General features: G+C 33.1%; 2 protein-coding genes and 1 long non-coding RNA gene across 4 annotated transcripts; 1 reads left to right on the top strand and 2 right to left on the bottom strand.

Moving 5' to 3' along the window:
• Positions 1 to 2243: 2243 nt before the first annotated feature.
• On the bottom strand, positions 2244 to 7684 carry LOC143075507 (uncharacterized). Of its 2 annotated transcripts, XR_012978332.1 has the most exons (3): positions 7539 to 7684; positions 7131 to 7230; positions 2244 to 3999 (listed from the first exon to the last, which is right to left on the bottom strand). It is a non-coding gene; the product is annotated as an uncharacterized LOC143075507 (long non-coding RNA). The 2 variants fall into 2 exon arrangements; XR_012978331.1 differs by lacking the exon at positions 7539 to 7684 and having other exon boundaries at positions 7131 to 7524.
• A 15724-nt stretch (positions 7685 to 23408) lies between these two features.
• LOC143077037 (uncharacterized) lies at positions 23409 to 26095 on the bottom strand. Its single transcript, XM_076252924.1, has 2 exons — positions 25158 to 26095; positions 23409 to 23420 (listed from the first exon to the last, which is right to left on the bottom strand). The coding sequence occupies exons 1-2, from the start codon at positions 25980 to 25982 to the stop codon at positions 23409 to 23411; spliced, it is 837 nt and encodes a 278-aa protein (XP_076109039.1). The 5' UTR covers positions 25983 to 26095.
• Positions 26096 to 61741: 35646 nt separating this feature from the next.
• LOC143075506 (uncharacterized protein C56G2.4-like) lies at positions 61742 to 71340 on the top strand. The gene is made up of 9 exons (XM_076250940.1): positions 61742 to 62157; positions 62755 to 62973; positions 63397 to 63623; positions 64318 to 64480; positions 64863 to 64967; positions 66546 to 66666; positions 67212 to 67339; positions 69277 to 69532; positions 71098 to 71340. Exons 1-9 carry the CDS (start codon positions 61794 to 61796, stop codon positions 71297 to 71299), a joined length of 1785 nt encoding a protein of 594 aa, XP_076107055.1. The 5' UTR covers positions 61742 to 61793; the 3' UTR covers positions 71300 to 71340.
• The last annotated feature ends 749 nt before the right edge of the window (positions 71341 to 72089 follow it).

Raw genomic sequence — 72089 nt, 5'->3', positions numbered from 1 at the left:
TTTTTCATGATACAGTTGTGTACTTTTCAACCATTTTGGACTACTTCCAGACGGCATGAAGTTTCAAATTTGATATAATTAAAGGTTTATGAACTTTTTTACAAAATTGTGCACATATATATGGAGTCATATCAAACATTTCCCCGCTGACAATCAATTTGACGTCTGTATCCCGGTCCACTCATTTTGGATAACCTAACTATTGCAGTTCTTATTAAGTAATTAACTTTTTTCGTCATGATAATGCTTGAAATATTTCCCGCTGGATGTTAAGCGAACAAAAACAATCAATAAATTGTATTCAAGTTTCATTCAGGTTGATCATTTAACCTACTTCCTGCAACGAATTTTGCACTCCGTGCTATATTCGATTTTCAGACAATAGTAATTTGCTAGGACCCAAATGGTACATGCAACAAATACATTCTTCATATGTTTATCTCTATGCAGTGTAAATAAACTCATCATAGATTTTGTACGTCGACGCGCGTTTCGTCTACAAAAGACTCATCAGTGACGCTCGAATCCCAAAAGAGCCAAACAAAGTACGATTATGTGAATTTCACTTCAGAAATTTGCTATCATAGTTTTCTACTTTTAACACACCGATAACATTTAAAGAAAAATTATGGGATGATGCTTCGATCTCCTTTGAAAGTTAAATGTTTGTCTACCGTTGTCAACCCTCCTTTGGGATGACAAGCCTCACCACTCAGGAGCATCTGAGATCACCCGCAGTTTTTTGTGGGATTCGTGTTGCCCGATCTTTTGTTTTATCTGTTGTGTTATGTGTACTTTTGTTTGTTTGACTTTTATTTTTGTTTTAGCCATGGCTTTGTCAGTTTATTTTAGATTTACGAGTTTGAATGTTTCAGTATTACGGTATAGTTTACTTTACGCTGAAGTAAATTTTACGGACGCCATTACGAGTTGCTTGACCGTTATGGAATAACCGTTTCACAGATGATATCGGATATGTTCTTTATGTCGTAACTACAAAACCCTTTCCTTTTCACGATTGTGACCAACCTAATTAGACTTTTTACCGGATTTGTAATATTAACCTAGACAACACGACGGGTGCCACAGGTGAAGCAGGATTTGCTTACCCTTTCGGAGCACTTGAGATAACCCTTAGTGTTTGGTGGGTTCGTGCTGCTAAGTCTTTAAGTTTTCTATGTTTTGTCTTCTGTACTATTATTTTACGTTTTTTGATTGAGTTAAGCCTGCCAATTGATATTTTATCGTGTGTTTTTCTATATTGTGATGTTATGGTATTGTTTCAGAAAAAGGGAGAAGGTTTGGATCCATTAAAACGTTTAATCCCGCTGCAAATGTTTGCACCTGTCCTAAGTCAGGAATCTGATATACAGTAGTTGTCGTTTGTTTATGTAATATACGTGTTTCTCGTTTCAGATTAGACCGTTGGTTTTCCTGTTTGAATGGTTTTACACTAGTAATTTTGGGGCCTTTTATAGCTTGTTATTCGGTGTGAGCCAAGGCTCCGTGTTGAAGGCCGTACATTGACCTATAATGGTTCAACCTTTTTTTAAATTGTTATTTGGATGGAGAGTTGTCTCATTGGCACTCACACCACATCTTCCTATATCTATTTGTTGTCTTTTTATTTTTAGCCATGGCGTTGTCAATTATTTTATCTATGAGTTTGACTCTGGTATCTTTCGTCCCTCTTTTCCTGTTGGATTATGCAGATCAAACGCATATAAATCATTTACCTTACAATAAATATATTTTTGAAAAGTTACAAATAAAAAAAATGTAATTTGGCTGTAACTTATATTTTTAATTAGGAAATAACCCACCTCATGTTTTCAGAATTTTCTGGTAAGTTAATGTGAAAACATACTGTCAACCAGTCAAAAATCACTGATAAAGAACGCCAATGAAAGCGTTGTTCCTCTGCTGTTGATTTTTTATTGCGTGTATAATTTCTATGGCATTATTCCTGACAATACGAGTTTTCTTTTGCCATACGCGTATGGTCTTGACTTATACTAAACATTTTCAAAATAGTCACCGGCTCAAGCAACTATATATACAAGATTTTGACTATTTAAAAATATTAATTTCAATCGGATATCATGTGCGCTTTTGGTATTTTTTTATTATTTTAAGAAAAGTAAATTGAGCAATTATGTTGCGAGCAACTCATTTTTGTGTTCTTGAAATCAAAGGCAACATTGTTCATCCCAAATTAGACAGAAACCCACAAGTACAAAACAACCACACATACAATTTATAACTTTTTTCTGACGCCACAAAACGTTATTGAAGATTCATACAAAGAAACAATTACATTAGAAATATGTTTATTTGCACTTAAAGACGCAAATGGTTTTGCCGTCGTCGTTAGCAAACACTAGTTTTCCTGAGTTGTGATCGAAACATATTGACCAAGGATTCGAAATGTTATCTATTTGTCCAAGAACAGTATCGACGTATGAACCACTTGAGCTTACACGGTGAATATTATTGGAGTGACATCCGGGTATATATAGGTTACTCTTGTTGTCCATGGCGATTGCCATTGGTCTAGAAAGACCGGGCGAACTATAAACAAATATTTCCTGCCCATCAAAATTAACACAGAATACTTTGTTCTGATCTGAATAAATTAGATTGTCGTTGACTACATTCATGTACCACATTCTTGTCGGTTTCTTAACTTTAACTGTGGTTTGATGAGTGCCTTCTGTTGTCAATATATAAAATTCATTGATGCCACCAACCAAAATCTTGTCTTTGGTTGCCACTATTCCGTAACAGTTTCCCGGTAACTCAACAGCTTTCCCGGGTTTTAGATTGTCCGCATTGATAAAACGAATTGAACTACTTTTCGGCATAGTAGTGACGGCTTGTGCTTTTTCATCTGGAACTGTGGAAATGTCCCAAGGAGCACCGAATAATGGGCAACTCGAACTGAATGTCCCGCTCAAGTCATACTCTAAGATGCTATTATTTCTGTAATTACACAACAACAACTTACCATCCTTTGTTGCTGTCATACCGGTAATTTGCATTTGAGGACTAGTATCAACATCGAATTTGTTTTCGAATTCTAAGGTGCTAAAAGTGATGTTTGGATCTGGTAAGACTTGAGCAAATCTGAGTTTTGGTGAATTGTATGTGATTGAACACGTATCGTTTCTTAATTGTATATTTCCTAATTGTTCCCTGAAGGTAAACCCACTATTAGATTCTTTGAACTGTAATATTGGTTTGTGCATTGTTCGTATTGTCTTTTCTATCCGTTGATCCATGTTGGCAATGCCAGTCTTTACTTTATGAAGTAGCAAGAACACCTGCTTTTTAGAGCCATTAGTTGTCGTATATGAAATCTGCCGTTTAAGTTCTTCTGCTTCCTTCTCCATATTCAACATGGCTTCTTTCTCAGATTGTAATTCTGCCTGCTGTGCATCCTTCCTTTCTTTTAGGTCGTTCAACAATGAACGTTCTAACTTCTCTACATATGCGATCACATTATCCTTCGCTTTCTTGATTCTTTGTTTGAGTGTGTTCTCTTGTTCTAAAATACCATCGCTATGCTTCTTGCGTACGTTTGCAATCTGTTTAGAAGAAGTAATAATATTATCCAGCTCCTCGCTTAAGTCAGTCAGCAGAGTCGAGTCTTTGATGTCTTTTGATGCAATATCAATTGGCACAATTGTTTCACAGTTTCTGTGGTATTCAGTCATACATGCTCGGCAACATAGTGCATCGTGATACGTACAAAATAAATCAAGGAAGAGGTCTGTGTGATTATCGCAATATTGCTGAGAGGTAGTTATAGCTCCAGGAACAGACAACGCATGTTCCAAGTCAACCACATGATGCGCAGCCGATACTTTTATAACGCGATGAGCATCAACACATTCTTTGCACAACGGTTCTTCACAATCGCTACACCAGGATAAAGCAGAAGACGAAGTCTCTTTTCTGGTGCAAGGTCCACAAAAGGTATTTGAAGCCATGTGGGGACTGGAAATAAACAAATTTAAACTATGTTACATACATATTTATTAAATTGATAGATAATGATCTAGTTCAGATTTGTCATATCATTATAGAATTTAGGTTGCAACTCTGTCAATTTAAGTTTCACGATGACGGTTTTTATTGTCCTAATCAAATCCTTTTAAAGAAACCTCTACACACATTAAGACTTTCAGGTAAAAATATTTATTTAAATACATCAAAAGACACAATTAAGCTAGGGCTAACCGTTCGAGGGCAAGTAAAGTACCAGCTTAAGCAGGAAACACATGTGGTATAGCCCCAGTCACACTGTCACTTTTCAAGAGCTACATTTTACTACATTTTGAAAGCGTAGCAAAACGGGAATATACATAACGAAGCGTATCGAAAGTAGTGATATTTTGTTCAAAACGGGACCTGCCCCGTATGTTTTGAAAATTCAACAACAAACGTCGCGAAAATTGAAACGAAGTAGAGACCTAGTAAAAACGTATCAAAGCTAAGCGGGACGTAACAAAACGTGCTAACTACGTATCGAAACGGATCACAATGCGTGGTAGAAACGTGGGTCTACACGTACTTATACGTAGCAAAACGTAATAAGAACGTAGCACAAACCTGGTAAAACATAGCTATAAAAATAATGGGACATTTTTATTCAAACCGTAGTTTTAAAAACGTAGCATTTTAAAACGTAGTAAAACGTGACAGTGTAAGAGTGCCAACTCTCCATCAAAGTCAAAATTTGTAAAAAGTAAAGAATTAAAGGTCAAATTACGGCCTTCAACACGAAGCCTTGGCTCACACCGAACATCAAGCTATAAAGGACACAAAATTGACTAGTGTAAAACAATTTCAACAGGAAACCCAACGGTCTAATCTATATATAAAAAAAAAACCAGAAACGATAAACACATATGTTTATGTATCGAATTTTCATAATATGTCATCAAAAACAATTGTTTTCTTATACTTTTTACAGCTGACTATATGGTATTACTGGGTGCCGATTGGGACTTGAACTTTTTGTAATCAAAATCAATTTTGTGTACACAAAATTCAATTCTGTCATAACAAAATAATTTTTGTCTTACAAAACTATGTGATACAGACTTGTTTTATGAGAACTTCAATTTTGTAATGACAAAATTCATTTTTGTAGACAAAATTCATTTTTGTCAAACAGGTATGCAAAATTGACTTTTGTTACCTGATATGGAAATTAAAACACAAAAGTAAATTTTGTGAGACAAAATTGAATTTGTACGCAATTAACATGTTGATTTAATTAGCATCCTGTGATTTTGTAATTAAAATTATTTTTTTTGTGTAGACAAAATTGAGTTTTGTTAGACAGAAGTGAAAATTTATCACAAAATTGACTTTTGTGACAGAAGTCAATTTTGTGTCACAATGACAAAATTCAATTTTCTCTACAAAATTAAATTTTGTAATTACAAAATTCAATTTTGTGTTTATTTTTGCGTAGACAAAATTGACTTTTGTGACAAAAATGACCTTTGTGACACGAAATTGACTTTTGTGTAAAATTTTCACTTCTGTTTAACAAAACTCAATTTTGTCTACACAAAAATAAACACAAAATTGAATTTTGTGACAAAATCTCAGTTTTGTATGAAAATTAGTTTACAGAATCCAAACTAAACTTATTTGCATACAAAATTGACTCTTGTCGCCCAATTTTCAAATTATGTAACAAAAGTAAAGTCTGTGTTACAAAAATGAATTTTGTCATTGTCCACTGAAAGATAATTTTGTATGACACAATTTAAATTTGTAGTATGCTACAAATTTTGTTAAACTGAAATCATTTTTGTTGAACAAAACTCACTTTTGTCCTACAAAATTGAATTTCAGTACAAACCCACAAGAGTCCCATTCGGCGCCCCGTAGGTATTGGGTTTGCGTATTGTTGAAAGCCATATATTTACCTGTACTCGTTTACGTCTTTGCACATTGGTCTATTTGATAGGTACCTCATAACAACCTTACCACAACTCCTGTCTTTGATATAAGCATGATTAGGCTTACAATTGTACATTTTTATTCTCTCTACAATATCAATATTCATCTTTGTACGCACATGGAGAGAAAGGGCCAGAATCTCAACCATTAGCTAGCTAGCGACGGTGATCTTGAGAGTAAAAAACTGGATCACCACCCTTGGCTATCGATGATCGAATTATTCAAATCTACCATTTTACAGTTACGATTTTAATCATCCCCAATACTCTCTGCTAGTTTATTTTTATTAGTCTTAAAAAATGGTGACACATGCAAAATATACCTATATATCATTATGTTCGGCCAGTCAATGATAAATAAAAAAAAATGAACCATTAACTCCTATTTCTCAAATTTGATTGTTTGAGCTTATTGTTCAGTGGCAAGTATTGTACACGTTTCCAGGATGGAAACAAATTACTTTTTAATGCAAAAAGCAAAAAAGAAATTTGTAGATTGCGATGAAGAGCTGGAAATTCGACCGCAAACGGAAAATTGAAATATGTTTGATAGGGGCAGGAATTTTGTATGCAGGGTCAACTGACTGGATGGCGTTGCATTCTCAATTTAGATGCATTGGATTTAACTTTACCATGAATACAACAGTACACGCCGCGGTACCCTAGCCATGATAGCAATTCCATTTAACGATTATAGTATGTTTTAATACTTCCCAAAACGTTTTCGGTGCCTCGTAACCTATTTTTTTTAAGTAGTGGAGAGTCTCCGTAGTGTTTCATTCTTGAATTTTCTTGATTAAGTCTTACAGGTCTTTTTATATGTTTAAAAATCGAACATTGAATGAGAATCCAACCCTACATATGATGCCAAAATGCTTTAAATATGGAGAATGCGGAAGTAAGTTATGATATATATATATGACTATAACAACGATATTGAGTCGAACTGAAAACGCACACATTTCACAACACGGATAAATGAAGTAATAAAAAAACTGTACATGTATACAACGTTCTACACGAAGCAGTATATTTTCCTAACATTGCAATGTACCGTAAACTAAGTTACTACACACATATATCGACTTTTAACAGTACAAAGTTCGACAATTCTCTTTATAAATATTTTATGTTGTGTGCAGCACTTACCTTGTCTATTACATGTATGTGTGTGTGTGTTTACTCGTACAATGGATCCTATTTTCATCGGGTAATAATCATTATAATGTCACTGATCAAATCCTCAATCCTGCGAAAAAAAACTAGATTAATAAACACAGGTAACCGTATTGTTTTCTTTAGGTTAATCAGTTATGTAGTGAGGTACAACACGGGATTTATCACAGTCCCTTGTCTCTGAAAAAATACCTGTATGTCTAAGTTCTTTAGAGTGTAACTTAGAGACAAGTGCCTGTGGGTTCTAGAAATGTGTGTTTTCTTGTCTGAAGTCCGCTGTATTGTAAATGAGTTACATGCACCGAACCGTAATTATCGGATTTTAAAAAGAATACAAATAAATGAGTATTATAGCACTAATACTGTAACTGTGACACTAACCTTCAATTGCATATCCAGAGTCGACTAGAGCGTTATAATAACCTCTAAAAATGATACGCTTGAACTATAATGTCTATAATTATATATTGCTGGTAGCAAATTAGTGTGACGTACTTACACTTACGTATGTGGAAATTTTCATTTATTAAATGTATCACTATTTAAGTTATACATATCAGTTAGATTATACAGTTGATTATGACTAAATTGTACAGGTATATTCATATTTGTAAAGCTACACTGCCTTTTTCCTGGGACATACTTGTCCATTTGTCACTTGCGTTCGTTGACCACACCTGGCTTGGTGGTAAAAATTTCAAGTCAAATGACCCTTTAATTATCGTTGAAAAATTTAACTTTATTAAATTAAAGGTTCTTAATAGTATCTTTTTCTAATTTTCTTTTGTATCTAAAAACATGCTTGAAAAAGATGCAAAATTTGCTTTAATTATTAAGTCACTTGATTTTCGTCTTTATAGTAACCTAATCGGGGCAAGTGGTCTGTTCATATAAAAAGCGATTAACTATAGTATAGCTATCATGAGTACTTGATAACAATAATTGAATTGATACTTTGCAGTGGATTTTTTTTAACAAGCCTATGTAAATAGTAGTAGAACACACCCGCGACACCGCGGGTTTATTACACACAGCTTGTAAACTGTTGTAGGATGAATTTTTGTAAAATATATTATGTCTGGAGAATTTCATATAAGGTATCGAAAGCCCTCTCCCTTTTTCCAAAGTCCGTTTTTTGTTTCCTTTCTGTTAAATTCCATTATTTTCGTGTTTAAGGTGTAACACCACTAATTCAGGCCCGAAAGTAGTACATATTTAACACAAAATAGTTCCTACGCATGGACATAACTTTCAATATATTTAGAATATTTTATTAATTTTGGTATCAAATGAAAGCTGCATGACTGGTGATCATTGCAGAACAATTTTTGACTGATAAATTTGAATAATAAAAAAATGGCATGAAATTTAAAAAGGAGGGTACATTTTGCCTTTTTGTCAGATCGGAAGTACTTGTTTTGGTACATCCGAAGTTCCGGGAACCAGTTCTTTCTTATATGCAATGTAAGGTATGTTGATTTTTTCAGTACAGGACACCAGAAGGAGTTGCTTTGACATGCAATGATTGTCACTTTATTTGAACTTAAGATAAAAGAGCTGTGACCACTCGAAATTGAGGAAATTAACATAGAAAGCAATGGGGCCATTTATTTAATTAGTGGTGTACTTCCTTAAGGCCTTATACCACAATTATTCTTCCCCTTTGCTACAATGCATTTTTTGGTAAAAAAATACTAAAAATCAAATTAAATTAAAAATTTGCACCGCTTCGAACATGAAATAAATGAAACTGCTTATAGACCATTATTATTCTAATAAGATATGCTTCTAGGACAATCCGTCAGTGCTTTTCTTTTTGAGAGCCCTATTAACATGCCAATGGTAGAATTTGAATTTACAGGCATCCTGTAAGGATCAATCCCGAAATCCCGAGCTTAAAAACACCCGATCACGACGTCCCAAAAAAGTCCTGCCTCCCTCTACCCTACTTTCATTTTGGCCAAATCACTACTTACACTTTCAACAATAATTTGTTATGCCCCATTTATGGGCATTATGTTTTCTAGTCTGTGCGTCCGTTCGTTCGTCGTCTGTCCCGCTTCAGGTTAATGTTTTTGTTGAGGTAGTTTTAGATGAAGTTGAAGTCCAATCAACTCGAAACTAAGTGTAAATATATTCCATATCATAATTATGATCTTTCTAATTTTAATGCCAAATTAAAGATTTTTACCCCACTTCACGGTCCACTGAACATAGAATATGATAGTGCCGATGTGGCATCCGTATACTATGGACACATTCTCGTTTCTACATATTTTACTTATTTCAATATATATGCAATTGATATGACCCCTTAGATACTAAATATTTCAAAGAAAACAGTAGACAGAATACAAAGAGTCTCTATATATAATAGTAGTATAATCGTAGTTTACATGTGGATAAACGCGAAAAATAATTGTCTCTCAGGAGGTATAATAGTTGTGGTTCTTGCGATCTAAAAACCATGATATGGAGAACGCTCTGATTGGCTTATTTATTTTTTACTTTTGTAATCTATCATACGATTGGTTGTTCTTGTGCATGTTTAAAACCGGAAGTCTCAATAAAGCCATCTATGACTAAAAGTCAGTTTGATGACGGAAACAATATCTGGACTCCTATTTTGTCGTTTTTCTCCCAAATTAACTTAATCTGAATAATCATAAGAATGGATGACAAATGCGACTATGCATGTTACCTATAGAACACAGCGGCATGATGGATAATTTATTGTAGAAGGAAGAGAAGCGACACACGAAATGAGGTCTTCTCGTTTAATATATTTTATTTTTCATTTTTGTAATCTATCATACGATTGGTTGTTCTTGTGCATGTTTAAAACCGGAAGTCTCATCTTTGACTAAAAGTCAGTTTGATGACGGAAACAATATCTAGACACCTATTTTGTCGTTTTTCTCTCAAAATAACTCAATCTGAATAATCAAGAATGGATGACAAATGCAACTATGCATGTTACCTATAGAACACAGCGGCATGATGATTAATTTATTGTGGAAGGAAGAGAAGCGACACACAAAATGAGGTCTTCTCGTTTAATAATATAGAAGATATATAAGGGTATTGATAATAATACTATTACATTGTGGCCTTATGTCATTAACCTGTCGCAAGGAACATGACCATTTTTAATTTTTTTTTTTTATATTTTAGACCAATTTGGACACCTCTCCGTCTTGCAGACAACGTCTATTAAAATGAGAAGGCTTGTTTTTGTGTGTCCGTCTTTTAGGTCAAAATGTAATAATAAATGAGAAGACCTGTTTTTTTGTGACGCCTTTCCGTGCACAGATCTAATCAATCAATAAGGCTTTCTACTCCAAAAAGTATGTCGTCCTACCTTATGATTACATCACTTGGCATCCGTCGTCCGTCGTCTGTAAACTTTTACAAAAGTCTTCTCATCTGAAACTACAAAGCTAAATTTTACCAAACTGGACAACACTTATCATTTGGGTATGATATCTTGTTTAAAAAATGAATCCGACGACAACACATACCCACTAACATTGCCGCTATGGCTACAAATAGAACATAGGAGTAAAATGAAGATTTTGGCCTATATGTCTGAAACTAAAGCATAATAAAATGAGAGCAAATCAGGATAAGATCTACCTGTACGGGAGTTGTCAGACAAATCAGACAACCCGTTGTTTGGTTGCTGCCCATGAATTGGTAATTTTAAGAACAATTTGTTTTTTGTTATTTATTATCTTCAATATTATTATAGATCGAATTGCGCTGTAAAAAGCATTAATGTTCAGCAAAGTAAGATTTACAAATATGTCAAACAGGACCAAAATGGGCAATTGACCTTCAGAGTCAATACAATGTCAAATTATTTAAAAAGATTACAAACATGTTCTCCTCTGAAACAAATTTAACCCATCTTGGCCACAATCATCATTAGAGTATCTAGTTTAAAAATGAATCAGATTCCCAGCCTCCCAACTAACATGGTCGACATGGCCACAAAATAGATCATAGAGGTAAAATGCAAAATTTTGACTACATCTCTGAAACTTAAGCGTTTAGAGCAAATATGACAGGGATAAAAAAAAAAGTTCAATAGTCTATCTTTATACGTCAATAACTGTTGGACAAATTCTTACAGGATTTATTGCACATACATGACAAATTTTGCATTTTTCCCCCGTGTTTCCCTATTAAATCAAGAAAACTACGTTGAATAGACATCACATAAAACAATCAAAACAGCAAAAGCAAAATTAATAATAGAACAAAGACAATTGAAAGAACAATATATTTGACTTTTTAAAGTATCTGCAAGTGTCTTGTTGATAATTTTTGTGATTTAAAGTGTCTATTTATATATTATAATTCAAATCATATAAGGCATATAGCGGAATTTATACTGCACTCGTTCTATTTGAGCAGTCAAAATGCGTTGACTGTATATTTCTATGCCATATACAGTCACTGACCTGATATCACTTTTCCTCATGAATATTTAAATAGAAATTGTCGAAATTATATTTAATTATTCATACGACCTCTTCAACCTGTTCTTGTTTCCAATGTAAACAACGATGCGTTTAACGACTCAAACTTGTTTCTTTTGCAATTTTTGGGAAAACATATTTCACTTATTAATATTTTTTTGTTTGCAACCTATAAATCATTATGTTTTATGCTTATTGTTGATATTTTAGTCTGCAACGAATTCGTTCATCATTGATTGCGGTGATGATGTACATTTCATCGTGTTAGATTTCTCCGTCTGTGTGATATGAGGCCTTTTTAAAGGGGGATTTTTCCCAATATTTAAATCAAATAAATAACATTAACACAATAAACAACAATTGAAAATGTTTTTTTAGATTGCAGTATAAAGACAATAATAGTGCATTGACTTGACATATCAACGATATAAGGATTCGGCCCGAAACGGGGAAAATGCTCGGCACAGCCTCGCATTTCCCCGTTTCTAAGCCTCATCCTTATATCGTTGATATGTCAAGTCAATGCACTATTATTGTCTATGTCTATCTTTATACGTCAACAACTGTTGGACAAATTCTTACAGGATTTATTGCACATACATGACAAATTTTGCATTTTTACCCCCGTGTTTCCCTATCAAATCAAGAAAACTACGACATTTTGTTTAACACTTATTTTTAAATTTCTATAATTTCACAATTTGAACTAAATAATTATATTAATGTAGACTCTATGTCCAGGCTTCGCTTACAAGGCCGCTATATACTTTTTGTTTTAAATACCTTTCGAAATCTTTTGGCATTGTCGTACGAAAATTTTGAATTATAACCAGAGAATGTAGAACGAAGTGTTGTCAGATTACAATGTAGAACGGAGTATTGGCATTGGTTAGCAAAGCATGGACAACTATTTTAATCAGATTGAGAATTTCCAGAACAAGCAGCATATGTCATAAAGTCAAGTGTTTCTTATCAGTACTTTATTGAAATGAAACACACACAGTACAACTCTAGAAACTGTAGTTTGTTTCGTACGTAAAGCCATTGGGATCTACATTTTAAATTTCTAAGTTCGATTATGATTTTTTTTATTTTCAACTTGAGATTTCCTAGTCAGGTCAATCAGACATCAACCTAATTTTAAGGAAGGAGACATTTCTTTGATATGGACAAAGGTGTCATAGCGTTTAAGTTGAAATATATTGATTAATTTGGTCTAATTAAAATGTGGTTTCTTTCGCTTATTCAAGGGCGGATCCCACCGTGTATCATCGGTACAGCGGATATAAGTACTAACCAAGTTTGACCTGACACGGTAACGAAAATCTTTGTTTTGTTTTATCTTCATTCAGTGTATATTTCTATATTTCTCAACATCTGGAATTCCTGCTCCCAAATAATTTTCGCATCGATTTTTTCCTATTTATAAGACAACTTTGATATTCTAATAATAATAATTAACTTTTACATGCGAAAATAAATGTGAATTTCAACACCAACTTGTCTGAAAGAAAGCTAATACAGGACAAAAGTAATAGTTATCAATCATAAACCTACTTCTGATTACTCACGCAATGAATATAGAATCATATCGGATGAGACGAGCGCCAACTTCTTTGACAAGTATTTGTACATGTTTTTAGTAATCGTTCTTGTTTTGGGAAAATAATGAGACTTATCTAATCATCAACCTACGATCAAATCATTTAGTCATCTGCTGTCTAAATAATGAATTTATTAGATACTGTAAATTGAGAAATTTGTGTACAGTTTAAACTAATTTTAAAAATAGTTACAACATATTTTTGCGGGAGAAAAGTTATGAGAATTAATCAGATCTGCACACACTTTTTAGATAATCGTGTGGCAGTCGTTTGTACTCGTATATGACCTAGTAAAGATCAAAGAGTGGTCGAATGTGGTCGCGCAGAGATCGGTCATGGTCGATTTGGTCAGCTATAAAAATAAAATTATAGAAGTAGCAGTGATCATAAAGCGATCGGGCATTGGTCGACTTAATCTGGACCATATATCAAACTGGTTGGCGGTGATCGGGTAATAATCGGATATTAGTCGAGCAAGGTCGAGATGATCAAATACTGATCAGTAAAAATGTGTAGTCCGACCAAACTCGATCTCTACACGATTCTTTCCGAATCAATTCGATTGTACTCGACGAATTCCCGATCTATTCTTGAGTGACTGGCTTCTCGATCCTTACTCGACATTTTAAAAACTATGGGATAGGAAGTCAGATCGATGACTACCTAGGTATACCACCCGAACATTCTTGTCGATTGAATTAGACCAGTATCCCGATCAGGTTGGTCTTATCGGCAATGTGAACCTAGCTTAAACTAGGTATTTTCCGTTTGTCTAGAAATGTTTTTAAAATAAAAATAAAAAGATGTGGTACAATTGCCAATGAGACAGCTCTTCGCAGAACACCAAATGACACAGAAATTATCAATAACAACTATAGGTCACCTAACAGTCAAATTCTTTTTTTATTCAAACTTTTTGACGTAATTTTACACAAAAATGAGACGAAAGACAAATAATTTTTATTTGGTGCGAATTCTTTCTAACAGTAACGATACAAACTGTTTAGCGAGCGCAAGTTTTGATCATTTGTTTCTAATATACTCTTGTAAGTTTGCATATAAACTTTGAACTATACACTCGCTGCAAATGTGTCTACAGTTTGTCTTCGTCGTTTGTTAGCGCATTTCTTTCTAACTTTAACATTAAATCAATTATCATGGCTAAACGTGTACTTGCTTATCATAACTCAGAACCTTTTCTAAGTTTACCAAACTTTGGTTAGAAAGAAATGCACTCTTGATCTTTTGATAGATATATGTTAAGTTGTAAACTGTTTTAGAAAAGGTATCACTCCAGGGGATTGAAATTCTACTTTGGGTAAAGTTTTGGGAAAATATGTGACATCTTTGCCCTCGTTTTGCAATATTTTTTTGGCAAACGCATACAGGTTGTTGCCATACAGCAAAAAGAAAATAAATATCTTTAACCATTCAACTACTAGATATCAAATCTATGAAAAATACTGATTACATAATTATGCACATATATTTGACAAACAATACGCTTTTATTTGTAAGAAAGCAAGGAAATGGTCTTCTTCTTCTTCTTCTTCTTCTTCTTCTTCTTCTTCTTCTTCTTCTTCTTCTTCTTCTTCTTTTTCTAGTAACCTGTAACCTGTCTCTCTTCTCTCTGAGCTCTTATCACCTTGCCCACAAATCCAACTGCTTTATTTCTATGTAGATATTTTAAATGTATGAGTTTACTCGGACCTTCTACTGAATATAACCAAATAAACGGAGAATGTGTTCATGGGACACCAATAATGTCCCAGCTAGCATATACATTTTATAACAATATAAAGGGTCATGTTGGGACGTACGTGCGTACGGACGGACAAGGGTAACACTTTATGCCCACTCCGAAGCGGCAGGGACTAAAAAATTCGGACATTTTTATACCAAAAATGTGCATACCCGACTAATTCCCGATTATCCCTACGACTCATATACGATCAGGTCGATCTGGTCTGGTCGAGATCAGGCTGAGATCGTGAATAGTTGATTTGGTCTAGCTAGTCGAGTAAAGATCGTGTAAAGATCGTGAATTGATCGGAACTATCGAATAAGTATTAATTTTGTTGTCGGGATGGAGTCGTGATGGAGTCATTAAGGAGTTGTGAATGGTCGAGTTAAGGTCGTGTACAGTCGGATGGCGGTCGGGTAGAAGTCGTGAACAGGCCCGATCAAGAATTTGGTTGAGCTTGGTCTTGGAAATGTGGAGAATCGGGATCATCGAGTTGATCTGATCGGCAGTATGAACCTAGCTTTAACCCAAAACAGTAGTGTAACTTAAAAACATAAACAGACACGCTATATAACATCAATTGAAATAAAGCTTAACTCGATCAAAAAGACATCTACACACAAACCAGTAAACATACATTGAACGAGTAAGTTTGATCTATAAGACAATATAAACACAATGTGCCTATATAACATAGACGTTACAGATAGCAACAAAAACTATAGGAACAGTGTCAAAAAGACAAGTCTAACCTGGGACAAATAGCGTTAAATAAAACAACATACACAGTTAAATTTGATTTTAATAATTTTGTTATTAGGAGTACGAAATAAATTTATTGTTCAGAGTGCGAGTAAAGAGATTAAAATTGATCATCATACTAAATAGTGAGACGAGATACATGTATAATACAAAATAAGTAAACATTGAATAACAGAAATGCATTAAAATTGTGTTAACAGGTCAAATTAACACGAAAGTATTAAAAAAAAGTATACATATTAGGCAGTTGAATCATTTTTGAGAAAGGATACTAATAGCAATGTGTACAATGATAATTGTATCCCTCTAAAGCGACCAAGCTCTTTAGTGTAGATAGTGTTTTGTAGATTGTTGTTTGTCTTTTCGTTCATTTCGTTTTTTTTTTTGTTTTATCTTTCAGCTGTTTTCTGCTTATTAGTTTAATTTTGCAGTTGGTATATTCCGCCTCTTGTTTTATAGAAACACGCATGGCATATGTGTTGGTTTTTTTTTATCAATCTCCGGCGCAGAGATCATATTCGTTCCGTTCAATACTTTGGTAGCAATAAACAGTTAGGAAAAAATACTAAAATTTGCCCTTATGAATTTTACCATCCGCTTTTCATTGCTTTCTTGCAATATCAAGCTTACTGTTTGTGTCATATATGGGCATATGTATGTAATCAGAATCTTCCATAGATTTTATATCCAGTATATAAAATGGTAAAATATAATTTCTTTTTGGTGTATCCATGGCAACAATCTGCATTTATTTGTTATAAAATATTGCAAAAAGGGGGGGGGGGGGGGAAAGATGTCACATATTTCCCCAAAATTTGGCTAAAAGCAGACTACGCGAATGAATTTTATTTTTACAGGACATTTGGTCTGGTAAGCATCCTAGCTTTACCAGACCGAATGAAATTTTACCAGACCAATTTTTTTTTACATCTAATTGTATATTATCCGACAAAAAACAACAAACATATGATTTTGTTGTGCCCTACTCCTCCCCAAAATGCACAAATTAAAACAAAATGATGTAACAAGAGGGGATTTTGTTATGAAAGTTGTGCACAATTGCTTGAATGCATTTCAGTGAAGAGTAATGTCCCATTTTATTGGATTTTGACAATGTTTGCAGTGAACTAAACATAATTTAGAGTTTCTGTATAAAATATTATTTCCTGTTTCTTCTTTCTTTTTCATATATCTTATGGTTTTCAATTCTTGTGGTTATATTTCATAGCTAAATTTTGTGATCTGCTTGGATTTTTATTCATTTATTGTATTTAAATCGGCAAACCCGGAATTATCCTTATCCGTTCCCAGAATCTGATCCGGTTTTATTTACATTTCCGGTTGTGCCAATGATGGCATCCATTGTTGTTTTTGACAGTCAGATATGTTTTTACCCGGATTTACACATTACTGGTTGGCGATGTTCGGCATAAAGCTAGCGGTTGAACAAAATAAACATCGCTGTGATGAATAATAAAGATGAAAATGAATTTGAGATCGTTTGGCAATTTTGCTAGAATGTTAGAAAAATCCATGAAAAAAAAACACCGGACATTCGGACCGGAATTCAACAAAATTTTAGCAGACCGATCCATTATTCACCGGATTTGTCCGACGGTCCGACGTATTTCGTGTAGTCTGTTAAAAGTAGAATTTCAATCGCTTGAAGTAATACCTTTTCTGAAACTGTGTACATATATCATTCAGCAAATCCAATGAAAATCATATGTCTTTCGTCTCATTTTTTTGTAAAATTGCGTCAAAAACTTCGTGTAGAAAAAGAGTGTTTGTAAACAGTACATTAATTTCTGGACCAATGGCCGGTCTAGCTATGAAAATACGGATTGTCAATCAGAAAACAGCCCATAAAACAGGTAAAAAATAATCTTGATACTCTTATAAACCATCTTTGAAGGCTAAATTAGCACTCATCTGTCTAAAAATTAATTTTATTACACAATAACTTTCCTATTTGAAAAATCCACAGGGGCCAAAATGCGAAACTAAACTCCTAACTGTGTATTGCTACCTTTGTAACACTACAGGTGGCACGGTAGTATTTCCTGGCCCATAAGGGATTTAAAATTTTCACCACTTTCTAACACTGCCAAAAACTCTACATTTACAGTTAACTGAAGTACTTTCATTTTACTATTCAGAAATGAATTTGAATGTGTATCATGACCGTTTACTTTTTTTGCTATTTTTAAAAACCTAAGGCCACTAATGATTTTATGTCTTTTATCCTGCAGTGAATACAAATTCTCAAAAGTTCATTATCATCCATATGTAAAATTATTTCATATTTTTCTGCACCTGATTCATCCCTCAGTTTGGAAAAAAAAATGTTCAGTTGATACTGTATTTTTTGTCCAATCACACTGTTCAGATACATTAACTTAGGAACCTAAATTCTGGAATGCATGTACTACCGTGCCACCTACACTCATATTAAGTGCAGTATTGCGGAGCATGTATGGAACGGATATGAACTCTGAGCCGGAGATTGGTGTTTTTATTAGATAACACACACACGTACAGCCCAGCAGCCATTGTGTCTTAATCACATACATGATTTAAATCTTTGCATTTCGATATAAAAATTTATAAAAATAAAGGAGAATAATAACATACTTAAAAATTGACACTGAGGGTCGGTTGAAAACAAAACTTTACGACAAAAGAGATGATTTCAGCTTTCCAATTGTGAACTTTCCATTTCTAGGTTGCAACATTCCAGCAGCACCTGCATACGGGGTATATAATATCTCCCAATTGATACGATATTCCCGTGCTTGCATTTCCTATCATGATTTTCTTGATAGAGGGTTGCTGCTAACAAGGAAGCTATTAAACCAAGACTTCCAAATGTTGAAGTTGAAATCATCCCTTCGTAAATTTTACACGGACGCCATCACGAGTTGGTTGACCGTTATGGAACAACCGTTTCACAAATGATATCGGATATGTTCCTAACATCACTGGGTCGATACCTCTGCTGGTGGACTATCAGTCTCCAAGGGTATCATCAGCTCAGTAGTCAGTATTTCGGTACTGTCATGATTTAACAAACTTTTCTAAAATTGTCAGTTTATAAATTTTGAAATTATTAAAAAACTAAGGTTTCAACTCCCTTAGGCAAAGTTGGCTTTAGATGAATTTGGCTATTTATTTTAGGTATTTTTGACATATAGCTCTTCAACGGTTTCGGTACTTATTCATCTTCGGATTTCAAATGTTTGGCTTTGTGCGTTCCTGATAAAGGTAAATCCAGAAAAGCGCTTCGGACACAACAAATTATTAAACGTGTTGTTTTCAATTTTTTCCTTACGTCGTAAGTACAATCCCTTTCCCTTTCATGAATGTGACCTACCGAATTAGACTATTTACTGCATTTGTTATAACTTGAGCAACACGACAAGTGCCACATGTGGAGCAGGATCTGTTTACCCTTCCGGAGCACCTGAGATCACCCCTAGTTTTTGGTGGGGTTCGTGTTGCTTATTCTTTAGTTTTCTATGTTGTGTCATGTGTACTATCGTTTGTCTGTTTGTCTTTTTTATTTTAAGCCATTGCGTTGTCAGTTTAATTTCGATATATGAGTTTGACTGTTCCTCTGGTATCTTGCGTCCCTCTTTAAAAAAAAAGAAGACAGACAACAAGGACCTCCAGTGAAATATAGGTTTCTGACTAGGAACTTGCACATACATAATGGGACGAGGTTAAAAGCCAAAAACAATAAACTAGTAAATCATGTTTTCCCAGAATAAATAAATCATAGACGTAATAAACAGTCTGAGAAAAAGCATGACGATATGAGGTATCAAAATATAACATGATCTAGGATAAAAAAAAAAATGTTAATAGCTGTATATTAATTATAATACATATTCAGTAATATTTTTATTTACAAAAACATCATTGTTACTATAATACGAGGAGGGAGCTCATACCATATAGTAAGCTATATACAAGGCTTCCAACATAACAATTAAAATGGGGGAAAAAGACGAACTAGAAAACTTAAGGCAAATATTTTCCCAAAATTATAGATGAAAATAAAATAATACTACAGACATTTACCAACGCCATTCACTGAATTACAGGCCTCTGACTAGGGACATGCATATTCAGCATTTTTAGAAAAGTGTAGGGGCTAAATATGTGTGAATTTATAACCTTTATAAGAATGAGTTTATTTATGGATCGCTCTATGAACAACATCTCGGTAAACTAAGAATGTCATGTCCCGTTTGTTATAAGGTACAGCAAAATTTCCATACCAAATGTTAGTAACAGTTAAATCAATGTCCTTTCCTCATTTTTTTGTCCCGTGACGTCGTGACACTATGTTGCCCTGTTTTTACATTTACATTGAAGTTGAAATGACAAAAAAAAAGTATCGTCGAAGATGTGTTAAAATTCTGACATCAACACAAAGGACAGTGCAAATGTTTTTGAAAATGATATAGATTTTGACCGATTGAAAAAAAGAACGGACAAAGTCTATGACAAAACAGAGAATAGAACACTTAATTGAGAAAATAACATAGATTTGAGGCTGGATACAGATTTGAAAGTTACTTATTTATCGATTGCATACTCTGCTTGAACTGAAGATCCTGTATCCACTTTCAAGAATCCTCCCGTTCTACTTTCTGTTCAAAAGACCTTTCGGAAGTCTTTGATTGTGTCGTTATGATCCCCACTTTAATAATTTATTACTAGCAAAACCGTAATAGCTGCTTTATAACATAAACTATCTTAGCCCTCATATATCTCCCCAGCTGAAACTCCGGCAGTAGACATCTTTGCTTTTATCATTTACTTTGTTTCGTGGTGTTGAAGTGGTACGCTTGTGCTGATAAGTATAATTTAATTCAAAGTGTCATCAATACTCGAGCGTGTTTGGGGGAGCGTGTTTATGCCCAAGTAACAAAATACCATGTTTGTCATTAGATAACTTGCTCACGTCCAAATAATGTAAAACACACGAAATATTTTTTTTTTAAATTTCTATCAAAAAATTGAACTCAAGTCCAAAACGATGTCTACATAAAGCGTTTTAACAAATTTGTATACAACATATATACTGACCAAAGAAACCATGATAACTCTTTGAAACCAAACTGACAATGTCAATTTACATTGTATTACTTGCGTAGGTTATTTTGAAGTTCAATATAAATGGTTTCTTATTTCAAACTCACTTCGAAAACTGTTAGAACTATAATTGTCTTCAAACTTTTTATATATATTCGATTTTTTATAACATATAGTTACTGTATTAACACTTTACAACAATATAAAAATACAAAATAAAAACAACTTGCAGTAAATAAAATTTTAACATATCACAAAATAACGGTCGAATCAATACCCTTTTCATAATATTTAGTATAAAGTCTACGGGTTTCAATTAAAACAAATTTAAAAGAACTTGAAAGAAAATCTTTCTGGATCAATTTTGTTTTCATGAGTGCTTTGTCAATTAATGATTTTAAACCTTTCGTTTTCTGGGTTAAACTATCATCACCTTGATCCAATGTCATTTTGAAAAAACATTCAATATAGGTAACAACTTCTCGTGGCGAAAAATCATGAAATATAATTTTCAAGTTTGCCTGGAAGTTATCACTTTCAGAAAGGGTCATATGAACAAATTCATACACAAGAATGCATTCTTCGTCCGGATTAAGGTCCAGTTCCCCATCTACCGAATTTACACGTCCCAGAAGGCGTTGCACTCCCATTTGTTTAATATATTTAAATCGATTCAAAATGAAATGTATACGCTTCGTTGCAAAATTTTGAAATCCGGTAGAATCAAAGTCAATTCCTATTTTCTTTGTTACTAACTCATGCAGCCACTCTCTGTGTAAATCTCTCCTCACTCGTAGTGTCCTAAAACCTTCGTACTTTCTGCTGATGACTGCTTGAAAGAGTTCATTTATTTGAAAATCACTTAATGGTTCTTCAGTGTTCTTTCGCCCGATCTGTATATAACGGTAGAAAAATTCTCCATCGTGGACATTAAAAAGTAGATGGTGTCTCCGAATGATATTTGCAAATTCTGTAAAGTGGTTTAAAGAGAACAACTCCGTAAAGTCTTTAGCTTTCTTTGGAATCCTTTTCATTATATCTGTAAGATAGGGAGTTTCATTATCAGCGTTAAATTCATTCGAATCTGCCGAATCCAAAAATATACTCGAAAATAATGAATCACTGATATTCATATAATAAATATTTCGATAAAGTATCTTTTCAGGCAAGTCGCGACTAATACATTTAATTGCTTGGTTTCTTATGAGTGCACGGTATTTAAAATTATAATCCTTGAAGCCAGTCCAGTCATGCCGTAAAAGTGTCTGGTAATTTGAAATAATATTGTATGTAAGAATGTTTTGAACAATTTGTTCAGGCGCCTCAAACTTTATTTGTATATTTTTCATCCATTTCACAATGTCTCTCTGTCCATAAATTTGGGCAAGGTAGTATAGTGAAACGTCGAACCTGTCCCTACAACGAATACTTTGTGTATCAGTTATTGCTTGTACGCGTTTAAGGAATTTTAGGAGACCTTTAGCTGCTGCCAAATGTAATAGCCCAATATTCCTTCCATCACATAATTCCTTTTTAAGTATCTTTTGCAAAACTGCCTTTGCCAGTTTGTCTACTAAAATATCTGCGGTAGCATCAAAGTCAATAGTCTGTGTTCTGTCGAAAGATATATTTGATATATCTGATTGGAAAACATATTCTAAGATATGAAATCTTGGACCGCTAACATAATATGATGGAACTTGTCCATTCTTCAAGAACGGCGAAGAGTAAATAGATAATTCAAGCACATTTTTGCCTTTCTCTGATTTGCACGAAACGTTCATTCCTTTTTTTAACATAAGTTTCACTGTTCCAATGTTTCCTCCCATTGCAGCTCTATGTAAAATGTTATAGCCATCTTTGTCATAACATTGATCGAGATACGAAGAGGAAAATTTCTTAAACACCTGAATAAGAAATGAATTCAATGGTGAAATATCGTAACCGTTCATTGCATTCAGCACTAGTTGGTGCAGCGGACTTTCAGTTTTATTGCACCTTAAGGAATTATCAGCATTATATATATACTCAGCTATGATTTGAATGTCTGATTTGGCAAATAAAGATGGTATGTCGGTAGAGGTTGATACAATGTCATTGAATGCCTTCGGTGTGTAACTCTTCAAAATTAAAATAGGATATATACGCGACTTATTTATAGCAAGAATCAAATAATCTTTTACATTCAATGGGGTGAAATAATTTGAAGACGACAGATATTTTGAGACTGTAAATATAAAATATTCATGGGGTAAAAGCATAACTGACAAATTTGCCTTGCATGTGGTTGAAAATAGTTCATTCAAACTGCAGTTAAGTGGCAATTTAAGCGATTCAAACGATTGACGAGGATTTAACGAATCAAATGCTACTTTCAGAGGAGTATATCCTAATTTGTCTTTACGATATAGCAGCACGTTAATGTCGTCTTCCTTCAAAATATTCAAAATCTTCGAAAACACCCAATAGTTACCACTTGATGCTGCATAGTGTAAAATATTTCGCCCATCGTTGTCTACACGCAAGTAGTCATGCTGATTGTAATCAGTTACTCTTAACAACAAATCTGAAAAATAATCCTTTCCAACACGTTCAATTCTTATTGAATCTTCCTGACTAACTGGTGGCATCAGTCCATAGTGTATAACACCGCGATTTTCATTATCAACTGTATCGGGAAGCTTTCTGACTGTCCTATCAAGATAATGAGTTAGAATAAGAGATTTACAAATGGCTGCTGAATGATATGGGGTTGATCCATTTGGTGACTTTACATTTAAGTTCGCAGCGTCAGTAAACACTACAAATTCTATGAAGTTATTGCTATTTAGACAAAAGGCATAGTGAGATGGGGTAAGTCCATTGCTGTCTCGTATGTCCCAATTGTTAAAACCTTTTTGCAGCAAAAATTTGATGATACCATAGCTGTCGTATATTGCTAGCAAATGTGAAATGCTTCCATTTTCAGGGCATATCTTTTCTAATAATTTATTTTGTTCAGTTTTCTCGAATTTGCCATCATATGAGAAATTACGTATGCAGCGATAATTTAGATTTGAACCGGAATCGTGTAAATATCTAAATATTTCTGCTTGATCATACTTCGCTGCTGTCATTAAGGCTGTACTCCCATCAAACATTGTACAATTTAAAGCATTAACATCTTCTTGCAGTAACGATTTTACTATTCTTAAGTGACCATTTCTGGCAGCTGTGTTTAAGGCACTTTCACACGTTATTAATCGCCAGTCGTCCGAAAGTTTTGCATTCTGTAGAATTTGATTAAATTGTATAACGTCTAGAGTCTGAAAGTAAACGGAATTAATATTCATAGCCTCAATCGGAAATGTTACATTTTCCTGTTTCCTGGTTGAAGACGTAGGTAACCAATAAAATGTCCCGTTACATGGTAAACATGTATCATTAACATAGTCTAGCAACATTGAAACGATTCCATCATGTCCTTGTTGTGACGCGTAATATAAAGAATGATGATCCGCAAGCGATGAGTTAATACCAAGAAATGATTCGACTATTTGTATGTGTCCGTTTTCTGCAGCAAGTTGTAATGCATTGAGTTGAATGCTGTTTTGCTCATAAAGAATATCTGGATATTTGTCCAATAAATAGTCCACTATTTCGACATATCCCCTTTGTGCTGCAATGTGGAATATATTATACCCACAAAAGAACACAAATTTACACATATGCACTAAGTCCGCCCCTTTCATTAACTGTTCCAGAGGGAGATTATACTTCGATTTAAAGTTGACTTTGTTTTCAAGAAATGCTGTCAATGTTTTTAAATTGCCATTCGCAGATGCAATAAAAGCAGCAGTTGACATGTTTAAACTCCTTAAACCAGATTGTTTAACCAGTTTAATTACTAGATTTGCTGTATCATAACAATAACATCGCGTGCCAACATAATTAAAATTTTAGAGTCCTTCAAACGTGTGCTGTAGAACTGAAGATATTTGTTAACTATTTGTGTGTTGTTTGTCAAAGCAAAATGAGATGCTACATCTACTAAAACCTGTTCATCAAGTGAATTGTGTGGCGTATGTATATTTAGATAATAATTAGAGAATAATATGTGTCCTTTTGTAATATTTATATAAAAGGGCGTATGTATTCTAGACTCGTTTGTTAAAAAGTCCTTAAACGCTTTATGTTGAAAAGAAAGTTTGTTGTCAGATTGTTTAAGGAAGTGACCGAATTCGTTCCCTTGGAGTTTATGAAATTCTCTTTTTTGTTTTTTATCGTCTAAACCTGCAATCGTAAACAGGTCTTCAATATTTACAGGGTTAAAGGCGGCACATATAATCTCAAAAAACGTAGTCCACTCTTCAAATGAAGCTCCTTTCTCACCAAAAATTCTTTTGAGATTAACATGATAAATATATTCTAGAATTTTGGGAACTTTGGAAAACTCACAAGATTTGTTGCTTTGACAGTAATTAATGAACGAATTGATATGAAGCAAGTTTCCATCGGATACTTTAACAAGTTGAGATTTGTTCTCGTCGCTTAAATTAGATATTTTGTCAATGAATCTGAGTGCATCACGATTATTTCTATTAGTGAAACTGTCCAAGTCGATTTCGTGTACACGTTGAAGTGTCTTAAACTCATAAAGCACCTTACTTAATTTTCTGGATGTAAATAAAAATTGAAAGAACGTTGGAAAATCAGATAATTTTTTGGCTAGTAAATCATATATATCGTTTCCCATCGGCGTATCACATTCATCTAGTGCATCAATAATTATTAGAAACTTTTTATCCGTTTGTATATGTTTCAGAGGAGCTATGATGGCTATTTCTAAACACAAAAACGGATCCTGTCTACATTTAAAACTATCAGGTTCTAAATAATCGAGAGCATACTTATCAGCTAATATTGCAGTACCAAGTTCATGTACATCCTTCACTATTTTTCCTGCAAGATTACGTATGAAATTGGCTGACTGGATTGACGCTTTATAGTCAAAGCGGCACATATGATAGACATTAGTCATTTGTCTAAGGTGATGCCACGACGAATATACCCCAGCACATAAGATTTGTGAAACAGTTGAAGATTTTCCGTAGCCTAGGTTAGCTGACAATAATACATGCGTGTGCATTTTGAGACTTTTTTTCACTTCCGGTTCCAACCAGGCACGTTCTATTATACTGCTTTTATACAATTCTCGTATATAAAAATCAAAATCTATTGAGCTATTCAAATGATCCTGAAACCGCATACTCATACATCCTACAATAGAAATAAAAGTATGCCGCGTTGGACATATACCAAGACCGGTATAGAACACTGAATCAAGAATTAAAATAATGGCATATAGCATATGATAAAAGTTGGATCTGTCTGTCATACTAGTATTTGATTTCATTTATCATTTTATCATTTATCAGGCTTGTTTTTTTATGATTGATCCTTATTTTAAACTTTCTACGTAGTATCAGTTTTGCTGATTGTTGAAAACTGTAGCCTTTATTGCTTATTTCAACTTTATATGGTCTATTGTCTTTAGATGGTCCCAATGGCAATCATACGACATCATATTAAAAGAAGCATTCAATACTTAGAATAAAATGTTGTTGCTTGTACCATGAAAACACGATTTCCATCACGTTTTTTTCTGTCATTTACATGTTTTATTGTCGAAGCTCGTGTCAAAGTGAATGTTTCATTTCATTTTTAAATAAAAGTAAACTGGAACACACATTTACTGCTTGTAAACCTTTGTAGGATGAATTTCTGTAAAAGATTTTATGTCTGGAGAATTTCAAACAAGGTATCAAAAGCCCTCTCTGTTTTTCCAAAGTCCGTTATTTGTTTGCTTTCTGTTAAATTTCATTATTTTCGCGTTTCTGACCTCAGACCACGATTATTCTTCCTCTTTGCTACAATGCATTTTTTGGTAAAAGTCAAATTAAATTAAAAAAATTGCACGCTTCAAACATGAAATAAATGTAACTGCTTAAAGACCATTATTATTCTAATAAAATATGCTTATAGGACAATTCATCAGACGTGCTTTTTATCTTGAGAGCCCTTTTGACATGGCAATGGTAGGATTTGAATTTGTATAAATGACAAAAGCTTATTTCTACCCTTCTTTCATTTTGGCCAAATCGCTACTTTCACTTTCAACAATAATTTTTTTTCACATGTTTTACTTAGTTCAATATACATGTATATGCAACTGATATGACGTCTTAAAATTAGTAAACGTTTTATAAAATACTTAGGAAGCATGACCCAATATTATTATAGGGAAGTATATCATACGACCACGTGCAAAGGAGTTAATTGTGGTCTGACGTTTCTGTATACTATCAACATACGTATATTATAAATAAAGTGTATTAATTTTTTTTTTGCTAATAACTATAAATTCAAAGTGTCTTCTCCACAGCGATCACTGCTTTAATAAAATAGAGAGTCTCTATATATTATAGTTGTATAATCATAGTATACATGTAGATAAACACGAAATAATTGTCCTCTATCCGAGTACTTATGAAAATCAGGTGCAAGTTTAAAACCGGAAGTCCTATCAATGACTAAAAGTCGGTCTGATGACGGAAACAATATCCGGGCGACTTTTTTTCCCGTTTTTCTACCACAATAACTCCATCTGAATAATCATATAAGAATGAATGACAAATTCGACTATGCATGGGACACAGAGGCATGATGATAAATTTATTGTGGAAGGAAGAAAAGCGACACACAAAATGAAGTCTTCTCGATTAATAGTATAGATGTATATATTACAGTTACAGATAGGAAACACATTTTAAACACAAAGGGGCATTTTGGGTATTATGAGTGTTACAGCTCAGATGATAACAGCTCTTATATTAATACATTTTCGTCACTATATTTTTTAGTACGTCCTAAAGGATGAAAAATTAGATGTAACAAAACGACCATAAAATAATTTTCAATTTTTCAAAAAGAGACATTTTTCTGTCTTATACTTGCTTTATTAGATGAAACTGAAATTATATATAAAATGCAAATGAAGGATTTCACATCAAATGTTTTATGGAAATATTCTTTATAAAGCACAAAAATGTCGATATTCTTCTCGGAAGCTAGCAAAACCTTTCGATAGACTTATTGCGAAGGATATAGTTGCGATACTGTTGTCAGATCATTAAAGATTGCATATTTTGGCGTTAGTGTTGATTCACTTATCGGGTCTTTGCATCGGAACTAAACACATTTATTTAAAAAACAGTTGTGGGCATGACACGGATTATGTTCTTCTCATATATGTTTTGATAGTATGATACTAAACCCCTAACGGGAAGGATTGTGCCTGATAATCATATGATGAAGACATAATCTTTCAATCAGTTTAATTGAAGTCTGTAGCTGGCATGTCAGTTATCTGCTAGTAGTCTGTTGTTATTTATGTATTATTGTCATTTTGTTTATTTTCTTTGGTTAAATCTTCTGACATCAGACCCGGACTTCTCTTGAACTAAATTGTAATGTGCGTATTGTTATGCGTTTACTTTTCTACATTGGCTAGAGGTATAGGGGAAGGGTTGAGATCTCATAAACATGTTTAACCCCGCCGCATTTTTGCAGGAGCCTCTGGCATTTTTTAGTCTTGTATGATTATAAATTTTAGTTTCTTGTGTACAATTTGGAGTTTAGTATGGCGTTCATTATCACTGAACTAGTTATATAATTGTTTAGGGGCCAGCTAAAGGACGCCTCCGGGTGCAGGAAGTTTTCGCTGCATTGACGACCTGTTGGTGACCTTCTGCTGTTGTTTGTTCTATGGTCGGATTGTTGTCTCTTTGACACATTCCCCGTTTCCAATTTCAATTTTATCTATTAGTATACTTTTTGAAACGACATACCTGTTGGATTAGCCGTTGGATCCTTGAACATCAGAAATAGAGTAAAAAACAACAGTAATCGGATAAGACGTTTGTTTCCTGTTTTCAATTTGGCCAGAAATTGAAATAGATGTTTGCAGCACGGTCTAATCGCCACAATTTCAGAAACTTTTGTTATTTTATCTTGAACTATAAGTTCATTTAATCTAGTTTTGTAATCTAAATGTAATTGGCTGTCGACTGTCATGCCATCTTGAACAACGAGAACTCTTTCGCGAGAATAGATTCGGGGAACATTATGCAGAAGAACATCACGAACATCGTCTAATCCATTATTATCGAAAAGCTTCTGCAGTAGTTTCTGCGAGAGGTGTTTAGTATTTTTTAGTTCTTCCAAAGCCAGTGTACATTCAATAGCACTTTGATATCCACGTATGCCTGGGAGTCTTATAAAATGTAAAATTCTGTCATAAAAAATATTTTTGTCGGCGTCATGAATACCAACTGTATAATTGTGACCATAGTAATCATTTCTTATGCGTATGATTTCCTTCATGGTTGTTTTATCGATCGCAAATATATTCATATTGATTAATATGGACATAACGGCACCGATGTCTTGAAATACCCCGTGCCTAAAATTGATGCTTATGTTCTTTACAAATACTTTCGCCATTTCCTCAATTGACTGAGGCCAGTCCGATGAACTAAATTGAGACCAATTGATACGGTCCCAATGACGGTATTCATCACTTTTTAACATTTTGAGCTCTGCTTTCCATTTCTTGCAGATCTGGCATCAATTTGTACGAATTTTACTACAAGAGCGATAATTTGTACATCTACCACTTGCACATTTGGTGTCAATTGTTGTATGTGAAGCTTTAATATGATCAATCACAAAATTCCAGTGGTTAATAAATGCAACCCAATGCATATTGATATATAATTATCAAATTTGTTGTACTCGAGGTGTCGAGTGATAGTCTCCATATTTCAAGAAATAGATATTTTTCGATCAAATCTCATTAATACAGATTACACATTAAAAAATCGTTCAAAATAAAGCATTTATTTAAAAACAACCTTTAGAATAATAAGAGGTATTTAATTACATGCACTCAAATTACAATCATTGACTATTCAACGTCATGCATGACAATGTTTTTTTAAACAGTTTTTATTGTCAATAAGTAAAACAATGCACCGCAAATCGATCAACGTTACATCTGTTGGTAACTTAATTGATCTATATACAGGTATTTGAAGCTTATCTAACCGAAACGTTTATATATAAAGCTTTTATAATAATTTGGCGTCCGCAAGTATTCGTCAATTTGAACAATAAAATAAGTTTAAACTAAGTATTCTTTAAAACCACTGAACAGAATATTAGCTATTTGTCTTTTAAGGATTCTTCTAAGTGGAATTACTTTGGTTTCGTTAAATCAACAAACAAGGCCGACATGGCCTTTTAATTTTTCTTCTTTAAAAACTGATGAACACAAACGTTTTAGTCATACCAAGTATTGTTTCTTTTATACTTGTGGAAAGCCTCATAATTGCTTTAAAGGACCAAGAAGTCCGATTTTAAAAATCGTCTCACGAACCATAAAAGCAATTGAGACCATATTTCATATTTTCCAGGTATGTTTATTGAGCCAAACACATCAAAATGACCGATATTTGTTTTTTAAGTTTACATTGAAACCCTATAGGAGATTACATTTTGCCTTTCAATTTGGAAACAGATAAATTGAAATGAAAAAAATAAACTACGGGAAATCTTCCTTGCCAAGTACTGTACCTACTTTTGAAACTCTGGTTATGACGATCAGTATGACTTTAAGGGGCCAAAAAGAGTTATTTAAATCATCTTCTTTTCATGAAATCATTATCAATTGAAACTTAATTTGTCATAAAAGTTTACTATGTCTCTTAATAAGTGTTGTAACTTTGATGCCAATCGGATGCAAGAGTATGTGTGTGTGTGGTGGGGGGAGGAGGTTGTAGGTGTTTACATTGATTGGGATATATTTGCGTATTTGTAAGAACAGATCTAGATGAAGTTTAATTTAAATGCATAAATGCTCCTTTGAAAATGGTATGTTTTCTACAAAAAATATACTAGTCTGAAATTAGTTCAATGTGTAATATTGCTCCAGATCAGACAAATTAAGTATAACATAATTTTATTAGCAAGTCATGGAATAATTAAGAGTATTTTAATGTCTCATTTTTTTAATCCATATTCTCTACATCTATCATTTTTCCAAAACTCCTGCCCTAGCCTACCTCATATTGACATTTACACAGTTTCTCCCTGAATGCAACTATATCATATCCCTTTGAAATGCAAATAATTGAATGTCTGCGTGAAAATTCAAAATCTCTAAATTAAAATAATTTCTTTGATTCAAGTCAACTCAAATCCGAAATGGGTCACCAACTTAATATCGAGCTAAACAGTTTTCTTTTTATCATTATTGTTGTAAACTGATATATCACCACATTTGAATAGCACATTCTGGTATTATTGGATTTACAACATTTTGTCTTCGTAAGTTTCCATTCAAACTTTTACTCTGTACAAAGTTCATAATCTTGCATAACCTTGAGCGCGGTATATCCAATTAACATTAATGAGCACTTTAGTGCATATATGATTCTGTTGGCACTGTTGGGAGCGAGTCAAAGTAAACCTTTTGGCACTTCGTTGTGGGCGAAATAAGTCTTAAGGATACATAAATATCTATTTTTAGCAGTTTCCAACGTAGAAATGATGTTTGGCATTTACTATTATTGTTAAAATGATTAGCGAACCAAACAGAGAGTTATAAACCTACTCAACTAGTACGTGTCATTAGAAAATTAGATATTTCACTTTACCCACATATTTCATTTTTTTGCACTGTGAAAAATTCCTTGACAAGTAGCCTAAATATATGAAAATAATAGAATCTGAACCAAAATTATGTTTAAAATATTTCTGCTTTACATATTTACAAGACAAAACAGTTAACTCATACAAGCTTGATATAACAAAGTTTTATCCGACTCTCTGTTTTCGGAAATATTATTTCCCGTATTTAGGATTTCGCCAAAAAACGGTTGTCGATGACATAGATGCAAATTAATGCTTTAAAAAGATACCTTTATCTTTCTGAATATTATTATGAAGGAATTTATGCCTATGCATATTTAAGATCCATACGAATTTGCACATACCATAATATACTGTTTTATGAGAAGTTGTCTTTAATTAGAAAGTAATCAAACATTTCGAAGCTCGGTACTACAATTTGAGTAATAATACGTATATTACTTTTTTTTTTTTTTTTATTAAATCCTAAATTATATGAACCTACATTAAACCTTAAGTAGGCCATAGATACTCGATGTCAATAAAACTATACCAACTTGGCCATTCTTACTTTCTAGTATAATTCAATTCCTTATGTTTAATGTCAACTTGATATAAGCCTATTTGATAATACAGTAGCCATTTTAAATTAATTTTCTATCCACAGAAGTTGTTCAGATTTCAACTACTTCCATAAGGTTGTGGTTTGACAACGAAACAAAACAAATTTTGCATTAAGATGAAACGTGTCTAATGTTTAGAAATTCAAATATTGAGCTACAAATAATGACCAATCTTGCATTATCCATACCATGATATTTTTTTCCATGCGTTTTTTTGTCGTACAATTGATGGAGAAATTAAACAAATTCGAAGTGAGGGTTGACAAAAAACTCCATTGATCTAAAACGGTGTAGAAACTACAACATTTCTTAATAGAAAATAGTTATACCTTCAATTACATTCAAAGTACAAAATTAAAACTGTAGATTCTTTTTGAATGGGTACTCATTTTCTTATATTATGGAACATTTGTATGTTCGAATTTAAGATTTTTGATTTCAAGGTTTGGAAAAATTCTGCATACATAAGAGCGTATAAATAATTTGTACTTCGTTGATCATTTTAGTTCGTGGTTTATCTACATTTTGTATATCACCAACATCCACTTAACTTGATATCCTATGAAAAGTAACGAACCCACAGTTTATGAACGGGAATCATACCTTATGTCTGTCTATAAGGTGTGACGTCATTGTAATGCATATTCGTCAAAACAAGTCAAAATATTTTTACTGCAGTAAAAACATTAAAAAAACGAAATATGGAACTCTTCGTTTATCCCTTATAGGATGGAAAGATCATGTTTACGGTGACCGTTTCGTGGTCTGGTTTTAAGAAGATCATTGGTTTGTATTCAGCTCATTGTTCGAGTTATGCTGTTTGATGCCGTATGCGGATCTCTCATAGAAATACGTTGAAATCTTTTGTCGAATATTTCAAATTATAATCATGTGTCAGAGAACATATATTTTTTCGGTTTTCATTAATCAAGTATTGCTTCTGTGTTAGGTAACTGACTACCAGATTTCATACTCTCGGAACGAACACTCCGCAATAAAAGATAGTTTTGTCCGCTATGTCGATTCCGAATTATTCATCAAAAGGGAGATATGTAATGATTCCTAATGACTTGAAGTTATTAAAAAAAGAGAAAAATTATCCACCATAATCATAAGGACAAGAATTCAAACAAATACATGTCCTCCACAATTAACCATTTCCATATCGTATAATGTCGTAGCTATAAAACTCACCGGGATGACAAAATCAGAAATAATTCAAAATAGAAAATCAGCAGTCTGATTTATGTTTCAATAGAAACCGAAAAACACGCATGACGAATCGATAGCATCCAAAAGAAAACCTTTGATTACATGATTACGAATTTGAAGTGGTACATGACGAATTGTTGGGTTAAGACATGTGTAAGCTTTCAACCAACTTTCATCTGGAACAACGATGCTCCAAACAGTAGAGAATATAACATTTCTTGAAGTTGTTTCGAAATATGACCGATAAAGAAACATAACAAGAAAGAAAATTAATCATACGAGATACGATAAGGTATTCCCTTCGGTAACAAGAAGACCTCACCAGTCACAGGATATGCAGTAAATAGTTAACAAATGTACCAGGCTTATAATTTAATACAGTAATATCTTCCTGTTAGTAACGAAAGTCAAACATATTTTCTAAAAGCCAAATGTTCTAGGTAAAAAAAAATACACTCTTCCATTCAAAGTAGATTCCAGCAATCGTATATGTGTATACACTTTTTGTTTTGAATAAGAATAACCAATAGATGTAGGTGTTCGGTTAAAGTATGCATTAAATTCCTGACCCGATGATCGTTATCTAACATTTATGTGCACAAATTATCACACAAAAATAAAATAAGGAAAACAATTAGATTTTTAAATTCAAATTTTGCTAATGTCGTAGCGCTATGTGATCATGAATATGTATACAACTGTCAATGCTATCAACATATAATTCCAGACCACATAATACTCACAAAACTGTAGAATAAAGACGAAAACAAAATCATTTATTTGGATAAAAAAAAAACAAGAAAAAAAAAACAAACAACAACATCTATAAAATATATCACAAAACCAAACAATAGGCCATGACTTTTTCAAAATATTATGTCTTAAAGTCGCATATTAAAGTCAGAAGGAATAAAAAAAGCTCCGAAGCTGCACGAACCTGCTGTCTGTCAGTTTCTGCTTTTGACCCAAGTTTTTATGGGTTCGAGTTGTTTTATTGAATGTTTGTTATTGTTGATTATTTGTCTGCATTATTATTTTGTTAAATGTCTGTTTTTATTTGATCAAAGATTTTTAGATGATCGCTCCCTCTTTTTTTAAGGCGAGGACCTAAAGCGTAACAAAGAAACGCATTGGTTTGTGTTCTTTTTAAAAACCAGTGATATAACGTTCTTTTATTTCAATATATAAGACACTGTTTTAGACATATCACAAAACAATGTTGAAAGCTATCCCTTTTTCAAAATACATTATGTAAAGGTCACGAATTTTAGTAAGAACAAAATGGAAAGAACTTGAAAGATAGTCTCCCTTCTTCCAGTTTTCGGTTTCAAGTGCTCTATCGACTAAAGGTTTAAAATCTTCCATTTCCTGTGTAAACATATCATCCCCTTGATACAAGACTATTTCGAAAAATCCTTTTACATATACAACAACCTCTTTTTGAGTATAATCAAGAAACAATATTTTCAAGGATAAATGCCTTGAATTATCGTTTGCAGATAAAATTTCAAGAACGTAAGAAAATACTAGATAACATTCTTCTTTGATAGTAAACGCATTCATATCAATCGATGGTTCTTCAAATATGACACGTTCCAAAAAGCGTTGTAATCCCAATTGTATAGCGTCATTAAAATGATGAAAAATGATTTCAAAGCGCTTTGTAATAAACTGATGAAACCCAAGAAAATCAAAGTAAGTTCCTATTTGTTCTGTAACTAATGCATGAAGCCACTCTGTGTGAAACTCCCTCTTTACTTGTAACTTTTTAAATTCATGGTACGTTTTACTAATGGCAGAGTGATAAAGTTCGTTTATTTCATTATTACTTAATGGCTTTCCAATGTCCTTACCCTCCGTCTGTAAATAGCGGTAGAAAAATTCTCCATCATCTACATTAAAAAGAAGCAATTGTCTCCGAATTATATTAACCATTTTTGTCATGCGACTTAAAGTAAATAACTGTTAAAGTCACCATTGGATGTGGGATACTTGTTTTTTAGAATATCTACCAAATGCCTGTATGTTTTGCCAGTCATATATTCACTCACCTGTGTAAAGTCGAAGAAAGTACTACGGTATAGGAATTCACTAATATTCCTAAAATAATGATTTGTAAACAGTATCTTCTTCGTAGAAACTCGACTAAGGCATTTGCTTGCTTGGTTTCTTATAAGTGCACGGTATTTGAATGTGTAATCCTGAAGACATGTCCAATCATGCCTTGATACAGTCAAGTAATTCGAAATTAAATTGTAAATAAGTATTTTGAACAACCTTTGCAGGTGTATCAAACCTAATTTGTATATTTTTCATCCATTTCACTATGTCTGTCTGACCGTATATATCAGCAAGGTAATATAATGAAACATTGAACCTATCTCTACACTGCAGAATAATCTTAACAAAGATTGAATGTACGCGCTTCAAAAATTTTAAGTGACCTTTAATTGCTCCAGTATGCAAAAGTCCAATATTTATTCTGTCACATAGTATTTGTTTGAGCTTATTATTCTCCAAATACGTTGACATTGTGCTCACTAAAAATTCGGCAGTACTATCAAAGTCAATATTCCGTTTTCGGTCAAAAGATACATTGAAGGTCTTTTATTGAAAAACATATTCTATGACATGGAATCTAGGACCACTATCATGATATGAAGGAACCCGCCCATTCCCTAAAAATGGAGAAGAGGAAATACATAATTCAATAGTATTATCGTCATTCGTTGATGGATAGGAAACGTTAATTCCTTTTCTCGACAGTAGTTCAACTGTTTGAAAGTTTCCTCCCATTACGGCTCTATGTAATAAGTTGTTTCCATTTTTATCATAACATTCATCTAAATACTGAGACGGAAATTTCTTAAACAAATGAATAAGAAATAAATGTAATGGTAAAATATCCTGGCCACTACTTAAAAACTAACTGGTGCAGCGGACTTTCATCAGTTTCATTGCATCGTAATGAATTATCAGCATTAAATATATACTCAGCTATTATATGTATGTCTGATTGGGCAAACATGACAGGTATTTCGATAGAAGATGACACAATTAAGTTGAATTCTTTCGTTGCGTATGTCTTCAAAACTAAAATTGGATATATACGTGACTTATTTATAGCAAGAATCATACAGTCTTTTACATTATGTGATGTAAAGTAGTTTGTAGAAACAAGATATTTTGAAACAGTGAATATAAAATATTCATGTGGAGAAAGAATAACCGACAAATTAGTCTTACATGTTGTGGAGAAAAGTTCGCTTAGACTGCAGTTGAATGGTATCTTCAACGATTTAAACGCTTGTCTAGGAGTCAACGAATTGAATGCTTTTTTAAGGGGAGTATTTCTTTTTTTGTCTTTACAGTATAGTAGTACTCTAATGTCTTCTTTACTCAAAATTTGTAATATTTTCAAGAATACCCAGAAGTTACCACTCGATGCCGCATAGTGCAACACATTTCTTCCCTCGTTGTCTTTTCTCAGAAAGTCATGCTTATTGTTTAAAGCTACTCTTAACAGCAAATCAGAAAAATAATCCTTTCCAACTCGATCAATTCTTATTGCATCTTCCTGACAAATAGGCGAGTGACATTTTCAGAAGAGGCGCTTAGTTAGAGACTTTATTGCACCCACCTAACACACAGCTGATTTTTTGATATGTTATAGTATAATATCTGAACTTCCTTTTTTGGTCAGTCGTAAAAAATTCGTACGGTGCAATTTTTGTTAAAATTGAATTAAAATCGAGAAATAATTCCAAATTGAAAAATGACCAACAGTATTGAAGAGTAAAAAAATAACATGTAGATTTATTTTCTGTTGTTACAATTACAAAAATTATGTACGTTTAACATGTCAATGTATAAAAAAACATTTTTCAAAAATAAAAGAAGTAATTTTTGCGAAAAAATAAGCTTTTTGTAACAATTTTGGAATTTTTTATAAAAATGGTGCCAATTTTCATATTTTTTTTTCATTTCTTAGATATTTTCGGCTTGAAACCCAAATATACGATGTTCGTATTATTCAAAAGTTCATTACTTGTTTAATACATATCGTTATCACTGTATTATTCTGGATTTTATACATTTTTACACACTCCCCCTTTTCAATCAAATTTCCGAAATCGGTTTCTCTGTTAATTTCCCTCAAGTTAACGGACCTAAACGCTTCGAAAAAGAGTATGAATAACCATGAAGGCATTGTTTTTGGTACAATATTATGCACAGTATATGAAAAAAAAAATTAAAAGGACCATAGAAGCTGAGATGTCAACGTTTTTCTTGGTAGAAAACCAATATCTGTTCTAAGTCAATTTGCACTTACAAAAAGCAGAGATTATGAATAATTATTGAAAAATACTTCTTTCTCAATTGGATCAATGCACATTTTAGTTTTGCAACTAAAAAGTAAAATCACAAAAATACTGAACTTAGGGGAAAATCAATTCGGAAAGTACACAAAAATGTGTCAAATCTGATATTTTCCCCATGAACTTGAACGTGAGATATGTCCACCTTTTAAATTTCCTACTGTTTTAACCATCACATACGGTAGATGGTGCAAATTTGATCAATATTTTAGAGGAAGCATAGCGTATGTGCTAGGGCCACGCCAAGAGCCTGTATATTGACATACTATAAATACTTTAATATATGGGGATATCAACAATTTTGAATTCTTCGTATAGATATTTGAAATACAATAAATGTTCTACCTCAGGGGGTATATATTACCTAAGGCGTATTTTATATAGGATTACGTGTTTGTAAATATTCTTCGAAGTTTTACTTGGTTCGAGCGTCACCAATGAGTCTTTTGTCGGCGAAACGCGTGTCTAACGTAAACAATCGATCATATGCCTAATATCTTTCAAATTGATTTGTTATTCATTATGGTTGTCGTTAGTTGCTTTTTATGATTTTTGCTTTTGTTTGTAGTTTTGAGCATGAATCAAGCTTTTGGGCATCTTATTAAAATTGTTTAAGAACCTTTGTAGCTTATTAAGTGTATACAGTGTTGGCTATTGCTTCTAGTTTTAGGCCATACGATAAGCTTTAGTTGTTTACCTTAAAGCATTTAGTCTCTTGTATACAGAGATCATAGTGTCCTTTTAATCATACTTATCAAAGGTGCCGGGCTTATAATATAATATGATCAGTCTTCTTATTCTAAGTACGGATTAATAATTTAAGAGGAGTAATGTCAGAGGATCAACGATGACCTGACACTTCGTTGTATTCTAGACATGGAACAACTGTGTGCTGTTTACGAGTTCTATAACCAGTGGGAATTATGGTTGGCGATGCATGTGCATGTATAATAGTTTCTTTTATTAAATATATGTACTGTTACCAGCAGTTCATGCTCTTACAGGTACTATAGCTCATCATCTATCTTTGTTCCTAAGAAAACTCTCCTTTAACGATATCGAAATCATCAATAGATGGCGGGTTTATCACAAATTAAACAAAATTCATATTGACACGTAGATCGGTGCTACAAGAAAACTCTAAAGTGTCCGAAACCAAAAATAAGAATGTTTAAGTCTAAGCAAGACGATTTGAGCAAACTACATAATATCAGACTTCCAACCAAAAAGATTGCCATCGTGTCATGCCTACCACCAAGAGCATCATCATTCAAACTAAATGTTCAGAAAGCTGTCAAACAAAGACATGGCGTCATAACAAACAAATACGGCAGTAGGTTTACCTAAGTATGAATACGGATGACAAAGGTGGTCTTAATACTTCATACTTTCTTCAGGATTTGATAAATTTGTTCTTGTGAAGGAAAAATGAATGCATTAGGGAAATTGTACATGTACTAAAATCATTGTAAGCATCTGTTACACAGAATTATGTCAGTAACAGCGAAGTATCAGGAATCGTTCCAGTTAAGCAAAAGCTTTACAGGCGCAGTTTTAAAATATAAATTTCGACTGTCTTATATTGTTAAAAATCACAAAACCGAAAATTGCATTATTTGTTATAAATATTAGATTTATTTCGTTACTTTTAAAGAAATAGATTATTCACAGAAACTCCTCCAGAATGACAAAAAAAACTATATATAGCTTGAGTCGAACTATATCCCGCAAATTCATATTAGTTGATAAATATCTATATATATCTAAGTTTTGAATACTGGTAAGACATTAATGCTTGCATTTTTAACTGCAAACCTTTTGACTGCACAAACGTGAGTGAAAATAATAAATGCAGTCCTAATAAAAAAACACGTTAAGAAACTAAAGTGTTTGTAAAGTATACAATCCCAAATGTCAAAATAAAGGTCATCGTGGGACCTAACTTTAGTTAATAAATCACCGCATTCTTATTTTGCATCTGGGGTCAGTTTCAAAACAAATATTTCGACTAAAGCTGGTCGTAAGTCACGAATAGTTAAGTTTACTTACGATTAATCTTGTCTTTAGTTTTTTTGTGAAACCGACTTCTGTATCTGAAGTTTGGTAAACCTTAGTTTTGCAGCTATATATGTCGCGGACAGGATTCAATTATGATTGGATCCATATCAGAGTCACCTGATTTTAGTTGATGACCATCCCCTATTATATGATGTGTATGTCTACTTAGTTTGGAAAACCCAGGTTCAAAAGGTATGGACCGGACACAAACCAGACAAGGACGAATCAAACAATGTTTGGAAACTTGACGGCTCAAATGTTAATGCCAATGTCAAAATGAACTGATTTAATTTATGAAGAACCACGTGCCATCCCATAATAGATCTCTGAACTAAGTGTGTTTAACATCAGTTCTATAGTTCAAGGCAATGCATTTTATATTTGAAATCATTGGATTTTGGATGAACTGTATACATGTATAAGTTACCTGACTTAATTCGACACGGGCCACAAACATCATTAAAATGTGATTCATGTGAAACATGTAAGATAGTGATTTCCGATCTTGACATGGTTTGTAGGCTGTTAACAAACAGGAGACTATTGTCACTGTTGATGTGACAAAGACGTCTACTGTATACTCTCTTTATTGCGTTGTTTTCTCTCCCTTTTTCTCGTCCACCTTACAAATATTTCATCATATTTTTTTTATTTCGCATGGCACACCATCAAATATAGTAAATATTAACACATTTAAGGTCAATATTTGTTATTATACGTCATTTTTTGTAGAAAGTACCGTTTTACATATAGCAGAGTGAAAACGTCTAAATGACGTCATAGTATCGTATAAAGTAAAAATTGAATTAGCTTTATTACTACAATGTATACTAGCTGCTTCAAATAATACTACAAAAGTGTTATTCTTTCAATTTTTTATGAATGACCTTTGACCCCAATTTAAAAAAAAAATGCACCATATTTCACTTTTACGACCGGGAAAAATGGAATCTTCGCACTTTGTCCTTTCGAATGATATATAATATAGCTGTGTGTTAGATAGGTGCATTAAAAATATTTTTTTAGGTCTGAATGTCACTCGCCTATAACTGGTGGCATTAGTCCGCAGTGTAAAATACTGCGGTTGCTGTTATCTGTTTTGTCGGGAAGCCTTCTGACTCTTGAAACGACATAATGAGAGAGAATGGGTGATCTACAAATTGCAGCAGAATGATAGGGGGTAGATCCATAAACTGACTTTGAGTTTAGATTGAAATGCAATTCGTATTTATCGGCAAACACTACAAGTTTTATAAAGTTATTACTATTGCAACAAAAGGCATAATGAGAAGGGGTGAGTCCATTGCTGTCAATTGTTTCCCAATCTTTAAAACCTTTATTCAGCAAATATTTGATAATACCATGGCTGTTGTGAATTGCTAACAAATGGGAAATACTTCCGTTTTCTGGACATGTCCTTTTCTTTAATAAATCCGATTCCGTTTTGTCTATTTTGTCACTATATAGAAAATTACTCTTGCAGCGAAAAGCAAGATTTCCACCGGAATCATGTAAATATTTAAATACTTCTGCTTGATCAAACTTCGCTGCTGTCATTAAGGGTGTACTTCCATCGAACATTGTACAATTTAACGCATTTACTTTTTTTTCTAATAATAATTTAACTATTCTTAGGTGGCCATTCCTAACGGCTGCATTTAAAGCACTTTCACAAGTAATTAGCCGCCAGTCGTCCGATAGTATTATGTAACGACGTTTTTCATTAAATTGTAAAAGATCTAGAGTTTGAAAATGAATCGAATTTTTATACAGAACCTCAATTGGAAAGGTTACATTTTTTTGTTTCCTGAATGATAATGCGGGTAACCTATGAAAAGTCCCGTTACACGGTAAACACGTATCGTTAACATAGTTAAGCAAGAGTGAAACAATTTCATCATGTCCTTGTTGTGAAGCGTAATATAAAGAATGGGGATCAGCAAGCAATGAATTGATATCAAGAAATAGTTTTACTATTTTTGTTTTTCCATTTTCTGTAGCAAGTTGAAATACATTCAACTGAATGCTTGTTTGCTCATAAAGCAGATCCGGAAAATTCTTCAATAAGTATTTAACTATTTCGACATATCCTCGTTGAGCTGCAATACAGTGTAACCACAGAAATAAACAAATTTACACATATGCACTAAGTCAGCTCCTTTCGTTGTATGTTCAAGATATTGATTAAACTTCGATCTGAGGTTTACTTTGTTTTCATGAAATAATATCAATGTTTGGAAATTACCATTTGATGTGGCAATGAAAGTGGAGTTCGAACTATGTTTGAACTAAATAACCCAGACTGAATTATCAGCTGTATTACTAGATTAGCTGTGTAATAGCAGTTTACTTCGCGTACCATATAATTAAGTATGGTATTACTTTCTAAATTTGTTTTATTAAATAACTTGAGAAATGTTTGTGTAAACTGTTTATTGTATGTCAAAGCAACATGAGACGCTATATCTAACAAATCCTTTTCGTCCAGTACATTTTGTGGCGTAGCTTTGTGTAGAAAATATTTAGCGAATAACTTGTGTCCTTTTGTAATATTTACATGAAATGGCAAGAGTTTTCTCGACTCGTTTGTTAAAAATTCCATGAACGCTTTGTGTTGGAAAGAAAGTTTGTCGTTAGAATGCTTAAGGAAGTGACCGAATTCGTTGCCAAGAAGTATTAAAAAAGATCTGCGTTTATTGTCGTCTAAGCCTGTAATCATGAATAAAAAGTCAAGATCAATAGGGTTTGCAGCCGCGCATAGAACCTCAAACAAGGTATTCCATTCTTCAAATGATGCCCCATTCCTCCCTGAAATCCGTTCAAGATTATCTTGGTAAATATTTTCTAGTGTTTTTGGAACTTTTGAAAACTCGCATGATATAATTCTTCTGCAGTAATCAAGGTACGAATTTATATGCAGCATATTCCCATTTGAGAGATTTACAAGTTGTACTTTCTTCTCGTCGGTTAAATTAGCTGTAATCTCAATTAATCTCTGTGCATCAAGAATATTCCTTTCATGAAAACTTTCCAAGTCGATTTCCTTTACATTTTGAAGTGTCTTAAAATCATAAAGTACCTTGCTTATTTTCCAAGATGTGAAAAGAAACTGAAAGAGCATTGGAAAATCAGATAACTTTTTGGCTAGTAAATCATAAAGATCGTTTCCCATTTGTGTATCACATTCATCTAGTGCATCAATTATTATTAGATACTTTTTATCAGTTTTTATATCTTTCAGAGGGGCTATGATGGCTATTTCTAAACACAAAAACGGGTCTTGTCTTCATCTATATTCCTCGAAATAATCAAGAGCATACTCATTAGCTAATATGGCATTGCCCAGTTCAGGGACATCCTTCAATATTTTTCCTGCAAGATTACGAATAAAAATATCTGACTGGATGGACGCTTTATAATTAAAGCGGCACATATAATAGACATTAGTCATTTGTCTAAGATGATTCCATGACGAATATACCCCAGCACATAAGATTTGTGAAACAGTTGAAAACTTTCCGTAGCCTAGGTTTGCTGACAATAATACATGCGTGTGCATTTTGAGACTATTTGTGACTGCCGGTTCCAACCAGGAACGTTCTATTATACTGCTTTTGTTTAGTTCTCGTATATAAAAATCGAAATCTATTGCGCTCATCAAGTGATCCTGAAACCGCAAACTCATACATCCTACAAAAAACATCGTACCTATATAGCGATTTTTGTACACTTAGTAAGAGCTCCGAAGAAAGCATGTTAGAAATGAAATTCTTACCACAATCATGATGGTCATATATCAAGATGCATTATTCCTTTAACATTTTCTAGCAAAATTCAGATATTAGTAAGATATTCAGCGTATAAACATGCAACTGAAAAGATTTTATAATCATGTAAATCCTACTTTTATTATATACAATGATATATTGGGCTGTTAAAATACACCCTTATACTTGTATTTCCGTGTATGGACTTTAAGAAATTGGTCATGTCAAAATGGAACTGGCCGGTTTTGTCAATGTTGTTTGCTACACAAACACCCGGTTTTGTCTATGTGTATCACCCGTTTTGTTTTTGTGTTCTTTAAAAACCAACAATTTTTGAAAATCAACATTAAATAGTGCTATCTATTGTTATAAAACCAATCCGAAAGTAGGTATTATTTGCAAACTGTTAATGTCGCAGGCTTCTGTGCATAATACGTGAAATTGAACATTGATTCATACAAGGGAATATATATTAGTCCTGACCTATTTAATATTTGAATAAGGTAGCTAAATCTTTCTTTAAATGACTTATTAAAGTTTTGTAATTTTGCCTGATTCTTTTTTGATAAATCATCATGGACTTTTATCAGGTCACAACGCTTAGTTAAAAAAAAGATAAAAGTCACTCACTCATTCACTCATAAATGCTGTGACCTTATTACATATAAGTTCATTTGTCGTGAAATAAGAATAGTATTATTTCCGCTGAAATTCATTTGAAATTAAAGTCGGTGCATAGGTCAAACCGCTTGCAAAGGACATTCAAAGAACCACATCTATCTGGTTAGGACTTTATTTGTACCAGGTATCAATTATAAAATATTCGTTATTTTAAATATTTTGCAAAAGTTGAAGGTTTTACTATAATATTTTATTTAATATAAAGTCAATCAGTCTTGCGAAGCTCGATCGGGTTTAAAGTCAAAAGAAACGAGTTGAAATTTGAAAGTTATCAAAATTACTGAACCAATGCATGTATATATACTAATCACTGGTAGTAAGCGGATGGTCGTAACTTTAAATTACGATTATCTCAATATGGGAGACAACTCAGGGATAAGTTTTTCATTTCCCATTTCCATGCAGTAAAAGGTTCACTTGAGTCAAACCGCTTGTCTCATGTTCACTTATCGTGAGTGCGTTGTTATTGAAACCAAATTTGATACATAAAATCATTCTAATTTTCATAAAACAGTCATTCAATAATTCGAGCATGATGGTCGTAACTTTAAATTGAGATGGTTGTAATGTCAACTATAGTATTTTGGATGATGATCGTAACCGACACAAGATGGTCGTAACTTTGACAGATGACCGTAACTCAAGTATTAAGACAAACTTTTATAAAATTATTTTAAAAGTACTATGCACATAACCATGTTAATAAACTCAGTTGTTATATAAAGTTTACTACAAACAATATTATTTAATTTGTTACTCTGATAATGGTATGTAGAAATTAAGTTGTTAAATAATTAGCAAACATACATTTTTGATATATAGGAATTTATAGGAGTAACAGTGAAAACTAATCAACTCGCATTAAGCCAAGTAGTGTGTCAGGGTTGAGTATAAATATATTTTTTACTGTACATTAGGGCATCAAATTGTTGAATACACGTGTATTCCCTCATTTGCTTTTAGATTTTTTTTTAATTTACGAATCATGTCGGCAGATGAAATTAATGAACGTACAATTTTGAACAATCAACTCTAATTTTTAATCAGATATTGCTGTTTTTATAAACCATTGACTTTCGAATATTCGGCTTGTGGTCGTCCATGAATAATGAAAATCCACAAATGCGCTTCGGAGTCATTTTTTAACGTGTTGTCTTTATTTTTTATCGATTGCATGACGATCTTGCGGTATATCATTAACATTTGTTCTAGGTATTGGTACGGAATGAAAACTCAATCCATGGTGTCGCAATAAACATTGTGTTAACATATATAAGAAGCTTAGGATAAGCCTGATCTGCATTTTTAGTCATAGTTTTTTTCTTCTTTTTTTTTTTGAAAGGGTTGAAATATCCCCAAATTTCTGTACTATAGAAGACAATATGTTTAATTGTATGCTCAAGTACATGAAGGCTGTTTTTTAAACTTGGGTTCAGTGACAGAAAGTCCTTGCGTAGCTTATGGTAGGCTTTAAACGCCTTATTATACAATTCTCTCTGAGCGAAGGAAAAAGATCCAGATGCACTAAAAGTTATTCCTAAATATTTACAATGTTAATCACAATCAATAAGTATGTTATTAAAATAAAAATCATATTTGATATGTCTGCCTGTCTTGTTAAATACAAGCACCTTGGTTTTAATGGTAGTAATTTTCAAACACTAATCTTTACAATAAGTACGTAATCCATCAAGCTTACTCTGAAGTCCTTTTGCTGAAGTTGAAAAAATGACAATATCATCAGCATATAGTAAACAATGGACTGGTCGTGAATTAACAACAACTGGATTAGGGGAACTTTTGAAACAATCAGCAAGGTCATTTATGAAACTTTTAAACAAATTTGGACTCAAATTGTCTCCCTGTTTTACTCCAACTTTAGTTCTAAAGAGATCTGTTCCCCTATTCTTTTACTATATTCAATAGCTTAAGTTTTATCCCTCGGTGAATGACAGTATCAAAAGCCTTCTGGAAATCAACAAAGAAGGCAACACTCTACCTTCTTTTGTATTACAATACGTATCAATACTAGTTTTTAGAATTAACATATGGTCGTGTTTATTTTGGTAAACCCAATTTGGCTATCATCAATGATATGGTTTTATCTAAGAATTTACAAATACGTGTATCAAGTATCTTATTAAAAAGCTTCCCCGATGAATCAGTTATTGTAATTCCTCGATAGTTATTAAGATCGGATGCATTGTTCCCTTTATAAAAAAACTATAGTCCAGGGTTCATGATATTTTCCATAAGAAAGACAAAGGTGTATAGCGGATAGCATGGCTCCAATAGGCATATTCAGAATTTTCTATAAATACGGGTATTGTCCATTTGACTTCTATATATTTGCAGAAAAAAATTCCTCGATGTTTGTTAATATATGATATATACGAACTCTGACTATTAATTTCATAATTTTTGGTCAATAATTAAAAAAGTTTCCCATTAGGTCTCTATGTTAGTTTTATTTTTTGAAGTGTTGATTACCTGATGGAGTAAGTATAAGTAGTGTAACGGCCTTCCAATCAAAACAAAAACAACATACATGTGCTTTTAATGTTTGTTTATTTGTACCATGTGACTTTGTGTATTTAAATATTAAGATGACCTCTACTGACCATAAACCAAACTTAGTGTTCATGTCATGTGGTTGTAATAATTGTTATATATATGATAGGAAACTGCAATTTCCATTTTCTGTTTAAAACAATATTAGATATAGTATAAACTAGTACAATAGTACTTTATAGGCAAAGGATATGATAATGAATATTGTAATATATGTTTACCTTCATATGTTCTGTTAGTGGACATGAGTTATGACATAGTTTACCAACTATAAAAACATTTTTTAATTTTCCCAAATTGTTTGCTTCCAAGATGTGCATTTTGCACATTAATAAATAACTGAATGCATATTAACTTTAGTCTGTTTTTTTTAATAAACTTTTCAGAGCCTCTTTGCATTGTTATAAAATTCACCATGCTAAAAGCATGAAAAGCTTGTGTATAGTAAGTTAACTTATATAATGCCATAAAATCAATAATCAAAACTATAAAGCGATGATCATTTGCATTGGTGTCCTTTAATATTCAAATTGGTAAAGTCACATGGTTCAAATAAACAAACATTAAAAGCACATGTATGTTGTTTTTGTTTTGGTTGGAAGGCCGTTACACTACTTATACTTACTCCATCAGATAATCAACACTTCAAAAAATAAAATTAACATAGAGACCTAATGGAACACTTTTTCAATTATTGACCAAAAATTATGAAATTAATAGTCAGAGTTCGTATATATTAACATACATCGAGGAAAAAAATATTGATTTATAAAAATGAATTTTAAGATTTTTTTTTGCAAATATATAGAAGTCAAATGGACAATAATAATTATTCCTGAACTTCGACATTGCACCTTATAATCAGCTTGACTACCAAATGCCAATACGACTTCTTAAAATTCACACTAAAAATAACGCATATGTTCTTTAATTCGAGTACGGACCTGCGAATTCGCGGGTATGGTCTTATCTCGATAACGACCCCATAACATTATTTTGATTCCTTACTTATGCTCTTTCGACTTAAAGCATCAATTTTAAATTGTATATTTTTCTTTTAAACTCCACCTAGTAGATGCATAACAGTTTTTTTAAAAGTTTATCTTTTCAATAAATGCAAAATCTAAAGAAAAAAATTGTCAGGATACAGTTATTTTATGTGATGTCAAATTTGTTAAAATCGCCTTTTCTTTTTTCGTAGCAAAGAATTATCATAACCAGAGCGGTGTTTCTTTTTTTTTTAAATGAATTCTCCACTTTTGAGAAATTTATATTGTTTTTTGAATTTAACCGCTTATTACTATTTGCCTCTTGGTTTATTTTATACATTATATTTTAAACAACAGTGACTGTTCATTTCATTTTGTATTGGTTTTTTTTCCGATTCGTATTAATTTTCTTCCGTTTCGCACTTTACAGGTACCCCTTTTAGTTTTTATCATTTAGTGAAATCAACTTCACAAATATATCATATACTAGTAATATATTCATATAATAAAGGACATGTTTAAAACCCTTGACTTCTCTTATTCGTTCCTATTTAATAAAGAGTTACGATCATCACAATTTAAAGTTACGACCATCTTGAACATTTTTGTTGTTTTAGTTACAACCATCATGCTCGAATTACAGAATTACTATTTTACGAAAATGTATCAAATTTTGTTTCAATATCAACGCACTGACGATTAGTATGTATGAGACAAGCTGTGTGGTTCAAATAAATCTAATACTGCACGAAAATCGGAAAAGAAAAATTTATCCCTAGAGTTGTCTCCCTTTTTCGAATGGTCGTAACTTAAAGTTACGACCATCCGCTTACCATCAGTGACTAATTAAGTTTTTTTTATATATTTATTCCGCATCTGCGACATATTATCGACAAAAAAATCATCCAATTGTTGCTTGTAAGCTGATTAATATTCGAATGTGTTAATGCTGAGGTTTAATCCAATATCGGTACATTTATGAAGAATTTGATAATAAAAATTCACTTTCATTTCTCTTTAAGTAAAACTTAGCTATTCAAGTAAATAAAACATGTTCAAGATTGTTTGTAAATTTGAAGTTTCATATGACTATAATTTACCAAATTTAGCTTCTTAAAATCATATTTCCCTTTAACAAAAAATATATATCTGCGTAGATCTCCAATTTCATCAGAAGTCTTGCATTACTATTTATTTCTTATACTTATATTCAATTTTTAATTATTTCTGTAAAGCGCGAGATTTGGTCTTACAACGAACATGTGGAGGGGAGATAATTGTATACAGCTTGGCTGAACTATTGTAGATCGATTGAATCTAAATAAGCCTCAACTGAACATTTAGATCACATGAATATTAAAAATGTGTAATGAAATTCATCTAAAATGAAATACCTGTTGGATCAGTTTTCGGCTTCATCAGTATGACACATAGCGTTGAAAATAGCAGGAATCGAAATAGATGGTTGCATTTTAGTTTCAATTTCGTCCTTAATGTAGTCTGCATCTTGCCAACATGTTTCTTATCTACGTTTTCAGATTCTTCTCTAAGTTCATCTGGAGATATAAGTTTATCTATACGACTTTTGTAATCGAAATATAACTGTCTATCGGCTGTCATTTCGTCTTGAACAACTATAATTGCTCTGCCACCAGAAACGTGACGTGGAACATTAAACAGAAGAACATCGCGAACAGCATTTAAACTATTTTTATTCAACAGCTTCGTCAGTAATTTCTGCGTGAGGGGTTAACTTTTTTGTAGTTCCTCCAAAGCAGGAGTTTATTCAATAGCACTTCGATATCCACGTACCGCTGGGAGTCTAATAAAATGTAAAATTTTCTCAAAGAAATTTTGTTTTTTCAGCGTCATGTATAATATTTGTATAATTACCATAGAAGTCGTTTCTTATACGTTTAACATCCTTTAAGGTTGTTTTATCGATCGCAAATATATTCATATTGATTAATATGGATATAACGGCACCAATGTCTTGAAATAACCCGTGCCTAAAACTTATACTAATGTTCTTCACAAATACTTTCGCCATTTCATCAATTGACAGGGGCCAGCCCGATGAACTCAATAGCTGCCAGTTAATATCTTTCCAATGGCGAAGTTCATCACTTTTCAACTTTTTCAGTTCTTCTTTCCACTCACGACAACACTGACACCATTCTTTAAACATTTTGAATCTTTTACTACAGTTTTGTTTAGTACATATACCACTTGCACATGTCGTGTACAGGTTTTTATGTGCAACATTTATTTTATCAATAACTAAATCATGTATTCCAATTGTGAAGAAATGCAACCCAATGCAAATTGATATATAATTATCAAATGTTTGGTAATCCAGGTGGCTAGTAATTGTCTCCATATTAAGTAAAAATTGAAAAATTGACCTTAAAACAGATCTGCAGCTCGTTAACAAATCATGTATTCAAAAAACACATGTATATCGCAGTGTATTTCGTTACCTGAATTTAAAGTACATCGGTTATCTATAACTACAGAACTATTTACAAGGTATTGACTCAATACACGTTGCATTTTAAATAAAATATACCAAAAACAGATATAAATAGCATTTTACCTTCTACAGTAATTATCACTAAGTTAAACATGTTAAACAGAGCGCAACATTGATTGGTCGACTTATGTTCGTTTATCATCTTTTATTCATCCCGAATTGCTGTTAATAAACACATCATGGATACAAGTATTACAATTTTGTATACCAGATTTGCGTTCGATTACAAAAAGACTAACCAGTGACGCTCGAATAAAATACTGAAAAGTAGTCAAAGAGGCCAAATAATGTTCGAAGTTGAAAGGAAATGACGACCCTAATACAGCTAAGGTGGTATATTCCCTGGATTGTAAATCCGAAAGTAAATATCGTATATTTATAACACGTATATGAAGAAAGGATAGAATAAGTCAAGTTGGTTTCGACGAAGACATTTAAAAATGCATTTTGTCTTTATTCAGTTTTAACTGAGGTCGGGTCTAAGTCATTATTATACAGATACGCGAATAATGCAAATGCTCTATTATAGGAAAATTTTGCGATTAGCGATGTACTTATATGCTTTTTTGTCTATCATCTGAAAACTATAAAAGACATACAAAAACTGTCTACACTTAATTTGAAGAGAAATAATAGATCAACACAGATACATACTAACGGAAACCTTCAGCTGACTCTATATTGGAGTTATTGTTCTTATGTGGTTAGTGTGAACCTATTGGATCGTTTTTGCCTTTAACCCGGAAAACGGTCACAGTAATAAACAGTAAACATCAAAATGGTAAAAGAATCTACAAAAAGTACCATTAATTGAAAGCGTCGATGAAAAATGATTGACTTTTCAACGATAACCATAAAAAATCGTCTCGAAAGTATAAAAGTTGCGCACCGATTTAACAGAAACGATAAAGGTCATTATCTCAACCATGAATTCGGTTAATCATCTAATAAAACTTACTGATTAGATTAGTATAACAATGGACAATGTTCTAGACAGAAGCATATGATATAAAAAAAAAAGTGGAGATGTAAAATAGCATTTTAAGATCTCGAACTCCCAGCATTTAAAGTCTAAAGATACATACAAGAACATACTCTCATTTGAAAAAAAAATGTTGTAATATAGTAAAATACAAAATACCGGTATAACAAACAAAATAGTGTGACCAATATAAATCCGTATCAAACATTGCTCGCAGTTACTGCATTGAAACTCAGAGTATACGCACTTAACCTATTGATTTGAAATCATGTCATTCCAGTCCAGATTCTACTTTGTCAGTCAAAATTATCTCCCCATTACGCCACTCGTGAAAATGGAAGCCTTTGTATAGATTACGTGCTGTCAATTGAGCTCTTGAATACTGATTAATTTATCAGCATAGCTTCATTGCGAGTCTAACATTACGGATGTTTATTAAAATCAACTAGCTATAATTTTCTTTGTTGTGATCTTTGAAAACAAATAGGCTGCTCTTATAATAAAGGATCTTTGTGAAAATATATGTACTAAAACCCAATGTATTCCTTCTGGTATGAAAAGTAGCATCCTCGAAACACCAGCATGTTTTACAAATTTGTTATTTACTTTAACTATTTCTCTAGTTTATTAACCCATGACTTGTGTGTCTGGTATGGTATTGAAAAGTTGTTTTCTAATAAATTTGTTTCTGTTATCTGTAGTTGATATAGAATTACCATATCCATTATCAGAAGTTGGAAATATTTGTCAGATTGTATATATTGTTAGTAACTGATTTAAAAGGAAAGCAACTAAGTCGCTTGGCACCTTTTATCGCCGTCCACTAGGTGGGCCTTGTAAGTTGTCCCCAGGGATCGTTTGGTTTTCCAAAATTTCATATAACTAACTGCCAAATGACAAATGTGATTGCACAGCTGACATTTAACATCTGAACTTATAATTCCTTGACCATGCCAATTACATTATCGTTGTTTTTAAAGAGAATTACAATTGAAACTTTTTACTCGTTGTATGGAAGGAATCAGAACTATGGCTGTTGACGGTTGTAAGAAAATCTGAAAACGCGTCTGTTTTGTTGTAAAAATGTGTTAATACTATTGCAAGATGAAAGAGTCTTAGATTGCATGTACTCTAAAAGATCTGTGGAATGTTTTAGTTTCTATATCTGATTTACGCCACCTCTAAAATACATTTAGGCAGTTTCACAATAAATTTGAAGCCCGGCTTTGATTGCAGATAAAATTGATGTCAATAATTTAGACAGAGGTTTAGTGGAGCACTTGCAAGACTCATCATTACAACGTTGTTTGTAAGGAAACTTATGTAGTTTAGGTATCCAATAGAGTGATAGAAGATCCAGTCCTTCATCTATGGTTGAAATTCCAAAGAAACATGGAACAGACCTATGATCATCAAGGATTTCCTCCTCAGTTAGTGTCGTGTGGGTTAATGTTGGGTTTTTAAGTGAATTTTCAATACCTTAACGCGCGTCTGGCGTATATACAAAATTTAGTCCTGATATCTATGATGAGTTTATTTATTCATTTACAAAGCAGTCGGTGTTTTTGGGGACTGCAGGGACATTAACATATGTGTCATGGAGGTAGGACAAGTGTTTTGCAATATTTGGGTCTTTAAAGAGTGACACAGCATGGGTATTGATAGACCCATTCTATTTCTTAATTTTGATTTGTATCAATGACTTCAAAGCCTTAATCCAATTCGGAAAGATTATTTACGTCTTCTTTCTCACGGTTAATCCGTTGCCTGGTATAATCCCCGACTGAATCCATCAGTATTTTGTACAACCTTCTTTAGATAAAAAAATATCAAAGTATTGCGATCAAGCATATACGTATACATTTAAAAGAAACTATTTTCTTCTCAAATGAAAAATACTATCGAATTCATGCATATGTTTGCGCTGCTGGAATTATGCTACATAGAAACAATTGGCAAGCTGACATCATCTCTTTTGTCGTAAAGTTTTGTTTTCAAAAAATAAAAAATAAAATCACAAAAATACTGAACTCCGAGGAAAATTCAAAACGGAAAGTCCCTAATCAAATGGCAAAAACAAATAATAAAACACATCAAACGAATGGATAACAACTGTCATATTCCTGACTGGTACAGGCATTTTCAAATGTAGACCATTATTGACTTAATTGTATCTGTTGTAATCTTTCTTTGGTTCGATGGGCTCGATGCGTTCAACATAGTAACAAAATTTTGATTTATTTAGTGAGAGAACATCATCTTTATAGCGGAAAGTAAAGTTATTGGATACTGCTTACTTCTTTTCTTTCTTCTTAAAAAGTTCCTGTATGATGTCAGCCTCATAAGAATAAAGGAACAAGTCGGCAAGACATATATCAAGTCGGCATAATCATATATATATACGTGTGTGTTCCTTAGAAGGACACTCTTTTTTTCTCAGATGAAAATACCATCGAATCCATGTAAATGTTTACCAATCAATGACAGTATCATTATCCTGAAGTCCTTTTATTTGGTTCAAAAATTCAAATTTCCCTGTCAACATAATCATCACATTCGAAAATTGTAGTCACCTTCACTGTCGGCATAGTCATATATATATCTGGTGTACTAAAAAAATATTGACACCGTATGTTTGTGGCATTTTATATTAAGATCTATTTTGTTACATCTTGTGATCAATTTTATTTGGCAATCGCCAATGGCAGTCAGCAGGGTTAAAGAACATCAGTTGTTCGACCTGTTAGTCAAATGCGTTTTGTTTAAATATACTTTTTCATTTTTTTGGTCTTTTGGAAAATGTTGTTTGTGCTGTTTTTAGACCCTTCTACAACGAAATTTGTTTTACATGCACACGTATAAAAATTGCGGTTTTTATCCAACGCAATCATAGGTTTGAACGTAGTTTTCAATTTAGACTCGTTTATATTTTTTCGTTTGGGCTTGTATCATATTTTCCCTCCAGTTTATATGATCCGTTCATCCTATATTGACTCTTAAAATTCAAGAGTCTATCTAAAAATGAGGGCACTTTTTATATGGCCTTCCAAATACCGTTTCGATCCCTTACATCACTGAAGAGACATTTATTGTCGGAATCCGGATATGGTGTACTAAAAACATATTGACACCGTATGTTAGTGGCATAACATCGTGGCCACAAGTTAATTTTTTTTTCTGTTTAGTATTAAATTTATATTAAGATCCATTTTGTTACATCTTGTGATCAATTTTATTTGGCAATCGCCAATGGCAGTCAGCAGGTTAAAGAACATCAGTTGTTCGACCTGTTAGTCAAATGCGTTTTGTTTAAATATACTTTTTAACTTTTTTGGTCTTTTGGAAAATGTTGTTTGTGCTATTTTTAGACCCTTCTACAACGAAATTTGTTTTACGTGCACACGTATAAAAATTGCGGTTTTTATCCAACACAATCATAGGTTTGAACGTAGTTTTCAATTTAGACTCGTTTATACTTTTTCGTTTGGGCTTGTATCATATTTTCCCTCCGGTTTATATGATCCGTTCATCCTATATTGACTCTTAAAATTCAAGAGTCTATCTAAAAATGAGGGTACTTTTTCTAAAAATGAGGGTACTTTTTATATGGCCTTCCAAATACCGTTTCGATCCCTAACATCACTGAAGAGACATTTATTGTCGAAATCCGGATCTGGTGTACTAAAAAACTATTGACACCGTATGTTTGTGGCATAACCTCGTGGCCACAAGTTAAAAAAATTTCTGTTTAGTATTAAATTTATATTAAGATCCATTTTGTTTCATCTTGTGATCAATTTTATTTGGCAATCGCCAATGGCAGTCAGCAGGGTTAAAGAACATCAGTTGTTCGACCTGTTAGTCAAATGCGTTTTGTTTAAATATACTTTTTAACTTTTTTGGTCTTTTGGAAAATGTTGTTTGTGCTGTTTTTAGACCCTTCTACAACGAAATTTGTTTTACATGCACACGTATAAAAATTGCGGTTTTTATTCAACGCAATCATAGGTTTGAAAGTAGTTTTGAATTTAGACTCGTTTATATATTTATATATACAATGTATATGTGCAGGCGATTTGGTGTCACGATATCACAGTAGCATGGGTTCGAATCCCGGCGAGGGAAGAACCAAAGATTTGCGAAAGCAAATTTACAGATCTAACATTGTTGGGTTGATGTTTAGACGAGTTGTATATACATTATGTACACAGCCATGTATCACCATCATTGATGGCGATCCGATGGATACATCTGTTGTAGAGTTGTCACTGACTCAGACGTACTTATAAATATAATTATTTTCTGTGACTGTATATTACATTAATTTGTAGGATCCTTTACTATAGATAATTTAGCTGATCTGTAACAATAACATCTTCATGCCTTATATATCATGTACTGTAGTACGCCGCTAGATTAAAACTGACGAGGAAAGGTAACACACGGCCAGCGAAAGCCCCTTTTTTTTAGATCCCAGGTGGTCGTGTGGTCTAGCGGGACGGCTGCAATGCAGGCGATTTGGTGTCACGATATCACAGTAGCATGGGTTCGAATCCCGGCGAGGGAAGAACCAAAAATTTGCGAAAGCAAATTTACAGATCTAACATTGTTGGGTTGATGTTTAGACGAGTTGTATATACATTATGTGCACATCCATGTATCACCATCATTGATGGCGATCCGATGGTTACATCTGTTGTAGAGTTGTCACTGACTCAGACGTACTTATAAATATAATTATTTTCTGTGACTGTATATTACATTAATTTGTAGGATCCTTTACTATAGATAATTTAGCTGATCTGTAACAATAACATCTTCATGCCTTATATATCATGTACTTTAGTACGCCGCTAGATAAAAACTGACGAGGAAAGGTAACACACGGCCAGCGAAAGCTCTTTTTTTGAGAGCCCAGGTGGTCGTGTGGTCTAGCGGGACGGCTGCAGTGCAGGCGATTTGGTGTCACGATATCACAGTAGCATGGGTTCGAATCCCGGCGAGGGAAGAACCAAAAATTTGCGAAAGCAAATTTACAGATCTAACATTGTTGGGTTGATGTTTAGACGAGTTGTATATACATTATGTGCACATCCATGTATTACCATCATTGATGGCGATCCGATGGTTACATCTGTTGTAGAGTTGTCACTGACTCAGACGTACTTATAAATATAATTATTTTCTGTGACTGTATATTACATTAATTTGTAGGATCCTTTACTATAGATAATTTAGCTGATCTGTAACAATAACATCTTCATGCCTTATATATCATGTACTTTAGTACGCCGCTAGATAAAAACTGACGAGGAAAAGTAACACACGGCCAGCGAAAGCTCTTTTTTTGAGAGCCCAGGTGGTCGTGTGGTCTAGCGGGACGACTGCAGTGCAGGCGATTTGGTGTCACGATATCACAGTAGCATGGGTTCGAATCCCGGCGAGGGAAGAACCAAAAATTTGCGAAAGCAAATTTACAAATCTAACATAGTTGGGTTAATGTTTAGACGAGTTATATATATATATATATATATATATATGTGTTCATTAGAAGGACACTCTTTTTTCTCAAATGAAAATACCATCGAATCCATGTAAATGTTTACCAATCAATGACAGTCTTATCCTGAAGTCCTTTTATTTGGTTCACAAATTCAAATTTCCCTGTCAATGCATCATCACATTACGAAAATTGTAGTCACCTTCACTGAACACATCCGAATCATCCTGAAGGAACTCAAAAATCATTTATTGAATGCACATTTCTTGGAATACGCAACCGTTTTAAATTAAGTCGCTAGTCGCTTATCTATTTACATTACCAACATCAACATAACACTTTGTGAAACCATAAATTTCAATCTGTTTAAAAACAACTCTTGATGTATAAAGATTACATAATTGGGGGAAAAGATGTAAAAAAAATGGATAAAAAAGAAAGAAAACAGAACAATATGTTGTGCTGAATTATATTAGAATAATGAGAAAGTAGGGAAAAAAGAATAAAGAACAGTTTGAAAATTTAAGAATACAGAAATGGTGATCCCTTTCGATACCTTCAAATAGAGATCACTTGTTTATCCCTATCGCCCAGAGATTTCAATGTGAAACTAGATTTTTTTTATCATGACAGTACTTGGCAGGAACGAATTATGATACTCATATACAATTATTTGACATGCACCTTTTATCATAATTGTTGTAAACCTCTCTATATATAGCTAGCGTAGATAACACTTTCAATATATTCATGTCATGCTTTTAGCGTACTAAATTATAATGATGGTACCTTTGATAACTGTTAACACCACTGCGTCGATGCCACTGATGTTGGACGTTTCATCCCTGAGGATATCACCAGCCCAGTAGTCAACACTTCGGTGTTGACAAGAATATCAATAATGTGGTCATTTTTTTTAAATTTTATAAATATTTTGATATGAGCGTCACTGATGAGTCTTGTGTAGACCAAACGCGCGTCTGGCGTACTAAATTATACTCCTGGTACCTTTGATAACTATTTACAATATTGGGTCGATGCCACTGCAAGTGGACATGTCGTCCCCGGGGGTATCACTAGCCCACTTATCAACACTTCGGTGTTGACATGAATATTAATTATGTGGTCATTTTTATAAATATCCTGTTTATAAAACTTTGAAATTTTCGAAAACTAAGGATTTTCTTATCTTAGGCATAGATTACCTTAGCCGTATTTTGCACAATTTTTTGAAATTTTGGATCCCCAATGCTCTTCAACTTTGTACTTGTTTGGCTTTATAAATATTTTGATATGAGTGTCACTGATGAGTCTTGTGTAGACGAAACGCGCGTCTGGCGTACTAAATTATAATCCTGGTACCTTTGATAACTATTTTGATTTCGTGTGTTTTTGTTTTGTAAGCCACAGTCACACTAGACCATATCGCACCACGCTCACCGCGATCATAAATTAAATCAGATCGTGGTGAGGTCGCGGTATGAGCGGCATTAAAATGTAAAATTTCATTGTTTTCACGATGAAACTACGTTCTCACTACACTTCTGCAACGATCCCGCTACGATTGTACCACGTTCTCATCACGCTTATTCTTCGATCATCATGATTTAATTACTACGTTCATCACGTTCTCACTACGACTATACCACGAGTTATCCGATTGCAACACGATCTTACCACGCTTATACTGCGATTATAACACGTTCTTACTTCGATTATACTACGTTCATACCGCTATGTTACCACGTTCTCATCAATAACATCAACATCGTGTTCCATACGTATATTGTTCCATTCCTTCTATTTCTGATTAACACGTAGATTTCTCGGAAACAATACAGTCATGCCACCAAAATCTACTAGAACACTTGGGCGTGGTGGTAGGGGTTATAGTAGAGTCAGTGGGAGGTCTGATAGTAACGAATCCTTATCCAACAGGGATGTGGTACCGACCAATACAACCTAAATTGCTGGTCCATCAAGCTCAAATGATGATATTTTAGTGGACGATAGCAGAGATGACACAGATGTGCCAAGCATGATTAAGCCGTTAAGGCCCAGTCCCACTAGACCACGACTGCACCACGCTCACGGCGATCTAAAATAAATTCAGATCATGGTGAGGTCGCGGTATGAGCGGCATGCAAATGTAAATTTTTGTTTCAATCACGTTGTTACTACGTCCTCATAACGCTTCTATAACGATCCCGCTACGATTATACCACGTTTTCTGCACGCTTATTCTGCGACCTCACTACGATTATCACTATATTAAGCCACAGTCTCACTAGACCACTATCACACCATGCTCACCGCGATCTTAAATAAATTCAGATCGTGGTGAGGTCGCGGTATGAGCGGCATCAAAATGTAAATTTTCGTTGCTTTCACGATGCTACTACTTCCTCATTACGCTTCTACAACGATCACGCTACGATTATACCACGTTTATTCTGCGACCTCACTACGATTATCACGATCTTTCCACGCTCATCACGACCATACCAAGCTTTATCCGCTTACAACACGATCTTGCGACGCTTCTACTGCGATTATAGCACGCTCTTACCACGAACATACTACAACCATACCACGTTCATATATACTGCGATCTTACTACGATCCCAGTAATATATCGTCAACATCGTGTTCCATATAAATACTATATCATTCCTTCTATTTCTCAGTGATGCGTAGAGTTTCTCGGAAACAACGCAGTAATGCAATCAAAATTTACTCGTGGGTGTAGTGGTAGGGGTAGAGGCAGAGGGAGATCTGATAGTAACGAATCCTGGTCCATCAAGCTCAAATGATGATGTTTTAGTGAATGATAGCCGGGATGACACAGATGTGTCAAGCATGGTTGAGCCGTTGCAGAAAAAGGACAAGAGGTCCAAATTACATACACACAAACAAAACCGGGAGAGATTTAATATATTTTATGTGAAAATGACAATGGGAATGATGGTCGTAATACGAACGTAGTCAGGTCGTAAGTAGAGCGTAATGAGGACGACAAGGGCGTTCTAGAATCGTACTATGGTCTTACACAGCGTGGTGAAAACGTGGTATAGTCGTAGTATAAGCGTAGATGGGTCGCGGTGAGAACGTGATGGTCGTAGTGAGGTCTTATTAACGTCGCTGTGAGATCGTAGCGAAGTCTCTCCGAATAGAATCACGCTTTCGCTACGTATACGATGGTACAGCGACCTTTGCGATCTTATCACGACCTTAATGCGCTCTCACTACGCTTCTACTACGACCTGATTTCGACTCGACTGCACCACTATTGTTTTGAACATGTTCAAAGTTAGCCACGCTCATCGCGATCTTAAAGACCTCACCACGACCGTGATACACGAGCATACTGCGAGCTACATGATCGCACTACGATTGTAATTTTTTTCCAACAGATCGTAGTGTGATCGTGGCCTAGTGGGACTGCGGTATTAGGGATTAGCGATGGATATACACCCTGCTACGTCCTGTGTGTGTTTTTGTTTGAATTTTTTTCTTTGTATCAATTTGATGAGTTAAGAATTTTTAAATTTGAATTGTATATGCTTTTCGTATGTTGTGCTGTTTTGATACTGTCCCATGATAGGGTCGGATTTAGCGCTCACAAACACATAACCCCACCATATTCTGTGGATGTCCAAAGGTAGGAGCCTGTGGTTCAGCTAGTGGTTGTTGTTTGTTCAACTTCGAAGGAGATTTGTAATAGATGGCAATGAAAATGTATGTTTACCCCAAGAATTACGGAAAGTTCTCAGTAAACACATCGCACAAAATGAAATATGTGTTTACGTTGGGTAATCTGCAGTGCAAAAAAAAACATGGAGACATTTATACAGGTTCTCATTAACATAGGACCTAAAATACAAGTAATCACTTAGAATAAGACCCATTTAAACTGGTTCTGTGTTTCTCAAAGCGTTTACGCACAAATTTGAAAACTCGTTTAGAACGACTATATAGTAATATAATTGACGAAAACAAAAAAAAATATATCGCATTCGTTTAAGATCTATTTCATTTTGAAGTATAAGCGTCACATGTTAATTTTGGGGTATGATGGGGCTTCTCTGGAACGTTTCAAAAGGAAAATTATAACATGGCTTTATATAAAAACTACAGTTTGAACAATTTACACACTGGGTTGAACTCAGCAGCTCTTACAAATTCAAAACGGTTACATGTTTGTTATAACGCTAGTAATAACAGTTGAGGATTCAGAGTTAGGGGTTCTGGGAGCTGTTTTGACAATCAATGCATTTCAATGGGAATGTATATTTATCCTTAGTTTGACACCCCCATTCCTCTTTGAAAATGAACGATACCGTCACTGAATAAGCGAATGTGAACCACATTGTAATAAGAGTTCATCAATATAATTTCAACTTTAACGCTATGACACCCTTGTCAATATCAAACACATGTCTTCTTCCTTAAAATTAGATTGATGTCTTATTGAGCTGACTATAGGAAATATCAAGTTGAAAGTAAAAAATCATAATCGAACTTAGAAATTTAAACGTAGATCACAATATTAATGGTTTTAAGTACGAAAAAACTACAGTTTCTAGAGTTGTATTGTGTGTGTTCCATTTCAAAAAAGTACTGATAAGAAAAACTTGACTTTATGACATATGCCGCTTATTCTGGAAATTCTCAATCTGATTAAAATATTTGTCAATGCTTTGCTAGCCAATGACCTCACAACACTAAGTTCTACATTGTAATCTGATAACACTTCGTTCTACATTCTTTGGTTATAATTCAAAATTTTCGTACGACAAAACCAGAGGATTTCGAAAGGTATTTAAAACAAAAACGGTCTGTACATAGTGTCTACATTAATATTTAATTCAAATTGCGAAATTATAGATCTTTAAAAAAACGTTTTTAACAAAATGTTAATCTTAGTTCTTCTATCAACAATAATTGTGGTTGTACAATGCTGTGAACCTATTCGAGAACCTATTTGTCAAATGGGAATTCCATACAACTCTACTGTATTTCCAAATTTGGCTGGACATTTGTTTCAAGGAGGCGCCTCGGTAGGTTTGCAGAGAATCAAATCACTGATTGAAAAAAAGTGTAGTCCAAATATCCGTGAATTTTTATGCAGGGTTTACATGCCAGAATGTTCATCATCTGGAAAACCCGTTATACCAAGCTGGGAGATGTGCCAAGAAGCACACGAGGGGTGCTCATCAATGATGTCAAGTCTAGGCTTTTCATGGGATTCCTCATTGAATTGTTCTAAATTTGAAGGTATGTTGAAGTATTTCTACAAACATAGCAAAAAAAGTCCAGTACTTGACGTGTATTATAAAATTTGATCAAGAATAACTTACCAATATTTCTTCTATTTAAAAAGGGGAGGAGAAATCGTAGTACATGTTGTCATTATTGCAGCCAAAAGAAAAAGACGAACAGTAAATACACAGTCAATAAGAAAAAAAAAACATAAAAAAAAAATTAAATGTAATTTTATTTTTCTGTATTTCTTACGTTAAAAATATTTCACATTATCAAATATTAATTTTTTAATCCTTCCAAAAATGAAATTAATATTTGGAAATATAAATCGGCAAAATGTCCTTTGGGGAAAAACAGTTTTTCAAGTATAAGTTTAGATGTTTTAAAGTGAAAGTTTCAAAATATGAGGATCTTAATTTTGAGGATAGGGCAAATATTCAAACTAGATGAAACGGAAAAAATAGTCTTGCCAAATTTTGATTTGTAAATTACAAATAGAATTATCCTTTCACACTTTCCGAAACTGTTGTATGTTTTCAGACTTGAACGTTATTTGTGCAATCCCTGTTTTTAATATTTTGTTTATCTCTAAACTAAATTGTTTTTAAGCTGGCACAATAGATAGATTGAAAGAGATAGCTAACGACAAGTTGGCGTTTTGGTTTGGGACTGGTGTCAAATCATTATGTAGCAAAGAACGACCTACTTTCGCCTGTAAGATGAACAGATTTCCGAGTCAGACTGATAGTATTATCTCAAGGTTTGGAGGAAGTATAAACATTTCGGGTATTGACAGATTAATGAAAATACAATACACGTATGAAAATGGTAAGCACAAACTATACTCCACATGAATGTCCTGTATGCAATGAAGTGTAAAAACCTAACCGTTTTTTGTACCAACATAATTGGTCTTTTGTGAGATTACAACTTTTATATTTCAATGGATTCTGATCGTAATATAGCTTGTGTTAAATTGTTAAATCGAGAGCCAATTCAACATTAAATAATCTATGAAAATATTTCGTGAAACGTCAGAGTAAAATGTTTTGGTAAATGAAGACTAATGGGTAAAAAAAATCTAAATAATGAAAGATAATTTTATACCTTTTGATGTTAATTGTTTTAAGAAAATACGAACAAAAATATCATTAAAAAGAGTATACTTGAAGTTTTTAACAATGCCATAATATATATATATATATATATAAAATTTTAATGTGAACAATTGTTTATATAATGTGAAAATAGGCACTGTGAACGCTTGCAAAAATGACTTTTCACTTCCGGGAGGTAGTTTAGAAGTTGACCCACTGTCGCCGACTGTAAACCATGGATGGCAATTACGTAATTTACCAGCGATGAAATGGACAGCCAAGTCATCAGATTATTTTACATTAGTGTTGTACGATATCGGATTCACATATTTACATGCCTTGTATGTTAATATTCCTGGTAGCAACATCACAAACGCCGATGTAAGTTGGTTTTATTTATATTTTTATCATGGTTCTTCGTTTTTGTTTTAGTTTTTTTTGGTCGGAAAAATTGATGCAAGGAAGGTAGATTTTCATTTCCTATTTTGTAATTGCATTGTATCATTGAAGGAATAATATTGAAAGAAATAATGAATAACCCACACAAACTCACATAGACTTTGAGATCAAAAGATTTCCGTACAATAGTTCCGATTTCTCTGGCGAGAGGTTGAAACTTAAAAAGACATGAATTATGTACAAGTACAAAATTTACGCATATCAGTTCTTCTATTCGGGGAAAACAATGCATGTGTTCAGCAAAGATTCTTGTAAACGGCCTGTGTTAAAAACTTTCGTTGAATAAACAAAGTAACATCATCTTTTGGGACGGTTGTTTTAAGATTATTGTCACTTTTTGGTATTATCAACAATGAATTTAATAATATGCATGACCTTCTAGATTCGTTTATTAGGTAAACTCTTACTTAAAAGTTTGTTTTTGTAAAAAACAGTAAACGTACTGTTACTCATTTTAGGTGCTGAATAAAGCAATATTATATCACAGTTAAAAAAAATGTCAATTATTTTGTATTCAACACGCAACTCGAAAAACCTCGCCCTTTCCCAGTTTCTTAGCTGCACACAAATGTTGTTACTTTTCTAGAATTGACCTGTTTTTAATTATATTATTTAGGAAGTACACCAATACAGAGGACCTGGCAACCCTACAGATGTTGCCAATCCTTATGTTTACCTGCTTTATAAACAACATGGCCATCTACAATTAACAGACCCACTCCGACAAAGCCTGAATAAGAATCCGCTAGAAACTTTACACAATGAATCTAATTTCTATGGTACGTATTATCTACAACTCTTGGATTAATAGGTGCAGGAAATTCAGAAATTGTAAAGATAATTAACGGTAATACATCGATCTGTTCCTTTATTATTGTCTTGTCACTATTCATGATCTATTGAAAAGTAAATTTATCATTTATAAAGTTGAATCTTTTTCTGAATTTGTTTTTGAGTTATGTGCTTTCAAATGAAAATTTTTGCGAGTAAATCAATTTCTACCTTCAAATTTGCAATTTCACTAAAGCAGTTAATTATCTATACCGATCATATCAGGTCTTAGATAGTCGTCCGAGTTGTCACTCTCCCAGTTTATATCAAAACTTCACCATGTTTAACATATAAACATGATATAATCACAGTCCAAATTATCATTCACAGATTTGAAATCTATATCATGGGTACGAGTTTCGGCAGACCCATTTTCTATTGGAAGGTTAGAAAAAGAACACCAAGTAAACAACTGTCCCCTATTGGTCTCAGAAGGTGAGTAAAGATCCTGTTCGATATACCTTTTAAGTGCCAGATTTTACATGACGTTTAAGTCATATATAAATTGTCTGGTATCATGATGACATGAAATAATACAAAGTTATGAAATTAAAGAAACAACGGACACGGCTTCCTCCGCCTTATTTTTAGACTTTTATCACGAACTGGACATACATAGTCATTTGAGTACCAGAATCTATGACAAACGAGACGGTTTTAATTTTAAAATTATAATTTCCCCCCACCTTAGTTACATATACCAACTTCATCTGCATATGGGATGTACATTTCCCAACTTATTCGATATTCAAGAGCCTGCAGCTCTACTCAAACTTTGTAAAAGTCACCAGTGTCTGAGCATAAAGTTGATGAACCACGGGTAACTATGTCAAAGAACATCAACTTCACAAATAATACATTGTTCTATTATTAATATTACTTTTACTGTTTGGTTTGTTTTCTGTGATATCCTTTTGACGTGGCTCGGAACTTATACATCCCTTCAATGTGTTTGTATTATCTTTCATTTTTTCTGTTTTGTATATGCGACTTTGTGTGTTTCTTTGGTTCTTATAACGTGACTTGAAAAGATCCCGTGATTATGTTATTGTTCTATTATATATATCATTATGTTATTGTTCTATTATGAATTTGATAATATTTTGAACGTCAAACGACAAAATTATTTTACTCACGTAAAGGTATTAACCATATGTGGATTCTTAAAAATTCTAAAGAACGTCTGTGCAATTTCAAATCTCGGTCTATTTCTGAAATTAATTCTAACATATCTTTTGATTTTTAACCCTGTATACCAACATTCCCAATGTGAAATTTGAATTGTTTTGATTAAACATTGAACGACAAAATTTCTTTTTATGTGACGTGTACATTTTCTTACGTCAGACACGCGAAACAATGCATGTGTTTTTTAATTTGTTAGATGTTTTTTTTTTTTTTTTTGTAAATGAATTTTTGTTTTGAGATTGTAACACAGTGATGACTGCTGTACCCATATTTTGACTTTTATTTATCATATCTGTTTTGTTTATGCATTGTTGCGATTGTGAGAGGTTTAGCGTTATAGAACCAGGTTCAATCCACCATTTTCTACATTTGAAAATGCCTCTACCAAGTCAGGAATATGACAGTTGTTGTCCATTCGTTTTATGTGTTTTATCATTTGGTTTTGTCATTTGATTAGGGACTTTACGATTGAATTTTCCTCGGAGTTCAGTAGTTTTGTGATTTTACTTTTTATTGGAAATTGTTATACTTTGTTTTGCAATCTTCCCAACCGCTTTGTTTCAAATTTCTCTTTCATGGATAAAAATATAAAAAGATCTTAATTTATAACAAATTCAGCACCAATTAGTTTAAACTACTTCCGCTAATGAGGGTCGGAATGAAGGTTACAGAATTTGAAATATTGTACAAAAAACCCTACACAATTCATAGAAAGTAAAGAACAAAATGAAGGAAAAGAAAAATAACCAAAAACCTAAAGTTAAAGAAACTTGAAGGATAAAAGTCTATTATATGCATGTGAGTTTATGTTCGTTTAATTTTCAGCTCTTCAGCATCAAGATAGACCGTTTCTACCTCATCATTTTAATCTAAACATGTCTGTCGATGTGACGTATTCGCCGTCTGCTATTACTTTTACATCATGCTGTAAGACGCATGCGTATCGGTAGGTCGAATATTTGTTTGTTTCTCATCTTAACTAATCTTTAGGTTCTTTGTGGTCAGCTGTTTCGGTTCTTACAGTCGACTCTCACAGTTATATATATTTATTTGAACAAAAGGTTCATATACCTTGCCTCAGTGACAATTCAGCATTTTTAACATTCAAGGCGAGACATTAGAATATCCGTATCACTATTATAGACCTTTTATTGCAAGAAACTGTTAGTTGATTTTACTTTGATATGATATTTGCCAATTTCAAACATTAAAAGCTTTTGAAAATATTCATGTTAGCTGGTATACCTATATCTATAAAATAGAGGGATGTGATATGATTGCCATGCAATGATACAACTATCCGGCACCATACAATTAAACATAGCTATACTCAATTATATGTTATAACAAAGCCTTCAACAATGAGTAAACTCGTATCGTATAGTAAATAAGTCATAAAATGCATCTATGTAATAAATGTGAAACAATATAAATGAGAAAACCTACAACCTGATTAATGGTGTTTCGTATCTTTTTTTTAATTCTGTTTAGAGAAACCTCAGTGGAATTAAATCCAATTGGAAATATGACAGTAAAAACAGCTCATGTCAGATCATCAATAATGCCTTCTGTCACCTTAACAAAACAGGATCCTTATTTTCGAGCCAACAAGTTCTCAGGTAAATACAGTATAAAGTAGTGTTGTCAAACGTACACTTTTACCTAACCGGTTAGTCGGATAATCGCTCGACCGATTAACCGGTTAACCGATAGTTTAAGTTGATGTTTGAAGGCCTTATCTATAGTACCATACATATAGATATAAGAAGATGTGGTTTGAGTGTCAATATGAAAACCTTCAATCCTAGTCATATATTTACGTTTTTATAATACGACGAATCAAAGTTTGTCCTTTGGTACTATAAGGCTTGTATGTGAAGATTCCTGACGAAGTTTGTCCTTTGGTACTATAAGGCTTGTATGTGAAGATTCCTGACGAAGTTTGACCTTTGATAATCAAACACATCGTATCAACTATGGCGTTTGTACTAATTTTAGATTGAAAAAAAAGTCTTAATATAGTAAAATTCAATATGTCTGTAACCGACGATTCTTTCAATTTCTCTTGTTGTCTCTGAAAATAATGTGGAGTGTTTCAATTTAAAATTATTTAGTCTAAGCTTGTTACTCGTACTATCAAATATGCTTTGATTACATTCACATTTTTTTGCATTTCACAATTTTTGAGTTGGCATTTCGTTTAAAGTATGACAAAGCCTTGCACGACGGAGATTGCACATTCAGATATAGGTCTCTTTTCAATAGAAGAACAAAAATGAAATAATGAAGTAAATCATGTATACTAATTATGTTTCCTTAAAATTTTGCCCCGAGCTGAGAGTTCTAATTAATTCTATGTTTTTGGATTAACAATACCATAAACAGCTCATTTCAGATTATCACAACTGTATCAACCAAATTAGTTTCAATATAAAAATTATGCGACTGTCGTACAAGTTAGAGGTTTAGCGCTAAAAAACAATGTTTAATCTACCATTTTCCATATTTGAAAATGACTGTACCAAGTCAGGAAAATGACATTTGTTGTCCATCTGCTTGATGTGTTTTATCATTTGATTTTGCCATTTGATTAGGGACTTTCTGTTTGGAATTTTCCACGGGGATCAGTATTTTTGTTATTTTACTTTTTACACTTTTGCGATCATATTATCATTGTTTGATTTAAGTAACGAAAATTCATGTCATGCTTTATCAATTCTTACGCGTTATTAAACTAATTTCTCTCATGGGAAAATAATAATTGTTTTGTTTTCATTTGGCAAGCTTCGCTTAAAATTTATGGTCTTGATGATATTGCGTAAGGAATTCTGAAGAATGCTGTTATCATCCAACGTTTTAAAGCTTTAAGTGTGCTTCATATTTAAATAAAATTCAAATTTGACAAAAAAGAATATTTTTAGGTGAAACATGTGAGTGTTTTGTTTTTAATTGAAGAAATCACAAATCTCCATTACCAATGGGGAAACGTGACCCTTCATTGACTTAACTAATAGCTAATAGAAAAGGCACGATGCCGAAAGACATCACAGGATACATTTTTTTTCAAAGTCAATCAGAGAAACAAGCGCACTAAACACTACATAGAAAACTGAGAATTGATCAAAATCAACCCCACTAAAACTAAGGCTGGAGTGTATTTCAGCTCAGAAAGTTAAAGCAGATCCTACTCCACTATATAGCTAGTTGTACACATGGTCAAGTATCATTCAAATTTAACTGAAGCGGCCAAAAAAAAATATCGTAATTGACATATTGAGTATGAATAAATTTATCATAAATACCAGGATTGAAATTATGTATTTGCGCTAGACACGCGTTTCGTATACAAAAGACTCATCAGTGGCTGTGGAATCAAAAAGTTAAAAAGTCCAAATTAAGTACGAAGTTGAAGAGCATAGAACCATAAATTCCCAAATGTTTTGCCAAATACAGCTAAGGTAATTTATTTCTGAGGTAGAAAAGTATTTCAAAAGTTTTGTACTTTATAATTATGACAATATCAATGATATAATCATATTTTTATTTTCAATTATAGATGACGAGTTATATTCATTAATTATGGTAGATCCTGATGTACCGATCTTTTATAAGGTCGCCAGTAATTCACATCCTTTGATTCATTGGATGGTTATTAATATCCCAAGAGGGAATGTAAATAATGGTGTTACTGTAAGAGAATACAGAGGCCCACAGCCATCAAGCGGTGTTCATACTTACTATTTTCTATTATATCTACAAAGTTCTCGAATAAGTCCATCTGTAATCAGTAATTACACTACATCATGTACCAGGTAAGGCAATCACCTTTGTTGAATAGAAGTTTCACTCGATGTAACAATAATAGGTAATTTCAATATTAGACAGTGTCACGGTACTTGTCTATCCAAAATTCATGTGTTTGGTTTTGATGTTATGTTTGTTGTTCTCGAGGGATTTTGTCTGGTGCTTGGTCCGTTTCTGTGTGTGTTGCATTTTGATGTTGTGTCGTTGTTCTCCTCTTATATTTAATGCATTTCCCTCGGTTTTGGTTTGTAACCCCGACTTTGTTTTTTGTCCATGGATTTATGAGTTTTGAACAGCGGTATACTACTGTTGCCTTTTTTAGGGCATGACAACAGGTGTTGCAATTGTTAATTAAATTGAGAATGGAAGTGGGAATGTGTCAAAGAGTCAACAACCCGACCATAGAACAGACAACAACAGAGGGTCACCAATAGGTCTTCAATGTTGTATTGATTACTTACTAGGTAACTTGCCTGAATATTGTTTCAAGTTTGCACTTGGATACAGTTCTGGGCCTACTATTTGCAGTACGACAATTGCATACAGTCCATGTAAAACAATAATATTTTTTTTTGAATATCAATAAAAGAGGTTATATCTTTATGTATACATGTATATTAATCTGTTCAATTTCACATTATACAGTTATGAGTCGTTTTATGTAATGAAGGGATCAAAACTAAGCGTCAATTTATTAGGGTATAATTCTTATATGATTTGCATATCAATAAATACTTGAATTGGATTGGTCAATTAGAATTTTCCTCTGTGTTTACACTTCGATAAACCATGTTTTCGAAACTACTTTCGTAATCTATTCATGCGCGATACACATTCTTGCAGGGATACTTGGATTTTCAGCACAATGAGATTAAAAAACAAATGCATTACAGTTGTTTCTATTCTAATGGTTGTATCACAAAAAAAAAAGAAGTAAAATAAATGCAATAAAGCTTCGAAAATGTACAAAAATAAAATTTAAATTAATTCCGAGAAATTTCATGAAGGATTTGGCGAATTTACGTCATGGCAAAACACGACGTCATACTAATGAAAACTTCTTAGGAAAAGATTATTTCGTTACGTGTACGCTTCAAATTCGATAATATCACATTAAAATGCAGTTTTGGAGGTAGGTGATATTTTATTTTAGATTCCGTTGCACTTATCGAACGCTTATGGATTTTATAAAGTCAATATGGAAGTCAACTCCCTAGTTACGACTTGTCACTTGTGCATGTGATGGTGATTATAGTAGCCTTTACACAAAAAATGATGATGAAAATCGAGACTATTTGGCATCAGAATTATAAGGATTAAACTTTTATGTAAAGTTTGTGAGTAAGAGCCCCGGTTTACACATCAATAACCTCTAGAAAAAATGTGTTTAATCCTATAATCTACCGTAAGGTAAAGGTACTTCTTGGATAAGAAAGAAGACAGATTATCAACAATAAATAACCCCATCTTGTATGTTTTTGCCGAAAACATTAATAGTTATATCTAGTTTCTATGTTTCACATAACTGTTCCTTACATGTCATTTAAAGTCACATGATATTTTTAATTTCTAGGTGTTTGTTTGATATAAACGGTTTTACAACGGATCATGGATTAAAGCTGACAGGCGCTACTTGGTTTCGAGCAGAATATGATGAGTATGTTCGCCATCAGAGAGTGGATGAAAGCGGCAAGGATGAAGCAGCAGAATGTGCCAAAGAACCACAATATCCACAGTCGTGTTCTGGCGTATCTATACCTCATATAATTGGATAGTTGTAGTGTGTTTTTATTTTAATAAATCATCTTGTATTCGTTGTTTTATTGCATTAAAATGATTTTAAAGACTTAAGTCTTGCCCTTGGTGTTGATTCCTTTTAAACTACTATCAGATGAAAAAAATGTCCTCAAATGATTCAGATATATGTCGTAAGAATACTGATCATATAAACATTAGTTAACAAGTGACGCTCAATTGAAAGAAAACGGACATGCTTTGAAGATATAGAGAATAATGTTTTTCACATATAAATGCCGTATACTTATGATTGGACTATTGTTTTTTTTTTTTTAAACTCTTATAAACAGTCTATATACAGAAAACACAATCTGAATCTGAATATCCCGGAATTGTAAATGTTCTTTGATAAAAGCGAATCCATGTACATACTGGTCTTAATTATAACATAAGTGTTTGATTACATAAAGCGAATCCAAACTGTATAGTGGTCTTACTAATAGCATTATTTGACCATGTCAATATCTTAAATGTAAGTAGACGATTCTGTATTTGTAAAATAACCAACAATAAGTTATGAAGGATATTTTTTCGTACTTTTTCATAAAATTGGCCGAGAACAATCAAACCTGTCCGCTAGACATCCTTTTGTCAAATAGTTTACAGTTAAAAAACAGTCTGTGTTGACCGTTTTTACTCCAATAAGGACGCAATTCAAAATACTAGTTCGGTTACTTTCAAATAGTAACGTGTGCCAGCATTCAATCTTTACGATGAACGATTTCCTCTTTTATCTTTTTTTATCTTTATGTTAAGCACAAAAGCAAG

Source organism: Mytilus galloprovincialis, chromosome 5, assembly GCF_965363235.1.
Source record: "Mytilus galloprovincialis chromosome 5, xbMytGall1.hap1.1, whole genome shotgun sequence".
In the NCBI taxonomy this organism is placed as follows: Eukaryota; Metazoa; Mollusca; class Bivalvia; order Mytilida; family Mytilidae; genus Mytilus; species Mytilus galloprovincialis.
This window is presented reverse-complemented; position numbering and strand designations above follow the sequence as displayed.

Coding starts and splice junctions, on each gene's coding strand:
- LOC143075506 (XM_076250940.1), top strand. CDS start 61,794: ATGTTAATCTTAGTTCTTCTATCAACAATAATTGTGGTTGTACAATGC. Junction 64,481..64,862: donor CAATGAATCTAATTTCTATG/GTACGTATTATC, acceptor TATCATTCACAG/ATTTGAAATCTATATCATGG. Junction 69,533..71,097: donor TACACTACATCATGTACCAG/GTAAGGCAATCA, acceptor TTTAATTTCTAG/GTGTTTGTTTGATATAAACG.
- LOC143077037 (XM_076252924.1), bottom strand. CDS start 25,982: ATGCACACGCATGTATTATTGTCAGCTAACCTAGGCTACGGAAAATCT.